The 72,089-nt window shown below is 38.4% G+C and overlaps 1 protein-coding gene and 1 long non-coding RNA gene across 14 annotated transcripts; one reads left to right on the top strand and one right to left on the bottom strand.

The window, feature by feature from the left end:
• Positions 1 to 18,769: 18,769 nt before the first annotated feature.
• On the bottom strand, positions 18,770 to 52,948 carry pax2a (paired box 2a). Of its 11 annotated transcripts, XM_051125965.1 has the most exons (14): positions 52,515 to 52,948; positions 48,067 to 48,804; positions 46,296 to 46,461; positions 46,015 to 46,035; positions 45,398 to 45,595; positions 42,199 to 42,284; positions 41,938 to 42,108; positions 41,052 to 41,096; positions 35,385 to 35,560; positions 33,357 to 33,477; positions 27,823 to 28,032; positions 24,702 to 24,803; positions 21,739 to 21,825; positions 18,770 to 21,387 (listed from the first exon to the last, which is right to left on the bottom strand). In XM_051125965.1, exons 2-14 carry the CDS (start codon positions 48,107 to 48,109, stop codon positions 21,266 to 21,268), a joined length of 1,548 nt encoding a protein of 515 aa, XP_050981922.1. In that variant the 5' UTR covers positions 48,110 to 48,804; positions 52,515 to 52,948; the 3' UTR covers positions 18,770 to 21,265. The 11 variants fall into 11 exon arrangements, with proteins under 11 accessions (XP_050981922.1, XP_050981925.1, XP_050981926.1 ...); XM_051125968.1 differs by lacking the exons at positions 27,823 to 28,032; positions 52,515 to 52,948 and having other exon boundaries at positions 48,067 to 51,140; XM_051125969.1 differs by lacking the exons at positions 27,823 to 28,032; positions 52,515 to 52,948 and having other exon boundaries at positions 18,770 to 21,406; positions 48,067 to 51,138.
• On the top strand, positions 48,804 to 63,651 carry LOC127175107 (uncharacterized). Of its 3 annotated transcripts, XR_007828945.1 has the most exons (4): positions 48,804 to 48,918; positions 58,718 to 58,857; positions 60,118 to 60,145; positions 61,518 to 63,651. It is a non-coding gene; the product is annotated as an uncharacterized LOC127175107 (long non-coding RNA). The 3 variants fall into 3 exon arrangements; XR_007828946.1 differs by lacking the exon at positions 60,118 to 60,145; XR_007828944.1 differs by having other exon boundaries at positions 60,118 to 63,651.
• The last annotated feature ends 8,438 nt before the right edge of the window (positions 63,652 to 72,089 follow it).

Below are 72,089 nucleotides of genomic sequence, written 5' to 3'. Positions count from 1 at the left end.
CTTGATTAAAACGTTGACTTTTTACTCAGAATTAACCTGATTATTGTAATTGAATGTAAAAGCGTGTAGCTCAGCACAGACCATGATCAGTGGAGATGGATTGGGAGAGAAGGCTTTCAAATTGAATACAGTTTTCCCCTCTCAGCCCATTAATTGTGCCGTTTACCACTACCTGAGTAAGTGACCAGTGCTATTTAGTTTCTCTAATGATGATGCACAGTGGGCTTGGGTCGGAGATAATTAAAAAAAAAAAAAAAAAAAAAAAAAGCTCGGCCTTTCTCTCTCAGCCTTTACTTTTGGCCCATTGACAGATGAGCACAAACGAAATATTGAGCTGTCCTCTTGGCAGCATCCTGAATGCCAGCATCGAGTTCTTCAAATGGTCTCTTGTGCTATTTCAAGAGCTAAAAAAACCTATTGGTCTCTGGTCTTCTGCTCATGACTGACAGTAGTTTTTAAAGGCACTCTGGTGTTCGGCTGTGTGCCTTTCACTTGAAACCCAGGACAAACTTTTCAAAGTTTAGAGTACACTTCTTTTTTTCTTTTATATTTTACATTTTCTTCAGAGCTCAACAATACATTTTCTGCCCATATCACAATTTTTTCAGCCGTTTCCTTTTTTGCAGTACATTTTTACAATGAAAGCAAAATACTGTAGTACACAGTAAAATGTAAAACAAACAAACAAACTGTAGTTGAAGACTACATCTGTGCAACATAACAGTGTAATAATGAGATCTAATGAGGTCTGCCAACAGTATGGGACAAACTAAACTCTTAAAGAGCAGGTCATATGGGTTTTTGAAAAATATCTTTTTTTGCAGTTTGTAACATAGCTATCTTTCAATGTAAACAGTCCGCAAACTTGTCAATCAAAAAAGTGCATGATAAATAAAGATATTGTCTCTCAAAAGAGAGAGACGATTCTGAATCTTCATCCAGTTATCATATTTTCAAATCTACTGCCTGTTACCGATCTACATCACTAGGTAACACATTTGCATAATCCCCGCCTGCCCATGAAATATAAACAGTCTGACCTGCCAACAAACATTTCCGCTAGTTAGTGTGTTTACATCTTATGGAGCTGATGCTGTGTTCTGCGCTGTGATTGCAAGTTTGTTTCGTTTTCTTTGCCGAAAGGTGATGTTGTGAAGAGTCAGTGGTTAAAATTCCTTTTTTTTTCTATGATACAATTCGTACACATACAAAGTTTAAACTTACCACTGAGAACATCCTGATCAAGTTGTGCTTGCGATGGAGTTTCCATTTGAGTGACATACTGTACTGGTATTGGTGATGCAGCAATAATTATTCCAAGGTTTAATATGTACCTCGGTTTTTAACCACGGTTTTCGGTTCGGTTCTGATATCTTGCCACTTCGGTGTTTTTTTTTTTTCAACAAATTAACAAAATACTTCCGTAAACCTCTGTACACTAAAAAAGCGTGGTTTAGTGTATGTCTGCTTAATTTTTCTTTTGACTGATTTTTTTTTTTTCGATTTTTTTTTTTTTTTAATGCAAAATAGAATGGGCTTCATTCATACTGGATGCCAGAGGGTACCCTTGTGCAGAAAATCCACATATGTGTCAAAGCAGTATCACTGAGGATGTTCCGTTCCAGCTTCTCTAATGGATAAATGCATCGCTATTGCTGTAACTGAATAAAAACAAGATATAATGTTAAACGTTTTGAATGATGAAATGTAAGGACAATAAACACTCGTCTGCAATCTGTGTTCTTCAAGCCATCTCTGTATTTTCATAAGCCATTGCTAATCGACATACATAGAATAGAAGTATACAATTTTATGTCTGCCTCATTCTGTGATAAGAATCCACATCAGAGCACACAAGGAAGTTATTTCAAACACTCGACTGAAGTTATGAATTAAAAATAAGCTAGAATGTTTTTTATAACTTTTTTTTTATAACTCTTGTTGGAAAACAGGTTTAGAAAGGCTTATGGAAGATGTTCTGTGTGTGTTGCTTTTTCAAATATAAGTGGGGAAGCGTTTCCTCATTTCAGCACGTAACATTGCGGGCACACATACAGCAAAATCCAAGAGATATAAAACAAGGAAGTTATTGAAATGCCAAACCGAAAAACCTCAATTCACAAACACGTATTGAACCGTCGATGTCGTACCGAATGGTTCGATATTATATTGAGAATTGTGCAAAACAAAACATCAATTATGGTAATGGCCATTCCGTTTCTGACACACATTGTATACGGAAATACCAATCACAACAGACTTGGCCAACTGACCAGTCAGAGCAGAGTAGGCTTATGGAAGGGAGGGGTTTACAGACCTTAAGATCAGAACTGCTTTGAACGAATCGTTTTGGAACCATTGAGAAATGACTCTAATATTAAATATATATTCTGAGAAAATTACAGTGTTTTCTGACCTTAGATGCATTTAAACCAGTTGTAGGGGACTCCAACACAATATCGGGACATTTTAAAATATAAATATAAAAATATAAATATTTAAAATGACCTGCTCTTTAAAAATAAAGATCGCACATGCCAAAAGCAAACTGAATGTTCGCATTGTGTTACTTGCTCTTGATTACTCGTGGGATGTTTTCGCATTATTTACACGAATAAAAATATCCCCTAGACCAAACCCAACCCTAAACCTAACCGATAGAGTTACCAAATGGATAAGTGATATAAAAATGCATTTGCTGATGTAGCCGTGCTGTTTTAATTTTCTTATGCAGGTTTGAGCTGTTTTGTCGAACCATAGTTTTACAGGGTTCGTACCTTCGCCACTCAAGTGCAACGCCGTATTGCGTGAGCTACCGAGCAAACCTACTGAATCAGAAAACACATGCATATGAAGCTGTATATATGATGATAACATTCAAAAGTATCAGTTTTTAAATTACACAGTATGTTAAAATGGGTTTGAAGCCTTAATATAATAATGAAATTTATTTATCAAAACTCTATGTGCAAATCATACTTTATGTGAAAAGGAATTAAAATTGTCTGAGTTTTACTGCCTCAAGTGTTTCTTTCAACTGGAAACTGCAGTGATTCGTAAATATAGGTATGTTTTTTCAGTTTTGCAGAAATGTATATAGAGGCATGTATTTCCAATGAGCCTCTTGGATGTTGAAACCATGGATGTCAATAAAGAAACTTTATTTTAAAAAGTGTAGAGAGAGGAAGAGGAGAAGAATCTCCTTTCCTGAAGACCCTTCTGAAATCTCCCTTGATCATCTCTCTCTCCGTCTGAGCAAGTGTTTTGCTATTCCACACATGACCACGGGCTAAGTGACATCAAGCCTCATTATATTCATCACATGCCACATTTGTAACCTGTTAGGGGAGTAAATTGTGCTAAAATCAGCTGATGCCCCGTCCCTATCCCCACTCTCGCAGAGAAGACGTTCTCCGCTCTGAGAAGTGCAGCACAGGGTTAATTGGGTGGCTTTGGCCCTGTTATATTCTCTGCCGTTTCTGCCTTGATGCCATATCTAACACATTTCAAAGCCTGACATGAGAATACATTGCGTCTGGATGAAAAAAACTGCAGTTCACTGATCTTCTTTGCAGCAAAATGAGGAATATGACATTTATTTGGAGAGGGTGGTCGGAGGTGCTGAACCTCATCTGTAGTAAACAGATAACATGAACGGATGAGTCTGTTTAATGAACTCATTTGGTTTCCAGCAGAAATGACTTTTTAACCTGCTTTCTCTGGAGTTATTCTCAGCGAGGGATACATCTGCTGCTATCATGTCTTCTTGTTGTTTTAACCTATAGCATATTGTGCTGCGCTGTTAATAGTCTTTGTGTCAAGAGAAATAAAGGCCATAATTACACATTTAGGTAAAACAGACTTTAGTATAAATGCAATAGTCTTTACCAAAGTGTGTTATGTACACAAGTCAGTAAACGGCTAACACACTCTAAAAAATGCTGGGCTAAATACAACCCGGCTCTGGGTGAAATATGGACAAACCCAGCAACTGGGTTGTTTTGACCCTGTTTGAGTTAAATGTTTAAATCAACCTTCTGGGTAGTCTTATTTAATTAACCGTTGTTTAAAAATGACTATATGGCTGGCTTAAAATGAACCCAAAATAGGCTGTAAATTAAAAATCAGACTAATATAACTACTAGAAGCATCAGCAGTAACCAAACAGTTAACATTTATTAATTAGCAATTTAAAAAATGTTTATCATGTAATTATTATTTATTTTACTTATTAATAAATGTTAATTTATTGAACATATTAATAAATGTTAATTTCCAAACTATTTTGGGTTCATTTTAAGCAAGAAATATAGTCATTTTTAAGCAATTGTTGGGTCAAAACAACCCAGTCGCTGGGTTTGTCCATATTTTACCCAGTGCTGGGTTGTTTTTAACCCAGCATTTTTAGAGTGCAATAACACATTTTACTACACATGAACTGCATGCTAATAATGAAGCCCTTTCTTAATTTTACCTTGTTTTACAGTAAAAATCTAAACATTTTTGTAGCACCTTTAAAGTGTGTGTGTGTGTGTGTGTGTATTGTGTGTATGAAATGTAATAAAATAATATATATTGCCAAAAAATTATGATATAATAACAGTATATTCAATGAAAACAAATCTTATCTTAATTATCAGAAAAATTAAAAGAAAATTTTCCATACTCCTCTGGAATTTTTATTTTTAAAAATGTATTTATATATATTATTTATAATTTTATGTTTTTTTTTTAAATATATTTTTAAATATATAAATAATATATTTGACCCTGGATCATAAATCCTTTCATAAGTAGCACGGGTATATTTATAAAAATAGGCAAAAATACCTTGGTCAAAAATACCTTGGTCAAAATTATCAATTTTTCTTTTATGCCAAAAATCATTAGGATATTAAGTAAAGAAGATATCCATGTACCATGAAGATATTTTGTAAGTTTCCTACCATAAATATATCAAAACTTAATTTTTGACTAGTAATATACATTGCTAAGAACTTTATCTGGACAACTTTAAAGGCGATTTTCTCAATATTTTGATTTTTTTGCATCCTCAGATTCCAGATTTTCAAGTAGTTGCATTTCGATCAAATACTGTCCTATTCTTACATCAATGTAAAGCTTATTTCAAAAAATAATTTATACATTTCAAAAAATGTACACTTGTGATTGGTTTTGTGATCCAGGGTCACCTCCTATACTAAAAAAATATATACTCACTGAAAGCATGTCTTATCTTATGCTCTGCTGCTTTCCAAGAAAATGGAACATGCTTTAAGAATGCTTTAACACAATTATTATTACACACACAAAATAAATAAAGTAATAAATAAATACATTTTTGCAGTGCTTGTTGATTTGATTATTTTAATATAAAATAATGCATGTAAAATTATGCAGAATAGAATAGAATAGAATAGAATAGAATAGATGCATTATTAATTTTAATATTATACATTTATTTTAATATTAATGTTAAATTAATATCATACCATTATAATCTCCATATTCAGGTGCGCTGGAAGCATGCTGTGTTTCAGTGAGTACAGGTGGGCATGAAAGAAGAAAGTCTTGTCATCTTGATTTTTAAATATGAAATCTCACTTAAGTTCTCCAGAGGGGAAACATGCTTCACCCATTCTCTGCTACAGCAGAAGAGAGAGAGAGACAGTGAGAGCAAGAGAAATTTATGCCGCCACCAGTGCTGAGCATATGCTGGAATAATTAGGGGGGAAAATCTTGCGCTTATGCAAACTTCCAATTGCCAAAAAAATAATCTGTCTCAAACAAAGGAAAGACCCCTATGGTGCTGGGGTCTATGGTTTCTGTCATACCTATTCCTGTGGGGTTTCACATGACAAAATGCAGAAAGTTGTTTTGTCCCTCTTCCTGTCATGTTACACCCCTTAACCGGAGTATTTCCCCCCCTCTCTCTCTCTCTCGTCCTCTCTCTCTCTGTCTCTCATGTTGTCTTGCTGTCTGTGCTGTCAGCCCATAGCCTGGCACCTGCTCTCATGTTCCTAATTAGTCTCATTTAATTAATTATATTCTGCTGCACATCTCCTTATCTTCCTCTCGGTTCAGTTTTTTTTCCATTTACATTAGGCTAAGAAATTAACTGCTCAGCTTTGTGTAGTGAATTTAAAGAAATGTAGCCCTTGTAACACCACTTAAAATAGAAGGAAGTCAACAGTAACCCGCTGTTGCATGAATTATTAAAGCACATGGGAATAAAATGTCTTAATGTTTCCTTGTGCATTTAAACAATGAACATATTTTACATTGCACAGTGTATTGTTCAAATAATGCTTATTTATGATTTATTATTATAAAAATGAATGGCGTCCGGATTGAATTGTCATTTAGCTCAAATACGTACTAATAATACTGTATTGTTTTGTAATTCTAGGCCTTTATTTTTGGTCCCCTTCAAATTTCCTGTGCCAGTTTATTCATTCGTCCATTTGCCAGTCACTTAGAGTCAATCTGATATGCGCCCTCCGTCAGCAATCCCCGCGCTCAAGGCCTCAGTGCTTCGCATTTAGTTACTGACACACTCATCCGCCGGCTCTTTACCTTACCTAAGAAAACAAGTCAACTTTAAACACGGCAAGTGAGCCGCAGTCAGGAGCGCACTTCAGCAAAGACAGTTTACCTAAGCACCTTCTTTCTTCTCGGTTAGTTTCTCTATTTCATTTGTCAGATTCACTCAGCTTGCATGCGGCTGTTGTCTATCAGGTGTACTGAAGGTGTGATAAATAGCGTTTTTTCAGCAGACTGGACTGTAGAGGAGCCAGAATTCAGCCGGGCCTAATGTGCTGACTTGAGACTCAGATTGGCGAGCCCGTGGGTCATCACTCATCATTTGATCTGCGATAAAGGATTTTGGTTCAGTTCCAGTGGAGTTAGAGTTCGGAGAGATCTCAGGGAACTCTGTTGGGAAAACAATTTCTCAAATTAAACTCATAAACGACTTGATCCCGTGCTGTTGTTTTCCTGAAGATCTGTATGTTGCCGCCTGTAGTAATGTCTTCTGCATATGGCGAAGATAAACCATAAGACAATCTCATGTGGTGCTTCCATATTGGACACCTGCAATAAATAGACTCCACTGTTTGGCAGATCAATCTTTTCATCTAAGAGATGGCTATGGAAGACCATCCAAGCTACCTGGGCTTTCATTCTGGTGGTGGAAAAAGCCTCAAATTTCACTTCCTGCTGGTTGAGATGGGGTGTTCCACAGATGCCCGAGTCCCAGCGCCTCGGGTAGAGAAAGGGCCCCATCAATAATTCAGCCTCTGATCAGACCTTCCACAATGGGGAAGAACAAACTTTTGGCTTGACGACGACCACGTCACACTGATAGTATTTCCCATGCTTAGATAGCTTTGCATTGACCATATGGACATCATAATTACCAATGGGATGAGGCAACAGTTTCTTGATCACCAGGCCAAAAATCACACAACAACCTTAATTAGTTTGGGCTGCTTCAGAGCCCATCCTGGGCTAATCTGGAGCTGTAATGATGTTTTCTGATAGGCAGGATACCATAGGTACTAATTAATTCTAATCGAATTTTGAAAGTGTGCACAGTGAAAAAGAAAATGTGAGTGGAGAAATTTCTGTCTGTGATCCACTTGGAATATTGAATGTATTTAGCATTCAATTTGATAGTCAGTAAGTAATTTATTTAGGTGTTTCTTTAGTCACATCATATATGAATAACTAAATGCAATATCTGAAATTTTCTACCAGTTGTAAGTTTAATGTATGTACTGTAATGACTCCTCTACCATTTATGAACACAGTTTTTTAAGGTATGCAGGTGTGTAGTATGAATAAATTCCAGGGCTCCAGATTGTGGTTAAGATGATCGCAATTTAAAAAAAAAAAGGTAAAGCTTTGTGAAAGGAAACGCAATGCATTAAGAGCCTGGGGGTGAAAACTTTTGAACAGGATGAATATGTCTACATTTTTCTTATTTTATTAAAATATCTTTTTTTTCCATTTAGTACTGCCCTTCAAAAGCAACAGAAGATACGTGAATGTTTCCCAGAAGACAAATTAAGTACAATTTACCTTGATCTTCAAATTCAAAAAGTTTTCACCCCCCCCCGCTTTTAATGCATCTTGTTTCCTTCTGGAGCATCAGTGAACATTTGAACCTTTTTTAATAGTTGTATTTGAGTCCCTCAGTTGTCCTCAGTGTGAAAAGATGGATCTCAAAATCATACAGTCACTGCTGGAAAGGGTTTAAATATGCAAAAGATGCTGGTAAACCAAAGAATCTGCAGGACCTGGAGGATTTTTCTGAAGAACGGTGCATAGTCTAACTGTTTAAAAGAAATAAGTGACTCATGAACAACCATCACAAAACCAAAAAACTGTAGTAGATCATTCAGGTAACCACACACAGTATAAAGAACCAAGGGTTCCCAAACGTTTGAAGGGGGTTATTTTAATGATTTCAGATATTTTTGGTCTTGTGGACTATATGTAAACATCTTTTATGTAAAACATCTTACTCAGGACAGTACTACTTTTTTTTTTTTTTCCCATCGATATGCATTTTTGTTTTTTTAATGCATGCAACAGTCAGCACGGCACGGGACATGATGTCCAATTCACGAACAATTGACTCTCATGATTCTTCAAACAAACTTCTGAGTTTTGGTTTGAATCAGGCTCACTCAAAAAGTGAATCGTTCTGAACAACTTACTCCCTAAATAAACCGTGAATAATTTTCCAGTTCTGTCCGATTCTAAATGAGCCTTTACTATTTCTGCGATGTTCACATGACAAGTTGTATTTGCACATTTACACATTTACTAGAGCTATCAAACAATTATCAAACAATCGCGATTAATCGTGTCCAAAATAAAAGTTGGTGTTTACATAATTTGTGTGTTTTAAAAATATTTATAGGTATATATTTACATATGTGATCCACAAAACCAGTCTTAAGTAGCACAGGTATAGTTGTAGCAATAGATTATTGATTTTTCTTTTTTGCCAAAAATCATTAGGATATTAAGTAAAGATCATGTTCCATGAAGATGTTTTGAAAATTTCCTACTGTAAATATATCAAAACTTAATTTTTGATTAGTAATATGCATTGCTAAAAAGTTCATCTGGACAACTTTAAAGGTGATTTTCTCAATATTTAGATCTTTTTTGCACCCTCAGATTCCAGATTTTCAAATAGTTGTACAAACTTTTATTTTGGATGCAATAAATTGCGATTAATCATCTGAAAGTCCTAATATTAACAGAGTATTGTTATAATATATTCATTAAAATGTCACAAAGTGGTATTCTTAATTATTTTATTATTATTATTATTTTAATATTTAACAAAAAATATGATCATATTCTTCCTATAAGGGTATAAGGGTAACTTTTTTTTTTTTTTTTTTTTTTTTTATTTCAACAGACCGGAATATTCTTTCCAAACATTTCTATATGGCCCAGTTGGCATCATTTTACAGCAGTACTTATCAACCCAACTCATTTTTCAACTTTTTAAAATCTGACAGCTCCTCAGCTTCCATGGCCTCATGAAATAATGAAGTTTCTCAGCAGAAGCAGTACAATGGGTCATTTGGATATTTTTCACTTACTTCATGAATCCTGTGTATTCAGATTCACTACTCATTTGATATACTGCTTTTCACATACTACATAGTGTGGATGCAGGTCTGTTATGTGTATACTTCCTGCTGTTATCCCAGACCTGTGATTAATCATGAAATCAAAACGATCAGCACGTAGAGTAAAAGGTTCCTCCTCTCCTCCATGAAGACTTCTCTAGTACGTGGAGGTGGCCATACACATATATAACGAATCGGAGGCTGTTTTCCAATAAAAGAGTATTTATAGTATTCAAAACGATGGGGTGGGATTCTATTCTATTAACCTGAGTGCAGTGTTAAAGGATCTGTTTATGGAGAGGAAATGACAAGAAATGGGGTTGACAGGCCTGGAGTGAGACAGTTAAATGCCCCTCGCTGCTTTGGATAATTAATAAATAAAGCACCAGGGGAGCCCTGCCATGCCTTTCTCTATGACAGGGGCTGTCTCCAGTGCGCTAAAGCATTAAATGACCAATTTCTGTCAGACTAACTTCCACCACGCACTCTCTCTTTCTTTCTCCCTCTCTCGCTTGCTCTTTTTCTCCCTTCTCTCCGTGGCTTCCTCCTCCGGCTCTCTCTCTCTCTTTTCCAAAGTAAGCTACTTTGCTCTCTTTGCACTGAGTTTTTCAGCGACTGATGGCTCTAGTTCATTTCTGCTGAATTAATTGGTCCCTGAATGAATTCTGTTGACAGGGCAATTCATCATGTGTTTGGCCTGACAGTGACTGGGTGTTGGGGAGGGGGTGGGGGTGTAGAGAGGAACACTGAGCCAGGGGGAGGTTGGGGTTAGGAGGGACGATGGGGGTTGGTGCTTCTTCACTTTCTCTCCTTTTTCTGTCTTTCTCCGTCTCTGTCTCGCTCACTTTTTCTACTCAGACACTTAACGGGCGAGATGAGCCTCTGCGTGGAGCCTTGAGGACTGTGGAGGGGGGATTGTGTGTTGTTTTAGCCTCTCTCTCGGACGTTAAGGGTGCCCTGGGGTTGCAAACACACAAAACCCCTTAGGTAGGGCCTTTGTCGGCTTTCAGAAGATCTCCACTTGATTGGACGGTCAGGTCAGAGGAAATCTCTCCACTCGAGGCGGTCCGATTTCTCGTTTCCTTACGGGCTGGGTGACATAATCTCACGGAGAAGCAGATTGCGTTGGCGCTTAATTACATAATGTCTCACACAATGGCCATTAGAAGCCATCATTTAGCCGCTGAAAGAAAATGAGATTTGGCTGCCGATGGAAGTGGCCAGATTTGGAGGCAGAGGGTTTCCGATCAGACGAGCTTCTGGAAGATTCCTGTGCTAATAATACAACTAATAAAACCACCCCGTTGTTTGGTGCAAAGGCCGAACCTGGTAGCTCTCAGCGCCACCCACGCGGCACTTTTTACAAAGCAAAATCAATCAGTGCTTGCTCATTAGGACGCGCACCAACTTATGTAACCGTCTCTTGGATGGGCTCACACAGCTTGGGTAAAAATGACCTCATAATCACAGCGCAGCCATCAAGACAGCAACTGAGAGCCACAGCCACTGCGATGATGCTGGGAGAAGTGCTTTTCCATTCCCGTCACTGCCACTTTCAATAAAGAAATGGTGTTAAATAGAAGTTGAAACACACTGTGTAATTTAGGTTAATTAAAAGTTTATATTTAGTACATAATATTTTACTTGCATTACATTGAATATACTCATGTGAGGCATGAGGGTTATTGTACAGCTACGATATTTATATAGATTATTTATATAGCCAAAAATACACTGAATGGGTCAAAATGATCAATTTTTCTTTTATGCTAAAAATCATTAGGATATTAAGTAAAGGTCATGTTCCATGAAGATATTTTGTAAATTTCCTTCCGTATACATGTCAAAACTTAATGTTTAATTAGTAATATGACTTTAAAGGTGATCTTCTCAATATGCTGATTTTCAAATAGTTGTATCTCAACGATTGTATCTGTCAAACAATTAATCACATCTAAAATAAAAGTTTGTGTTTACATAATATGTGTGTGTACTGTGTATATTTATTATGTATACATAAATACAATTCAATTTATATGTTTAAAAAACAAAGTATAGGAATATATTTACATATGTGACTGTCGTAAGTAGCATTTGTAGCAATAGCCAAAAATACATTGTATGGGTCAAGATTATAGAATTTTCTTTTATGCCAAAAATTATTAGGATATGAAGTAAAGATCATGTTCCATTAAGATATTTTATAAATTTTGTACCGTAAATATATCAAAGCTTAATTTTTGATTAGTAACATGCATTGCTAAGAACTTCATTTGGACAACCTTAAAGGTGATTTTCTCAATATTTTGATTTTTTTGCAGCCTCAGATTCCAGATTTTCAGTTGTATCTCAAATAGTTGTATCAAATATTGTCCTGTCCTAACAAACCATACATCAGTTGGAAAGCTTATTTATTCAACTTTCAAATTATGTATAAATTAAAAAAAATAATTAAATTAAAAAAAAAAAACATTAATTTAAAAAATGTTCTCCTTATGACTGGTTTTGTGGTCCAGGGTCACATATAAAGCTGGATAAGAAAAATAAATATAAAGACATATAAAGAAATATATAATATATAGCAAATCCCAACTACTTGATTTTTGTTTTTATTTTGTCATGAAATGTAACCATATTATTGGCCATTATCGATCTTTGTGTAAAGTTGTGTATGTAAGTAGTTCCAACTTTATCCATATATATAGTTGTATGGGTCGATATATATTATTATATCTCAATTGCTTAATTGCTTATATTGTTGCAAAATGCAAACTATAAGCTATTATTGCCCAGCTCTAATCTGCTAAATATGATTAAAAGGGATGAGGACAGTAACAAACTATATATTATATTATATTATATTATCTGCAAAGCTGCTTTGTTTTGTGAAAACCGCTGTACGCATACATTTGACTTGTCTCAATTTAATTCAGACTTTTTGCTGTCTTTTTGGCTAAAAAAAAAAGACTAATCTGTGGGATAAAGTTAACATTTATTGCATTTTTGCATTTGTATATATGTATTTTTTATTATACAGATACGGTACGTGGAATTTTTGACAAGATTCACATCTATTCACAGATGATTACACCCACAGATGTTTCACATAGGCACAGCGAATGTACCAATTTTTATTTATTTTTTTATTTTAATGGCCAAAGATAAGCAGCCTGATTTGTCCACATTTTTTCCAGAAGGTGAAATTGAAATCTGGAGAAATTACTGGCAGCTGAAGTTTTTTGCTTGTTCAGAGTCTTTGTGGGCCTGTATCTTCGTAGATATTTTAATTTGCACACCCTGTTCTTAAGCAGCGTGGAAAATCAGTTCTTGTCATCTCACAAACTACACTGTCTTGATGATATACAGTACCTAAGAAAGACTCCATTCCCAGACATTGTAGAAAATTTCATAATTAGCGTTGTCCCTAATGAGGTGGATTTGATTGACAGCCCCAGGTTGGCCTTTCCCCTCCCCAGCATCAAATATGACAGCAGCGATGATGACGAGCACATAGACAGCTGACAGGACTTACCAGTGAGTGCTGTCCAGTGCAACTCCTCTGGTGCTCCTTCTCTCTCCAGTGTGACACCCCATGACAGATGATGCCGTTTTCTCCCCATTCAAGCCTCAGAAAACACCAGACATTTTCCCATTTCTTATGAATAATGTGTCTACAAATCTTTATTGTTTGTAGGGAAATTTACATAGAACTACATGGACACATTTTCCGTGCGATTACCAATGTGACTAATGCTTGATGAGATGCAGGCGATGTCACGCTGCCCTGTTTCTCGCTAACGTGTATGTTTCTATGTCAGCGATCAGGTTATTCTTGTAAAACCAGCGTAATGCAGTCATAGTACCGTTCTGGTTTGTCAGATAATAGCGCTTACATGTGTTTATCTGTGGGATGCGTGCAATTTCTTTTAGGTATAATGTATAATACTTTATTTAATAATTCCACAAGTTTGCAAAAAAAGTGGTTTCATTGCACTGTATCATATTAGTGCCTTTATATTAAAGTGTAGATGTAAACATTGAAAAACTATGAACTGGAGTTTAAAGTTGACTCTTTAAATGTAGTTAACCTCGAATTTCACTTTCCAGACTAAACCGTCATGCAATTGTTTGTATAGTTGTCTCCAGCAGTACTGAGCTCGGGCCCCTCGCAGTGTTTGAGGAGCCGAGAGGATGACAGGTGCTTTTTGTAATGCCTTGCTGATGAGAGCCAATCAGCTGATTCCATTCTGCTGCTTTTTTTCCCATCTCCCCTGTTGTCATCTGGCATGCTAAAGTAAAGATGAGCCTGATTGACAGATGCATCCGGGTTCACAGTTTATTGGTTCCAGCAAAAGAAGCAGATATGCCAATTTAGACAGGGGAGTGACAAAAAAGTTTCCATCTAAATGGAATAATTTTACCACTGGGAATTCTCAGCTGGGGGAAGAACAGAGGCAGGCCTTTTTTCGTTATTTTAACAAGGGCTGAATGACAAACATATACGACAGTAAGAGGCTGACAGAACAGCAGCTTTTGATGCTTCACAGGGGAGCTATGAAATAAACAATAGGCAGAAAAATTGAATTACAGCAGGGTAGGATTGTCTGCTCGGGCAGGAGGAGAGCTGCTGCAGGCAGCAGTCAGCTGCGGAGGGAACCCAATGCATCATTAAATAGTCCACACTCTGTTTTACACCCTCACTGTGACTCCTTCTCTCTGCTTCCGTTCCTCCACTTTTCCTTTTCCTTGCTTACACTTTCGCTCTCGCTAAGACTCTCTTTTTCCTCTCGTTCTTCCTCGATTGAACTTTTATGTTTGCTTCCCGCTGTCTCTTTCTGACTTAAACAACCTCTTGCATCCTTTTGCGTAGGAATGGAAATCAAAGTGTAAGTGCTATATATGTTTTTTTTTTTTTTTTGAATATTTCATTATATATAATTTACACACACAGAAACTGTATAAATATGGGTTTTTAAATAATATGCATGATTTAAAAAAAATGATAAATATTTATATATGTGACTCTGGACCACAAAACCAGTCATAACAGTCAGTTTTTTTTTAAATTGAGATTTATACATCATCTGAAATCTGAATAAATAAGCTTTCCATTGAGGTATGGTTTCTTAGGATAGGACGATACTTGGCCAAGATACAACTATTTGAATATCTGGAATCTCAGGGTGCAAAAAAAAAATCTAAATATTGAGAAAACCACTTTTAAAGTTGTGCAAATGAAATTCTTAGCAATGCATATTACAGATCAGAAATTAAGTTTTGATATATTCCGGTAGGAAATTTACAAAATATCTTCATGGAACATGATCATTACTTAATATCCTAATGATTTTTGGCATAAAAATAAAAACTTATAATTTTGACCCATACAATGTGTTTTTGGCTATTGCTACAAATACACCCATGCTACTTAAGACTGGTTTTGTGGTCCAGGGTCATATATATGATTAAAAATATATCTGATTTAATCATGTTAAAAATTAAGTACATAAAATGCATTTTATATTAAATAAATATTTAGGAAATGGTAAAAAACAAACAAACAGCAACAACAAAAAAAACCCAGCAACATATATATGTCACGTATCCTTTTTGTCATCGTGTGTTTTTGTTGTGTTTTCACCATGTGCTCCCTGGACTCAGCCCTCTCGTCACCCTAGTCACGCCCTCCTTGTTTCTTCCTGAGTGTTTCATTGTCTTCACCTGTGTATGTTCTGATTAGTTTGTGTATTTAAGTTCCACCTTGTGTTTAGTTCCCTGTCGGTCTTTATTGTTGCATATTGTTGTTGCATATTGTTTCTACGTGTGTGGATATCGCTCTGTGTTCCTGTCTGTTCCTCGTGAAAGTAATTAAAATTAGATTTGTTCCGTACGTTGTATTCTGTCTTCCATCCAGCACCAGCAGCAACCGTGACAGAAAGACCGACCTTATAAAGAGAAGATGAGTTGGGCTGAGGACGCTTTGTGGAGACTGCGGCAGGACGGTCGTGAGTTGGAACGGTATGTGGAGGAATTCATCGAACTCTCCCACCAGGTAGGCTGGCACGAAACTTCTCTTGGCGCTGTGTTTGTTTTGGGGCTGGATGATGAGACAATACGCTGCGAGCTTCCCACTTGTAGTTTCCCCTTGATCGAGCTAATCAATCTGATTCTCTATTTAAACGGATCTGATTTTGAAGTAGAAGAAGTTCAGAGTCCGATTAGGTCTCATCCTCCAGTCTCCTCCCAGACACAGCGCAACGCGCCCGCCTGCCCTGAGCCGAGAACCTCCACATACCGTGTCAACGGCTCGAACCGTCAGCCCAGTCCCAAATCCCCAGTCATCCTCCAGAGCTCCACCGCTGTCCTCAGCCCGATGCGGCCGGCCTCATCCCCGCGCTCTAATCCGCCGGCCACCGCCCAGAGCCCTGTCCCTCGGGCCGCCACGCCAGCGTCTGCTCGCAAGATGGCCGCCACGCCAGCGTCTGCTCGCAAGATGGCCGCCACGCCAGCGCCTGCTCGCAAGATGGCCGCCACGCCAGCGCCTGCTCGCAAGATGGCCGCCACGCCAGCGTCTGCTCGCAAGATGGCCGCCACGCCAGCGTCTGCTCGCAAGATGGCCGCCACGCCAGCATCTGCTCGCAAGATGGCCGCCACGCCAGCGTCTGCTCGCAAGATGGCCGCCACGCCAGAGCCTGCTCGCAAGATGGCCGCTACGCCAGAATCTGCACGTAAGATGGCCTCCGTTCCTGAGCCCCCGGCCAAGATGGCCTCCGTTCCTGAGCCCCAAGCCAAGATGGCCCCCAAGCCTGAGTCCCCAGTCATGATTGCTGAAATGAACATTATGGACAGGGCAATCCCACTGGAGTTCACTGCTCCTATTATCTCCCCTAATTCTCCTAAGCCTCCGCTGGTTCCGTCCAGCCTTCCTGAGCCTCCGCTGGTTCCGTCCAGCCTTCCTGAGCCGCCGCTGGTTCCGTCCAGCCTTCCTGAGCCTCCGCTGGTTCCGTCCAGCCTTCCTGAGCCTCCGCTGGTTCCGTCCAGCCTTCCTGAGCCTCCGCTGGTTCCGTCCAGCCTTCCTGAGCATCCGCTGGTTCCGTCCAGCCTTCCTGAGCTTCCGCTGGTTCCATCCAGCCTTCCTGAGCCTCCGCTGGTTCCGCCCAGCCTTCTTAACCCTCCGCTGGTTCCGCCCAGCCTTCCTGAGTCAAGTCAAGTTGTAGCTGTGTTCCCCGAGTCAAGTCAAGTTGCAGCTACTGAGCCAAGTCAAGCCACGGCTGTGGTTCCTGAGTCAAGTCACGTCACGGCTGAGTCAAGTCACGTCACGGCTGAGTCAAGTCACGTCACGGCTGAGTCAAGTCACGTCACGGCTGAGTCAAGTCACGTCACGGCTGAGTCAAGTCACGTCACGGCTGAGTCAAGTCACGTCACGGCTGAGTCAAGTCACGTCACGGCTGAGTCAAGTCACGTCACGGCTGAGTCAAGTCACGTCATGGCTACATCTCCTGAGTCAAATCAAGTTCCTGGTGCTTTTCATAAGCCAAGACAATGCCCAGCTCGCCCTCCAGAGCCGGAGCTCTGCCCAGCTCGCCCTCCAGAGCCGGAGCTCTGCCCAGCTCGCCCTCCAGAGCCGGAGCTCTGCCCAGCTCGCCCTCCAGAGCCGGAGCTCTGCCCAGCTCGCCCTCCAGAGCCGGAGCTCTGCCCAGCTCGCCCTCCAGAGCCGGAGCTCTGCCCAGCTCGCCCTCCAGAGCCGGAGCTCTGCCCAGCTCGCCCTCCAGAGCCGGAGCTCTGTTCAGCTAGCCCTCCTGAGCCGGCTCCTCCTTCAGCGCGCCCTCCTGAGCCGGCTCCTCCTTCAGCGCGCCCTCCTGAGCCGGCTCCTCCTTCAGCGCGCCCTCCTGAGCCAGCACCTCATCCAGTGCTCCCTAGGGCTGGCAGTATTGTAAATTCCCCCAAGAAAATTTTGGGGGGGGGCTACCCGCCATGGCCTCCTGAACTGTCTGTCCGGCCATGGCCTCCTGAACTGTCTGTCCGGCCATGGCCTCCTGAACTGTCTGTCCGGCCATGGCCTCCTGAACTCCCTGATCCGCCATGGCCACCTGAAATGTTTACCCGGCCATGGCCTCCTGAGCCCCCAGACCCGCCATGGCCACCTGAACTGTCTGTCCGGCCATGGCCTCCTGAACTCCCTGATCCACCATGGCCTCCTGAACTCCCTGATCCGCCCTGGAGGTACGCCCCTAAGTACCCGGTGTCTGTCCAGCACGGACCTCCAGGGCGCCCACCCCCCCACCCCAGTGTATGTGTTACGGCGCGAGTCGCGCCTTGTGAGAGGGGGGGGTAATGTCACGTATCCTTTTTGTCATCGTGTGTTTTTGTTGTGTTTTCACCATGTGCTCCCTGGACTCAGCCCTCTCGTCACCCTAGTCACGCCCTCCTTGTTTCTTCCTGAGTGTTTCATTGTCTTCACCTGTGTATGTTCTGATTAGTTTGTGTATTTAAGTTCCACCTTGTGTTTAGTTCCCTGTCGGTCTTTATTGTTGCATATTGTTGTTGCATATTGTTTCTACGTGTGTGGATATCGCTCTGTGTTCCTGTCTGTTCCTCGTGAAAGTAATTAAAATTAGATTTGTTCCGTACGTTGTATTCTGTCTTCCATCCAGCACCAGCAGCAACCGTGACAATATATATATATATGTGTGTGTGTGTGTGTATATATATATATATACAGACACACATTGATTTTTTTTAAATATTTGATTATATATAGATATTAATTATAATATAATTTTAATTTTATATAGACAAATTTTAAAAAATAATATTAATTGATATTGTATATAATCAAATTATTATTTTTTAAAAATGTGTTTATATATATATATATATATATATATATATATATATATATATATATATATATAATTTATCATTTTAATTTTTTCTAGCCTCATTTCTTTATTCTTGAGACTCAGTGTGTAATTTTATTTCCTCTACACTGTCAAATATGATACGTTCATAACTACTGTTATTACACACTAAATGTTTACAGATTAACATATCCTTGAACTCTGAATGACTCTTTCGTGAAAGGGTTAATAATCACTACTACGGTCACAAGCTGACATACAAAAAAATTTATTTCTCATATGCACAAAAAAAAAAAGAGAACTGGACAGAGGTGGAATAAAGGTAATGGCTGAGGCCACGTTGCTTTTTGTTACATATTTTTATAACTTTTTTTTGTTGCCCGTAACAAATTATGCTGTGATACATACAGTATTTTGCATTATTTATATGAAAGGAGAGAAGAATTGTCTCTGTTTCTGCTCTGCTGCTGTTGGCTTGTTTCAAAATGAATTCTGTGAAGAACACGTTTCCAAAAGCTACAAACAAATGTGTGTCGCAGTGAATCTCTTCATTCTGAGGGACAATAGTTTAACTATAGGCTGCAATAATTCTATTTTTTTGTACAACTATGTATAGTTACATTTGTTGACTTTTTCCCTTTGCAAGCTATATGAATTTTGAATAATCTGATCTTGATCCATTTTAACTTGACATTGGCAAAAAAAAAGGCTTCAGAATTCTGAAGTCTCGTACTGAATTGTACAGGAAGGCTCAAAGTACAAAAACAATCCACAAAACCAGGCATGTGAAGTGTATTTGTTCATCTCTACAGGCTTATCCTCTGTACAGGATTTAGGGCTTATTTAAAATGAAGGGTAAAATTGAACGCAGTAGTAAAGGAGAATACAGAATACCATTTTACTTGATTTGCATAGAGACTTAAACAGTATGAACAAGTTAAGTAAAAGTGAACCAAAACAAAACATACAAACAGCCGCACATGTGGTGATAGCATCTGAAACCCAGCCACCGACGCAGGACGGGGTTTCAAACTGTTTGTTGTGCGTCTCTGCAAAGCACAACACATTGAAGACACAAATGTAATGTCAATCTTTTTTTTCTTTTTCTTTCAATTCTCATATCTACAAATGGAATCAGTAAATTAGTACGATACTGCAATGGTGAAATGTAGGTGATCTTATATACATAGAAGAATTGTTTTCACATTATACACAAATCATTCTACAAAGCAGCAGTTTGTTGCAAATGACATACCTTTGAGTAACAGAATTCACCTTTTTTCGTGTACATTGCGGTTGGGGCTATGATGGATCTTTTCCTTTTTGTTCAACATTACCACATACAATCAGTATTGACTACTATTAAAACATAATACTGTTTTATTGACAGATACAGCAAATAAAATATTAAATATCAAACTAAGTCTTTGGCAAACGTGGTATAAAGTACATTCACTTTACATTTCCAGGAGCGTACGTATGGACCGTTTCCACTTCTATCCTCAGTGTCCCACATTTTGGAGAAGAAACGCTTGTTCATCCACACAGAAGGGTTACATGCATGTCTACCTCTCAGGACCATAGCCAAACCATAAAAAAATGAAATTAAAAAAGCTGTAAGGCATTTGTTGAACTTGTTGTACAATTGACTGCTAATGATTACTTTGGTACTGAGCCAGCAAGAGCCGTTCTGTCTCAGTTACACGATACAAAAATGCTTCTTTTTGAGGACGTTTTTTTAAGGAATCCACACTGAAGGACAACAAAGGCATATACTAGTTTCTAGCAAGTGTATTCTTGTCCAGCGTTGCTGTTACCTTGTCGATCGAGTTGAGCTTTTCGCTTAAATAGAACATAGAAGATACTCGCAATTCATTGTACTCATAAATCCAGTAATGCAAAATAGTGCAAACGAGAAAAGAGCGGCACCGATCATGATAATTGGAGATTACACATGATAAAATGGAATATCCCGAAAAGGTATGACACACAAATGCACACACGCACACAAACCATCAGCTAAACCAAAACAATAATTTAATATACGGTTTTCTTTTTAGGTCATATACAGCAACAGTTAACTTCTTCTTCAGTGTCTGACCTGTTTTTTCTTTTTTTTTCTATTTTCTTTTCCCCCGTTTTGATTGTGTATCACAGAAAATGTTAAATCATGTTGGTAATTTCATACCACGAGTCCGAGATGGCTTCTAAGACTGTTACACTTGTCTGTTTGACAGAAAAGACTGCAGTTTTCTGCTCGGCTGACACGTCGCTGTTCTGTCCGTGAGAGGTAAGACACTAGTGAAATGGTGTAGGACGTGGGCAAATTACGTTAAAGGCCTCAGGCAACCTTGTGTGTGTGTGTGTGTGTGTGTGTGTGTTTGATCTGTTAGTGATACTAAGTACAGTATGTAAAGGAATGTATTGATTGATTTAAAGAGAGAACATAACAAAAAAACAACAACACATCAATTGTTACTTCGTATTTCTTCACACGGTTCGTCTTGTTTTATATCTCGTATAATATATATATTTTTGTAGAATCTTTCAAAGTCTTTTCAGGAAATAGTTCAGTCATTGTTCAGTGATTTAGAGAATGAGAGCTTTAGTGTTGATGTTGCTTGAGGGGGGGTATAGTCGATGTCTGGGGGGGAAAACCCGCTGTTGCTTGACCCTCCTAATCCGATCTCGGCCCCATGAAACTGAAGATCGCGTAGCCATCTTCAATCCCTCTGACCTTAACGCCATTCAGACTGGTACGATATGGAGGCCGCGGCCATGGTCCTGCAGTTTGATTGGGTTGCCATGGTAACTAGTGGCGGTCATAGGCAGTGGCAGCAGTGGGAGGGGCGGAGCCCCGGGATGCGGCACTATAATAATAAGGGGAACCTGGAAGTTAACAGAAGAGCGGAGCGTTTGAAAACCACAGCAAGAGCAACACTTACGCCCACTCCAAATCATTTTGCTTATGCAAAACACAATCAGACTATTCTATTACGTTCGGAAACCTCGGCACGCGCAGAAACACTTGCGAGGGGCTTACGTGCGTCTTAATTTAGAGATGCAGCGTGTTATGACCTCGCTAATCAAAAAGAGAAATAAAACTGTAGCTAGTTTAGTAAAGCTGTATGCAAATAATGTCATTGTAAAATGTGATTATATTAATCCCACTTTAAAGCGACTAATCCCATAAGGGATAAGCAAAAAGGGTTAATACTCACTTAATAACGCGGGGTTGCTGAACCGCCAAGCTTCATTGTAGGTTGTGTACTGCGGGTGAGAGTAGGGATTTCCTGAAAAGTCACTTCCTGAAATCAAACGCAAATGACAGGTTAGCAATAAAGCATATTGTGCATCTTAAAAGCATATTCACGTGTTCAGAAGAAATTAAGCTCGACTGTTAGCATTTGTGGAATAAAGTTGATCACCAAAAAAAATAATTTGGAAAAAAAAATCATAAAAGTTATGATGAAGAACTTATATTGAGTAAATGTTTTTGAAGCTAATTTTAAAGAATTTTGTAATTTCATAAAAGCACTTCAATTCATTTTTGTGTGAACCCGTGCATTATTTTATTTTATTTTATTTCACTTTATTTTGGTCCCACTTTGTATTATGTGGCCTCAACTACTATTGAACTATTGTACTTACATTGAAATTAATCAATGCACTTGTTGTGGATGGTTTTACATTGTACTTACATTTAAAAAATACCTGCATGTAATTACATCTGTAATTAATTTCTGTAATTACGTTTATAATTACACTTGTTGACCCATTCCTTACACCTTAACCCACCCTTAAACCTACCCATACCACCAAAACTGTCCCTAACCTTACCTGTATCCCACCTCAATAACAGCAAGTGTTTTGCAATGCAATATCAACACAATAAGTACATTGTACCTTTTTTTTTTTTAACAAAGTAGTTAAGACCATAAATATAAAGTTGGACCTTTATTTTATTTTATTTTACTTTATTTTATTTTATTTTGGCATGTAATGAAGTTATACCTTTACACAGAAAAGGCTAGTAAGCTGCTTTTTTTTTTTAAACTAAAATCATGTTAACATGCTTATCGTTTCCATTTTGTGGCTGTACAGTTGAAACAATGAGTATTTTAATGTTTACAGATTAGCGTCTTTTAAGAACCTCACTGTACACTGAAATAAATGGTGTAGGATTTATAATTTATAATAAAATTGTTAGTAGATTTCACAAATAATTGCAAAGAACCCAAATTAAATGTATCAGTTTTAAGTAAAAAGATCAAAATAAAAATAAGTTTTTTTACAACTTCAAAAAAAAAAAGATTTTTTACAGTGTAATTCAAACTCAAAGAAGGGATGAGTAAGAAATGAATTTTTAAGGTCATCAATGTTGACAAATGCTGTCGATTGAGCTTAACTTGTACTGAATGAATGTAACGCCGTGCTTGAAATATTGCATCGCATTAGTTCAGCACATCAGAACTAAAGGAACTGGCATTGTTTCACAGCGCTAGCTAGCAGATGGCTCGCCCTGTCCTCTTTCCTACGCCCTGGTGCTCGGCCATTTTGGCTGAATTTGTTACATTAATCCCGAGCTGGGTTTTGAAGTTCCCTTTCTTTGATTCTGCTGTTGCGCTCTCGAGATTCTCTATTCTTTGGCCGCACCAAAGCCCGGCTTCAAAAAACCTCCCCAATGGATTCGTTCTCGGCCCTTTTTATACGTCCGAATTCGACTTTCAGGAAGCGGCGGCCCTGTCCATGTCAGTGAGCAATGCTGTTGGTCCCCCACGTTTCTTTCTTTTATGAGACAATAAAGGCTGGGTTTTATATGAAGCTGGTGAGGAATGGCTTTTGCTTTAACAGTGTTTGGGGTCTGTCACTAAATCTTAGTCGTTCGAGGGCCAGATGAATGGAAGTGCACACAAAACCCATGGCTCTAGGATTTAAGAGGATTTCTCAGCCTGTGTGACCAATGAAAATGAATCTTTGATGAAAACATATTTGATGTACCTGTAAAGATATGTTTGCCCAGCAAATGAATCCTGTCACTGAATTAAATTTGCCCCTGCGAACTATTCATGTTTGTGGGCCGTGGAAGCCCAAGACAGACTTGAATCTATCTGAGGCACTCAACGGTGACCGAGAGAAGAATCCCTCTCTGTGTCTGATGTAAAATATTTGTTTTCCAATTTTCGCACACTGCATGTTTGTGCTCGGACTTTGTGAGCGCTGATGTTATCCCCCGGCTCCACGTACAATTGCATTCGCACTTTTCCAACTTCTCTGCGCCGCCTCTCAAAGACTGTCTGTCCGCTTGCATACGCTTGCATGTGTGTGTTTGCGCTGTTTGGGGAGAGGGCACCGCTCTTGCTGCCAGATTGCATCCTGTCCTGGCAGTGAAACTCAAGTCGGGTCCCTCTGAGAGATAGTGATTTAAATATTTACAGGCCTTCCCGCCCGCTGTTTTGTGACCCTTAACTGTTTGCTGTGAACCTGAACTGCAGGTTAAGTAGAGGGGAAAAGAGATACGCTCTGCAGCACTGGAGGCAAGGGTGGAGAAAGCCGTGTTTATCGATGGCCTGTGAGAGCGTCGAACGGTTGGGGAGAGCGAGGGAGGGGCGTAATGAGCGCTGGAACCCGAGTGGAACTGAGAGGAACTGTCCTATATCCCGCACTTATGTCCCTGATCACTTATTGAGAGGCGCTAATTTTCCTCTCGGCGGCCGATAAGCTGAGGCTCCTTCTCGGGTTATTGACAAATCCTCCAGATCGAAATTCGCACTGCCCGCTGTTGTCTTCGCAGCCATCCGGGCTCCTCATTAATCTTTCTCTCATTAATATTATGCTCCTCATTAATATTATCCTGTTTAATAAACATTAGCATCACCAGAAATGTCATGGGCAATATGCTTGTGTCACTTCTCTTTCACAACTCTCATTCTTAAAATGTTACCTGGCATTCTGCGCTAATATATTCCAGGAAAGGAAGCTTTGGTGACAGTGCTAATTGAATATTAATGCAAAATTGTTATCAAATCACTGTTTTATTTTCAAGGTGCAGCAGTGCAGATTCAAGTTGGCTTTGCGTGACCTCAGGTTTCCTGAAGATGATCAATTGCCGACGACCGTTCGCTGAAAATATTACGAGCTCTCTTAAAATTAACGTCCTCGTAAAAATAGTAATTACACTTACCAGGGACCATTCCAGCAAGTGTAGAGGTGGGGTAGCTGCCCTGCCCAGTGGGGGGAACGTGAGGTGGGTATCCTGGTAGGGTTGTGCTCGCCATGTCTCGACCTGAAAAGAAAGTCAAAGTTTTTGAGGGCAACTCCACAAAAAAAAAAAATTAAATGGGCCAAATAAAGTGCGTGCTTGATATATGGTTAATATGTAAATAAACAAACACATACATACATACATACATAAATACATTAATAATCATAATCTACAAAAAAAAAAAAACTAAGGAGGAAAATCATGCAGAAATTAAGATTTTTAGATTTATACCACCATATATCTAGTATTTAAATTAAGGGGTTTTTTTTTTTAGATATGCTGTAAAAAAGAAACAGTAAATTACACATATTTTATGGCATTAAAAATTATGATACATAAAATAAAGTAGAAAAGCACCCTATGCATTAAACCACTTAAAGTGTTACATCATGCATCAATAAAAATACTCCAACTTATTTGCTTTCCTTAAAAACACAACCCTGTAATCTCTTCCTTTGAAAACCTGAGGAAACTGAAGTCAGCTGTAGCTTTTTTAATTCTAGACAAATAACTTGAAAACCCACATGCCAAACATCCAGTAGGTAATGATCACCTCTCTTTAAATTCACAACTTGATGACCCTGCAGAAGCTAAAAACAACTCTGCTTTTTTCTCTCTTCTAGGTCACTCGGCCTTTTAACTTCCTCTATTACACAGAGTGGCGCTGCTGGCCTGTTTTGACTGAAATATTTTAAACTGCTCAACAGAGAGAAGCACAGAATGCCCTCGGCCTGCTGGTGGCATCGCTGCTGCTGCTAAAAAGCCCAGAACATCACGAGAGTGCAGAGCGCACACTGCCTCCATATTCAGCTCTGTAATTAGAGGTGACGGCTAGCGATCCTTCTGGATGTGCTGGCGCAAACTTTACAGCACGTAGGCCTTCGTCAATCCCGAATGGGCCCTCGCGAGGTCCCGCATCATTGTTTGAAAGGGGACCAGTGAGGGTTGGGGGGCGGGGGGAGCCGCTACCCCAGTCCAGTTACTAATAACAGAACCGCCAGTCAAAGTGGCACTAGGATGGTAAGCAATGTGATAATATCTGTATGATATTGTGGTTTTGATTTAAATAATGGAAACAAAGGGCAAATTACAGCTGAGCTGTTGTCTTGTTTTTGGTCATTAACTAGAAATATGAACAAAATTTGTAGTTTGTGTACAGAGTATGGCAGACACACAATCCCACTCACACATTATCAAGCATGTTAGAAATACTATTGCAGTGGATTTAATCATATACATAAATGAAACCAAAGTACTAGAGAAGAACCAACAATACTTTTCAGGACAGTAGCTGTCTCCAGAAATGCCATGGAATGTGCCCCAATGGATTTTTTGAGTAAATTAGATTAGAAGTGGCATTAAAAAAAAAAACAAAAAAAAAAACATTGTAGTAGTAGTATACACCATACCTTTTTTTTTAGTTTATTTTTTAACTGTTTACAACTTACCATTAATAATGTACAATTTACAATTAAAACGTTTTCTATTTTCTATTTTGTAAATTGTTAATGTAAAATGTAATTTATTTCTTTGATGACAAAACTATTTTTTCAGCATCATTACTTCAGTTTTCTGTGTCACATGGTCCTTTAGAAATCATTCTAATGCTTAAGAAACATTTCATATTATCAATGTTGAAAACAGTAGAGCTACTTAATATTTTTGTAGCAGTTTTTTTCCAGGATTTTTTGGTGATCTAAAGAGTTCAATAGAACAGTATTATTTGATATGTACGCTACCAGTTAAAAGTTTTTGAACAGTAAGATTTTTCATGTTTTTTAAAGAAGCCTCTTCTGCTCGCCAAGCCTTCATTTGATCCAAAGTACAGCAAAACCAGTAAAATTTTGAAATATTTTTACTATTGAAATATTAACTATTTTAATATATTAAAAAGGTTAAAAATGTAATTTATTCCAATGATTTCAAAGCTGAATTTTTAGCATCATTACTGCAGTCACATGATCTTTCAGAAATCATTTTAATATTCTGATTTGCTGCTCAAAAACATTTATTAGTATTATGTTGAAAACAGCTGAACCATATTTCAGGTTTCTTTAATGGATAGAAATTTCAGAAGAACAGCATCTGTCTGAAATAGAAATCTTTTGTAATATTATAAATGTCTTTATCGTCACTTTTGATAAATATAAAGCATCTTTGCTAAACAGAAGTATTAATTTCTATTAAAAGTAATAATTTCTTCCCTCCCCCTCCAAAAAAAAAAAATAATAAAAACTAATTCCAAGCTTTTTGAATAGTATAGTGTAAAATGTTACAAAAGCTTTTTATTTCAGATAAATGCTGATCTTTGGATCTTTCTATTCATCAAAGTATCCTAAAATATGTATTCAACTATTTTAAATATTGATAATAATAATAATAATAATAATAATAATAATAAACTTTTCTTGAACAGCAAATCACCACATTAGAATGATTTCTGAAGGATCATGTGATGCTGAAGACTGGAGTAATTATGCTGAAAATTTTGCTTTGATCACAGGAATAAATTACATTTTAAAATATATTCAAATAGAAAACAGTTATTTTAAATAGTAAAAATATTTCAAAATTTTACTGTTTTTGCTGTACTTTGGATTAAATAAATGCAGGCTTGGTCAGCAGAAGAGACTTCTTTAAAAAAACATTAAAAAAACTTTTGACTAGAAGTGTATCTTTTTCTACTGTAAAATAATGTAAAAGACTTTACTGTCAGCTTTAATCAATTTAATGCATATTTGCTGATTAAAAGTATTAATTTATTTAAAAAATATAACTGAACAGTAGTGTAACACTATTTATTTACTAGTTATTGAGAAAATAATGAGGAAAAATTTCTCTTCTTTTTATAATGTCTTGTTTTGTGTAGGGCACCAAATGACCTTGGACTGCCATTGCTGTCCTCTCAAAAAAAAAAAAAAAAAAAAAAAAAAAAAATGACGCCTTTAACTGTCTCCCCCTTTACCAGCGCAAGGTACGTTTTCTAAACTTACTTGGTATTATTAATTTTTTTATTTTATTTATTTTTGTATGGCTGTACCTGCTATAAAAGGCTGGCTTGCATACTGGCCGTAGCTGGGGGCATGATGGGCATAGGCACCGTAGCAGGGGGTGGAGGCATCTACTGACACGCTGGGCTGGAGGGGCAACAGTTCCGCTAGGCCCGAGACTGCCAGTGAGGAAGGGGTGAAAGGAGCCAGGGAAGCCTCATGCGGCTCCTGCTTAACGCACACGGAGGATGAATGTGACTCTGCCAGGTGGAGAAGAACAACAAAAAAAGCCACACACACACAATCAGACAGTGCACAATCGCTCGCACTCAGCAACAAAAAAAAAACAAAACAAAGATGAATCATGACAGATGGAAGTACTGAATGGAAGGAGTAAAAGAAAAGGGAAATGAAGTTTGGCTGACAGTGTTTGGTGTTGTTGTGATGCTACATTGCGTTTAGGAGGAAAAGAAGGATTTATGTGAAGTTACGACTGCCGTGGTGTTCTGACTCAGTTCCTCGGGTGTGTTCAGGAGTTTTAACAGAGCCTCCAGAGGCACACGCTCCGAAAACAACATTTCTACACGCACGAGGGGATTTGGTCACGGAAAGCCAGGAAACGTTACTGTGCACTTGTGCTATGTGAGGGTTTTATGTGCGAACACTGATCCACAAATAATTACATCAAAGATGCTTTAAAACTTTTGCCACACATATGTGCTGCTATATTTTTTATTATAAAAGGTATTTTGCGATATTTCTTTAAAACATCAGTCAAACCAAAAACTATTTAGACACCACATATAATTTTTTAAATATTTTTTTAACTAGTGGGTGCAGGACATTATAGTTCATTTATGTAAATAAGGATAGCAAAATAAAGTAAACTGTGAAATATTATACCCAAAAATTCTTCATATAGTTTACTACCAGTAAAACTGTTAAAAAAATTTGGGAGCAAAAATTATTCAGACACTTTGACCTGACCATTTTTTAAGTGTTTTTTCTTTTAATTGCTAATGTGACCTTTTCACAACACAGACTGAACAAAATTAAGCATTTCTTGGTAAATGGTCAATAAAACATTGATAGTTGTGTAAATATTGTCATACTAACAGTTGTCTGAATTTTTGGTTGATTGTAATCCATTACGTACCTTTCTATCAAAGTTAACTGACATTATCAAAAACTCTAGTTTTTGTCATATTTTATTATCATTTTCTAAACTATAGTGAATAAACTGTGATAATGTGAGAAATGTTGAAGGTGTCTAAATAAATTTCTGTTTGACTGTATATATATTTATTTTTCTTACTTTTGAAAAAATAATTATTTCACACAAATCATAAATGTCATTCCTTTTTGTGGCTTGGTGCCAGGAATATATCTCTACAAATTTAGAATTTTCAACATAAATTAAACAGATGTAAATGTTGTTATAGTGTTTATATGCAATAGTCACTGATTTTATCTTCAGTAGATTTGATTCAGTCATATTGTAATATTGCAGTTTTCCGTACTTAACAATTTCATAAATACTTTCTGGAATTTTGAAAAGTTACATGCCAGCTATATTTTACCCACTTGGCAAATGTTTGTTTTGGGCCCTGCTTACTCACACTTATGAACAGAATAGATTAGAAGTGAAAATATAATTTTATGTTGTAAACGGATCAGATAAATTTTTGGTTTCATTTTTTTTTCCTATCTAGTTTTTCTCAGAATGAAAAGCAACATAATTTTCTTCATAACGATGACTTTCACAGTCGTCTATTAACTTTAGATTTATATCTAAATCTAAATAAAGCTACATTTTTATCCAAACCTGATTGAAATTATTTATCCATCGAATGAGCTAAAAATGAACAAATATAAACAGGTAATTCACTTTCAAACAATATCTCTAGAATAGCATCAGCAAACAGCAGCTTGGCTCGCAGATCAATCAAGCTCAGATACAGAGAAATTTCCCTAAGGTTCAGAGGTAAGAGTCGCGTCTCCAAACAAAAAGCCTGCAAATCGCGACGCAGCCCCTTTGCATCGCCAGCCGTAATATCATTTGGCTGATGAGCTTTGGCATTTTTCATCTTAGCGGGTTTGCGACTGCAGCTTGAGCAATCAATGTGAGCTCTGTCTTCATCTCTCTCTCCACTCATCCTCTTTAACATCCTCTGCTGTTAACATGGTCTGTGGGGAGGGCTCTCACAGCTTCATGATAGCCTCATTAGCTGTTTCCCAACTATTGTTGTTTTACAACCGAGCTATGTGCGGAGAGTCGCTCATTAAGATAAGGCCTCCTTGTTGTCAGACGCAACCCTGACAACCCGTTCTGACCTAACGCCAGAAAATCAGGCAACTTAACTGGCCTCTTTCCCACACAAATCAATGGCAGAATTTCCTTTCCTGAGCAAGTCCGCGACTAACAGTCGAATCTTCATACAGCAGGAGCGGGATAAACATGACGCTTTTTTAATCGAGAGACATGAGGCAGTTAGATGGCTATATTTCACAAAAGAAGAAGCCTAACTTCAAAAATAAAAACCTTAGAGGCCAATAAAGGAAAGAAGGAAGAGAGGCTGTCGGAGGAATTAGGCCTCGCGTTTTCACGGCCTCTGCTTTGCGGCTGTAAAGCAGACAAGGGCGTTCGCTACACTGACCGAAGCCCAGTGTTCAAGATCACTGAACTCTGAAACTAATCAGAGGTGGTGTTGCTTATTGTCCTGGAAACAAGCAAGACCTGCAAAAAGGAAGGCTGTCAACCTCCTGATTACCGAGATGGAAGATAAACACTGGTCTATGTGGAGGCGCATCACATCTCAACACGAACAAGAGCTATAGAGTTCTCCACGTCTGTCTCTCGCTCTCATGAATGCACGGTTTCACATGGGTGAAGAGAGAGAGAGAAAAACCCAACAGCTCCAGCAAAGTCACTTTCCTTATAATCGCAGACACTTTAATGCTTTGTAACAGAAGTGCAATCTTTGACCTCGATTTTCAACATTTTGTCACAGGAAAAATTGAATAGGCCGCTTCGCCCAGATCAATTACAGCAATGTAAGTGCTGCTTGAATCCCCAATATAAGTTCCTAAAGTCATTCATTATCAAATGTGTGCTCAAAGGTTAGTGTGCTATTGTGAGTCTGAAATAAACATTAATTTGGGCTCTAGGGCCTGCCGGGGCTTCTGGTGACTCAAGACAGAGGCAGTTTGTCACCGGGCCACACATCAGGTACCTCAGTCTAGCCGGCAGCGTGTTGTTTGCTGCTCACTGGAGAATAGCGGGCCACACTTAAAAAATGGCTCTCTGGCGGATATATTTCAGCCGGAGTTCATCAGCAGCATAAGCCGACACAAAGCAGTCTTTTCTTTCGCTCTGCCTGCGTATGCTGCTTTTCTTTCTTACTTTTCTTGCTTGTTTTTTTTTTCAGACATGGAGCTCTGTTGCTTTCAAGCCCGAGCGCTCGTTTTTTTTTTTTTCTCCCTCTCCCCCCTTTTCCTCTCCTCCCTTCTCTCCGAAGAGATTTGGAACAAGGGGGATCCCTTCAGCACCTGCTCAGGTTTTCAGCGGATCGGAGGGGTGCCCATTTACACGGTACCATCCTACTGGCACCAGGAAGACTTCCATTATACGGCTCGGCAGGGACGGCGCTTAAGAATCCGCACTAGTCATTCATTGTGAAGGTATGTGCAAACGGCCTTTTTAAAAAGGCTAGCCATATCTGGACAGCATCCAGACTTTTTACTGCAGTTTGAATAAATCATGCCATTGTTTTTTTCCCCCTCTACTACAGTTAATACATGAAAGTGAGGAATGTGCATGACGCATCAGGGCCTCTGATAAGTCAGAAGCCCTTTAAAACAACAGAAGCACAGATGAATCCCTCAACATTTTATTGTATACACTTTCTAGGATTGTATATTATCTATTTATTTTAAAAAATAATTGTTTTAAATTCTTAATTAATTAGATTTCATCCAGCATCATCAATTTCAGTCCAATAGACAAGCTATTTTCAAATGCATTTTCCTTTAGGACTTTAGGTACAGAGCAGTAACCCCTAAAACTAATTGGGTAAACAGTTAACACAAAAAACACGTCTCCTATGCCTCGTAGTGCCCTTAAAATTCCAATTTCTGTTTTGTAATGAAGAGTTCATTAATCATTCATCTTTAATAGATTATGCAAATCGCACAACATAAAATCAACAAGATCAATGGCAGCGTGAATTTTAATTGGCTCAGGAAAACATTGCTGGGAATGAGCATAATCTCCAGCTCTATCCAATGAGAGGGAGTAATTTATTCAGAATTGGCTCTCAGTGTAAATGCGTAGGGTAATTTAGCACCTCCTTTAACTCTGTCCTTATTCTTATTTCCAGTTTATCACATGCGAGTACAGCATAACATTACGTTACTGCATCTTTGAACTGCTTTCTTGCTTTTTTTTTTTAATAAATGAAGTTATTACTGCCAAAAGTCATTTAGAATACGACATGGAACAGTTAATATATAAGACTCTCAAAAATGTCATTTGAGCCTAGACGTTCTAAAAAAGCTTTAGAACGTAATTACAACTGCGTTTTATTTATTTATTTTTTCAGAACATGCTGAATTTAGGTTGCCAGGGGTAAGTATTCTCATCATGCATGCATAAACCAACACCGTTGTGAAATCATTAACAACAATAAAAGCAACCAAAATCTCTAGCAAGGCCGTTTCCTACTGGAAGCAAGAGGTGGTCTCCACTAAGACCCCCAGTGTGTCCCGTCCCAGGTGCAAGAAAGGCCACCTGCCATGAGGGTGCTCCCTAGACCGAGACTGCTTTCATACAAAGGACAAAAACACACCTTTCTTCTCCAGAGGCCCAACTTTCTGGAGGGAACTCTACCTCCCACATATTACCGAGGGGGGAAAAAAGCCCTTTCTTTTCACATAACATTATCCAGCTATCATTTGAGAAGGGGGCACAGCAATTTTCAATCATCCTGTCCTCCGCCCACACAGAACTCATTGGCTTTGATGGCTCCTGCATAATTATGTGAATTTTATTAAAAGCTCAGCGTATTAATCTCAGCACGACAGTTGGCTATCAGTAAACTTAACCTTCTCTGAGGTAATAACAGCCGCAACAATGAAACAATATTTCAATTAGCCAGGCTGACATTAACCACCGCATACCACGAGAAGAAAAAAAAAAAAATGCTGCAGCATTAAAAGGCCAAACCGCCATTTGGTGCTAGACCGCCATATTTCTTTCTGAGGTCTATGAGCTGAGGAAAACATTTCGGTTAAGTAGTAAAACACTGTTTTTGAACAGTGACACTAGCCAACAATTCTCCATAATCACTTTGAATGCATGCAAGTAACAGCGGCTGTCTGTTTCGATCGCTCCTCTCTTACACGGCCCCTCAGAGCAGGCAGCACTAATCCATCCACTTTAGATCAACATGTCACATTCCACTCTCACCTGTCCGCTCAACTTAAAAAGCTCACTTTACCACATAAAACAGTCACAAAGACTAGAATATGAACGTCCTGCCAGTATTCTAATGGTCAGACGGGACGGTGGATCCAGCGCTCTTACCTGTCACTACCGGGTAGCTCTGTGACACGCTGGAGCCCAAATCTGAGCTGACGCTGGTTGACAGACTGGGCTTGACTTCGTCCAGTCCAGGGTTCAGTGCTGGTAGCGAGTATTCATTAGCCTGCCAATGAGGGGAGGGGACACTTTAAGTAGATATATCTTGGGATCCAAGCATCATTTTAAGGTGTCCAATTAGAAAGCTTTCTGCCTCTGAGCTGCCTTTCCAATGTTATTTTATTTCTCTCTTTTTTTTTTTGTTTTTTTATTTAAGGGATTTAATGTAGTGGCGGCTCAGTTAGTGCGGCTTTGTAAATGGGCACCTGAAATCCAGTACTACTAAACTTACACAGTATTTTTTTATTTCCCCCCAGTCAGTGCATGTGGGTTTTGGTGGAGTTAATGTGAACTGTGTGTGCATACATTAAGGATGTGAGCGGGACAGAGAGTAGGATTTGGAACAGACTGAAAGGAAGGGGTGTCAGCTGTCTCTTTGTGCTTGACTGCAGTCATTCCCCTGACCAGCCAAGGGAGGAGACGGGTCCGCTTTGTTCGATTACCAACATGGCCTCGTTTCGAGACCATTTGTAATTGTTTTCTTTAGGATGAGAAAATGATGACACGAACATAATCCCAAAACAGCTTTCTAGTATTATTTCGAAATGCTAAAACATTGACGCCTGGGTTTGTTGGATTAAGCTGCGTTTGAGGTCGTTTGTGATGCTATGATCTTCTTTAAATAGATTTCTTTGTATCTAACGCAACAAATGAGAATAGATTTCCGGCTGCCATTGTTCCTCGCGTATTAAACGGCGAGCGTACATATGTCCGTATACGTCTGTGTGCGTGTGTGCGTTCGCGCATCTGCGCACGACAATAGGGCCGGCGTCCCAATGGGAAATGCTGTGACCCCAGACTTGTCTGTCTCTATTCCAGATAAACTCTAATTGTCTGCTACAAATGTTCAGTTGGCCAGTAGCGGATGTTCCTCTCTATTTGGTCTGGCCTCAGATGCACAACAGCTATTTTATCATGCAGATAGGGGCAAGTTGGGCGTGGGGCAACTGAAGAGCCATCTGAAAAGGATGACCAAATGGCTGGCAGAAGTGTGGGAGGGGTGAGCCCATTGAGTTTAGCATTTCCAAAATGGCTTTTTAATGCCCGGCCTCACACACCAGACATGGCTAATAGGTCCGCTCTTTCAAGAGTTAAAAAGGGGGCACAAAAACGGACCAATAAATGGGAATGTAGTCTGATTAATATTACATTAAATTAAAAGTGATTTTTCTGGACTGTTCCAGGGCTGTTTTTTCCCTCGCGTTTAGCCTCTTTCCTTGCCTTTTTTAATACCTTCTTGGCTTCTCTTTGTGATTGCAAGTCATTTCCAATTCGTTTTGGTATTGATCTTCCAGTAGAAATCAGTTTTGTAATTAGCTGCAAATTAGGCCCTCTACTAGGGGTGAGGGCTGTCCCCCTGATTTATCACCAGTGTAATTCTCTGCGATCGGAGAGAAATTAAAATGAACTCAATTAGGCCACTGCTTTTGCTTTATGGGCCTCTACTTGGAGTTTCAAGGGAAAAATTAATAGTCACTGGTTGTTTGATAGTATAATGAAAGTAAATAAAGCTTATCTCCTGTAATAAGCCACAAGCTTTAAATAAGAGCTTGTATATACAAGGTGGTGTTTTTTTTATTGTTTTTCACAGCGTAATTTTTCGTGAGACTGAAGATTTGTCAATTATTTTTCGTATTCGTATCAGTGGATTCATGTTGATGTGCAATTATTAAAAACTAAATTAATCTGGCTTTAATGCACCTTACACTATTTAATGCATATATTAGTGATGCTTGGGCAAGATGCATCAGTTAACATTGGTCTCGGATTAAATCGTATGGTGACTTGATTTCACTAGTTTATCTTAAGAAAAATAAACATCTGTCGGTTCGAATGAGCTCTGCTGTCCGCTCACACAATTTGGTTAAAGTATTAGTTTGTTAGTACCCGTCCATTTGCCTCAATATTACTAACCTGCTCTGGCTTGATGTGTTCTGACGTAGGGAAGACGTCGGGATATGACGGCCGCTCAAACACCCGATCCAGAGCCTCCAGCTGCTGTTGAGTGAAGGCATCGGCCCTCAGGTGCTTCCGTAAACTCTCCACACTACCCTGAGAATCACTGTTTGGGCCAGAGCCATCTGAACCATCTATGAGAGGAGAGAGGGACAAGGCCACATGCTAGTACCAGTCGTTATGGTCCCGTTTCTCCCCATCCCGCCCCCCACACAACAGCTACGTCTAGTGCTGTAGTGCACCTCTCAGCACCACTGGATGAAAGATTGGAGTATATCAGCTCAAATTCAGTCAGTGCTAGCCTCAAACTGATCCTAATAGCTGTGGAAAGATAGAGCACATGAGGCTGGGAGAGAAAGAGAGAGGGAGAGGGAAAGATGTGGACGGTGCAAAGTGGGAGAGAGAAGACCCACACCTCCCCCATCCCAGATCAGCATCAGCACCGTCATCATCTGATAGGCCTGCGGTAATTGATGGATTACCTTCAGAGCAAACATATACTTGTTGGGAACGCCATGTGTTTTAGGCACAAGCCACCTTGTTCTCTTTCCCGTCAGTGGGCTAGTGGAAAATGGAGAGCTATTATTTAAAAGGCACAATTTCCTTTAGAATGTAATGCTGCTTTCACTTTCAGATTGCTTTTCCCTGGAAAAATGGGAGGCCAGTCCCGGCTTGAATACAATTACACAGCTTGACTGCCAGCTTATGCGTTTGCCTCCATCTCGCTCTCTATAAACAAATGAACAGTTTCCCTTCAGACCGTGACCTCATCACCCTTCCGAAGCAGGTAGCCTCCTTTCCCCTGCGCCTCATTTTGCTATTCCGGAAGCCCTTCCGCAAACGTTCGGTAAAAGCTCGTGCAACCTCGGCAGTCTCCCGCCTTTCGCGTCTCTGGTGGTGGAGGGGCTTTTTTTTGCTCCCTTACAAATCTGTCATTCTAAATTTGCAGCAGATTATGTTCTCTCCTCGGCGAGAGCGTAGTGATATATGATATGCAAGGCCCCTATTGATTGCCTGATCTGGTGGCAGGAGAGAGGCGAAATGAACTTGAAATGAACATCATGCCTCAACTCATTGTGCGTATAATACTCTACTTAATCCCACATTTTTCTGTGCTATGGAATTCAATTGATCAATCATGTTCCACTGATAGTACCATTTCAGGGGCTTTATTGCCATTCTACCCGCCAGCTTGACCTTTTTTCAATGGCTGAGGCCACAGGATGAACTGACTTTCAGGAGAAATAGATCCACAGAGAGGTCTGATAAGAGACTGGGAGATATTACGTGTGTGTGTGCGAGTGTGTATTTAAGCTACACTGAGGTGACATTTTTTCTCTTCCTATTAATTCCAGTTGTGGTTGTTTTGTGGTGTTTTTTTCTCTCCGCATTATCTGAGTCATTCCATATCTGAGCGCAGGCATTTTTTATAGACAGCTCCCTTGGGGGCCTTCTATAAGGCTGCGTGTTGTTGCCGTATAAACCTCAATTGTTCTCTTTGGTACAGAAGAAAATAGAGTCATTAATTACTTTCTATCAGCTGGTCTAAGTGCAAACTGCGATCAATAAGCAGGCGTTTGTCATTTGCTTCGGTGCAGCATGTTTCCCATACTCAAAAGCCCAAAGCGCGCAGGGCCGCTAGTTGACACGGGGGACGGAGCTGTGGGGGGCTGGGCTGCTCTCCGTTACGTTACAGTTAGGGGAGATTTAGGTTAGACCAAGGTTAGATCAGCGTTTCTCACCGGGATTTTTTAAACGTTTAACAGAGATTCAGTGTGAACCCAGTTCTGCCGTCTAGACTATGTATATGGCTCCTGTTTACATCCCTGCTCGTGCTATATTGATTTCATTGGAACACTTGAGTGTGTTTGTTTTGACATCCCACTGCATTAGCACTCTGGTGCTATGGGACTAGAGCTCTGTCAGATCAGATAACCAGAGTCCATAAAACAGGCCTCCCCTGGGCTTCCTCCTCTGGAGGGTCCAGTTCAAATAAAACTAAGAACAAGAGACAGTCAAAGGCTTATCATGGTGAACTTGTCATTTTAATAGATGCACTGTACATGCACATGCTTTTGAATAATTTAAAGTGAAATGCCCTAAATTTGTGATATGAACTTTATATATTTTAGGCTTTAGGAAGTGTGTGTTTAGGGTTGACCAGGCAGGTGTGACATTCTTTTAAGAGAACAGTGCTGAGCTTCCTGCTTTCATCTCATCAGATAAGCCTGGTCTGGATGAGAGGGCTTTTTGAAAAGCAAATGAGGGTCTCGTGACCCCTGTGACCTATGACCTGATATCACACATCCACTCTTACAGGGGTTGTTCACCCAAAAACCTCTGTCATCATTTTGCTATGACTTTCTTCTCTTAAAAATGTTTTGAAGAATTGTTTCAGAAGAATATTGAAGAAAATAAGCAACATTTAAAATTTTAGGTGAACTGTCCCTTTAAGCCTGAAGTTGAGTGTTCCTATTTGAATTTTTTTGATCCAAGAAAAAAGTAACTTTGTTATACTTGCTCAAAAACTAGGAATTTGTGTGGGTTTGCACTCATTATATAGACTGGAGAAGCAAATAGAAAAAGAGGCTTGGCACCCCTATTTATGAAATCTACGGTGCGGCAAGGCTGCACAGCACATAACTAAATCAGAAGAAGATGAGACAATGGGAGAAAGAACAAGAGAGAGATGAAGGGAGAGAAAGAGCGAGGTGGCAGCAGCAGCAGCAGCAGCACAACCGGGGCTGTTAATTTCCTGTTATGTTACAGCGTGTTTAAAGGCTTTATTAATTCAATTTAGCGTTGCTGAGCAGTGTGCAGGCTGCCAGTAGGAGCTGCGCTTTCTCTCCTTCCCCTTTTCTCTTTTCTCAGGCTACCGCTGTCAGCATGGGTTTCTCCTCTCACCCATAACACACATTCTTTACTGTACTCACACCCGGTCCGTCATTTAGCACATCGGCCTCATGTGACGCAGCGTTCTGGAACGCAATTAATGAACGCGTATCTCCCTCGCTCTCACTCTCTTTCCTTTTAAAATCTGCGTAATGCGGCGCACCATTAATTCTCAGCATCAGCGTTCATAATTGACTTTTCTCTGACATGATTCCGCTTTCGGCCGAACCACCCTGTCTTTAGATGTTTTCGTCGCTGCAGATTTTCACGTTTGAGCTATCGGCCAGGCCGGGGCGGCGGGTCTGCTTGAATGCAGATGTATCAGCCAAGCGGGGGCATAGACCTTTTGTGTCCTTTGATAAGGAGCCCGGCACCTTCTTCTCTGCCGGTTCCGCTCTGCAGCCTCTCTCAAATCTGGTCTTTCTCTTTCATACAGAGGCCATCATCATGATGAGATCGGTGGGATGTTCTTATTCGATTTAGACTGAAGCCAATCCATTTCTTGGTTTGGATGTATTTCATTTCTATTCTTTTTTAAAGTAGAATCCATATTGACACAATAGAATCTCACAGGCCATGAAATGGAAGCACAGGTTAAAGCATTCTAGCTGTGGGCCAAACTATTTTAGCATGTGGATTTAAAGTGTGTTGTCGCTCACTATCAAAGCCATACTTTTAGATGAACAAACAAGCTATAAGTGAAACTTTTGCGTTCTTGTACCACAATAGCACGAATGTAATCTCTTTATCGTGCTAACGTCAGATAAATACGCCGCTAGGCCTTATAAATCAACCGTCTTTCATGTGAACGCACGCTCCCACAGCCGATTCAAGCGCCAATCTGTGTTTTCGCATGCAATTTATTGCGTTCGCCCTACTCCCTACGTAGGCTATGTTTGGTTTCATACAGATGGAAGAGAGCCGGGTCACACCAACCTGCTAATCAGCCGACGCAAGGACAGGTGAGAACGAAACAGCGTGGAAACGCGCGACTCGGGCCTACGCCGCTAGTAATTAACTCAGTTCATTCATTTGTGTCATTTTGTAACAAAGTATTAACTTTGACAAATGAGAAATCCCAAACAGGCTTAATTTCCCTCTTTTGCCATTAATGCATTTGGCAAGAGAGGCATTCTATTTTCCATAATGAGATACACAAATAAATCTGGCAATGGATTGAAGGGCCTGTGAAGGCAGCAATAAGGTTGAGGCGCATTCTCTGTGCTGGCATAATTGGTATCACTGCTTGCAGACATATAAACCAATCTTTACACAGATAGGGCTGTGTCTCTCTCTTCCCCTTTAGGCTATTTCTTTTGTCTCCTCAATAGCTTGCACATCCACGATAGAGGAAGGGGGTGCTAATTTGTGAATTAATAGCTTTTCTCTGCAGAATTGCAAATTCTCTTAAATGTCACTATGTTCAACTTGCGGGGAGCTATTGCCACCAAAGAACTAATCTTGGGAGGCTCCCCCCAACCCTTGCCTCCCTCCCTCCCTCTCTCAGACGGTCCGAACGTCACCCGTAGCCGGCGAGCAACACGCTACTTTTAATTTGCAGTAACACATGAAAATGACAGATTAATGACTCTTATGACACCTGTGTCCCTGAAGCTCCTCTTGCAAAGACCTGGTGTACATAACGCGTGTCACACTACATTATCTCCATATCACTCTTGTAATAGGGACCTTTTTTTTTTAAAGGGCACTAGCATCATCAAATATAAAGACTGCGGAAGCCTACATCTTTTAAATCAAACGCTAACTCATTACACCGACCTTTTTCTCCTCAGAACTGGCTGGTTTTAACCTCATTTCACACGTGTTTCAAAGTGCATCTGCGCAGCTCTTCCTAAAATCGGATTAGCATATTTCTGTTATGTCATCATCTAATGAAGGGAAGATTGGTCTGCGCCCAGCCAAATAAGGCTCAGGTAGCCCAAGGCTGCTGGGCTGCTATGAAATTGAAACCATACACTGGCTGTCGCTCTGCCTCCCTGATGTCTCGGTGTGAAATAAGGGCTAAGTTTAAATAACACAAAGCTTTTTAGACATTTGGCACTGTATCAAATTACCAGCCATGAGCTCTTCATCAGGGACACGGCATGACATATGCCCTACAAATGTCTGGGTGCACCTTGAGAGACCTGCATAAGGTTGTGTGATGCCAGAGGAGGGGAAACACATAGGCAACAACGGGAATATTTACTCTAGTCGTTATAATGAAAGGTAATCCTCGCTGAAGCGGTATTAAATTTGATATTGCGCACGCAAGTAAACTCGTGTTTTCCCGCCTAGTGTTTTATGATGCAATTACACTCAAGCCCTTCATCCACTCTTCACGTCGTGTCAGTTCTAATCAAACTAGGAATAACTACCGCCGCCACCGTTTGGCTGGGTAATCCCCTCTCGCTTATGTTATGTCCCTTCTCTGTTTTTAGGAGCAAACGGCCTATGACAGTGACAGAGGAAAAGCCCCACAAGCTTGCCACGCTGTAGCAAATGTGATTTGCCACAGTCGCTTTCTCGCAGTGTTTATATATGATCCAGAGCTCTCTCCATAAAGATATCATTAAGCGTCAGTGCGCTCCGTCTCATCCCCCTCCCCTCGACACACAACCCTACACATACACGTGCACACACACACTCACACACACCCTCACAGAGCACTTGATCAGACTCGAGTGGCTCGTGATTGAGCAAGCAAAGAGAAGGTGGGCTAACGGAACTTACAATATCCTATTTTCCTCCCATCCAAGTGGTTGCCACTCCAGAGAACTAAAGAGATGGAAACATAAAAGAAGCAAGTAGCCCTGCTTTGATAAATGTTTTAAGAGATCATTTCCAACCACTTCAACCTCCCTCCCTTTGACTACAGCACTTTCTGTGTTCCCGTTCGGCCCGGTGCCACATGGATGTTTATTCACTAGCATTCAAAAGGCGATTGTATGAAGAGCCGATCAGCCATTAGGCCTTAGGCGGTATGTGCCCTCTCATTTAGAAAAAGGAGAGGGAATGTTGGCATGAGCAGGTTGGCAGCCCCCTTTTTTGCTGCTATTTCAGTTCTTCAAAAGCAAAAATACACAGCCAGGAAATTGTGAGAAATTAAAATGTCAGATTGTGTCAATTACAAATCGCACGTCAGGTCGTTTTTGCATCATATTCTGCATTTCCACTCGGCTCTGAGCGCATTTTTTGCCACTTCCTCATGCATCTCTTTGTAATTACGTTGCTGATTTCTTTGTCTTCATTTCGTTGACCTGTATTACTTACAAAAACCATAAAGCCGTATCCCTGACGCACATGATTCGGACCGAATGATAGCATGTAGGCATATTCTTGTTTGCGCAGAGCTACTGTATCATCAAATAAAATGTGCTACAGCCGTGCAAACACCATAGTATCAAGCGGCTGAATGAAATAGTCCAATCTGCTTTACTATATAACAAGTCACTTGAGAGCGCTTTTCTTTTTTTCTTTTACAAAATGCTTTGTCCAGTGCTATCAAAATGCCATCTTCATCTCCCCACACAAATTGGAAATTACAGGGGGCTGTAGAGAGGCCTAGAAAAGGAGTGAAAGGGGAATAAAAGCGATGGAGAGAAATCCAGTCTCTTACCATCATCGCGTTTTCTCTTTTCGCCGTTGGAGCGAGGGATTCCTAGGATGCCATTAATAGAGTAGGACCCCACGGGGTCATTGGAAGCGCTTGACACAGGTGGGGAGGCTGTGCTGGGCACTGAAAGAGCACAGGAATAGGTTAACGTATATGGAGTGCTCTCAAGATCACCTTAAAAGAGAATGAATTAACATTAGGTCACAGGCGTAATTGATGTCATTGCGATTTTTATGTTTATATGCAAAATATATGCTGGCTCACCTATAGTGTGTCCCGCTGTGGTGAGAGGCGTTCCTGTGCCGTCGGAGGATGGATGGAAAGGCTGCTGAACTTTGGTTCGAATTATCCTACGGAATGACAGTTAAAAGAACACGATGAGTCGAGGGTGCGCTTGGTCGTCTGGATCGCTTTGCGATAAGCTTTCGCGTAGTAAAACTCTAGTGTTGTTTTGGGGCTTTCCTGTATAGATGCACTGATTCTGTCACAAATAACCAATCTTGGGGTATTAGGGCCAATCATGGAGTAGATGTGCGAGGCAGAGTGGGAGCTACCGTGGAGAGAGTGGATTCAATCAAATGGGATCCCATCTTTAGAAATATGATAAAGTCCCACTACCTCGAAGGTGTGATATGGGGGAAAGTCTTCATTGCACTTTGGTCTGAATGATCTTGCAAACAAAGCATGAAATCACATCAATTCACCTCAATGATGAGCTTCACTGCCTCGAACTGGCCTCAGCTTTAATAATCTCTCTCTCTCTCCCTCTCTCCTTCTTTATCTATCTCAATCTCTCCCTCTATCCTCCTCCTCACTGAAGCAAGTGAAGATTGCTTGTAGAGTGTGGATACTGACTTCCCAGATCCGACATTTTTTTCTAGCACAAACATTCAGGGGTGCCAGTGCGGATGAGGCCCTATTGATTGGGACTTGGGGATAAAAAAAAGTTGGGAATTAGAGGCAGAGAAGAACAGATGCAAATGGAGGGCTATAAATTATATGTGACAGGAAAGCAATAGTGTCTCATTGCTTCACCAAAGCCCACTGCAGCATCTGATGTCTTTAATCTGGGACACGCTTTTGAGAGAAGAAGCTGTCACCTTATTCCAGGAACACATTTATACTCGTTGGCTACACATTTGCACATTTGTATAAACTATAATATGGCTGTAAATTTCATTACTAAGGAAATCCTTATTCCATATGTTCTGATGCGTTTAGAAAAGTCAGTGCTTATGACTAACATTTGAGAGAAAACTGACAAAATTTTTATTAAATATATAAAACAAAATCGCAAATCTATAAGGATCCTCTTGGACCAACACCATGTTAGTATTTCGCAAATTTTTTAACATCCAGCCAAAACAATGATTTAACCCTGCGAATTGCATTAGTCCCACAGATTCAATAGCTTGGATCCATGTTCTCGCTATCGAATGAGCTATTTGGAAGGTGTGAATTAATGACTTGCCAGGGTGCTGAGAATTCCCTGTAGAAATATTAAAATATGAATCGATGCTATTGAAAGGACGCTTAGGATTCGGGCGATAGAAGGGCTCAGAACTGGTTGTGTGCCAGTGACTTCATGCTGTGAGGAGGACACAGAGAACACCCCAGACAGTGTGTAATCTTTAATAATTCATGCAGGGAAAATGTGCTTAAAGCTGGGACATCTAATGTCAACAGAGCAGAGGTCAACCTCTTAAGCGCTCAGTGCATGAGGGTCCTGCCTCTGAAGTCTGCTCACTGGTGTGGGAATACTTTTAGACAGGGTACAAGAACACCTGTTTGAAATGGCACAAGGCTTACAGCTCGACTAGGCGACGTGTTAAATGTTCTGTTATGATCATAGGAAGTGATAAAATGTAGTATTTGCATTTTGTTTATACTTGCCTGCTTTCAGCAGTCTCAAAGGTAAAGAACAGTGTAACCCTAGTGTAGTGTAACCTACTTCGCCTAAAAGCTCAGCCCTCACTGATGTTTGCTGTAGCAAATCCTATTTTAATAAATAATACAGGCAAGTTTTGAAATGATTAGCTCAGGTAGTCTTAGTGTTCCCTGAGAACAGTAAACCCAACAGTAAACAGAACAGTAAGTAAAAGAACAGTAAACCCAAGTTTGTATGATTCAGAATAGCAGTCCAAATAAATTCCAGCTACATCACTATACATATTAATTAAATACATAAACAGAGGTTCTTACAATGCCCTCCTCTGAGATGACAACTTCAACAACATTGGAAAGGAAGCTTTATTGGCTCTTCTTTCATGTCATTAATGCAGATTAAAAATTTACCGCATACATGTGTTGAGACCTGTTCAAATTGCCCTTTTTAAGCAGCCATAGTGCATGAAATGAATTTTTTCAGCCTCTCTCTCCCCCGTTTTTTTTTTCTAGGAAATGTCTTGTGCGGGTCGGCCCATGATCTCTCTTCAGCTCATTAAAATGTAATGCTGCTGGCCAGCTCTATGGAACAGTGCCTCCTAACCAAAGTTCATTACTCCTGCTTGCAGGTAGGCCTTTTTCACCTTGTTCTTCCACTCTTCCACCCCCCCTCCCACCACCACGACTCTGTCTCACTTGGGATAGTCTTGCTAGCCCTTTTATTTTAATAAGAAATAAGAAAAAGAACGGTAACTAATTGTTAGGACTATTTATTTTCAGCTGACTGACTTAATGTACGCATATAAGTAAAGTGGGGCTGCATATGATCTCCATTGCATTATTTACGATAACAAGAACTACAGGACCTGTTTGTTAGTCCTTGCTAACTTTAATAGCTCACTGAAATTGCTGAGGTAGAAGCCCATTTACACTCCCACCATATTTCAAATTATTACAGAATTTTACTACGCTATTATTGTTTCATAATAATAGTAATAATTAATAATAATACTTAATAATTATAATTTATTAGTTTAAATGAATTGAAAATATGAAAAACAACACATCGCCTTTTTTTCAAATCCGTTTAAATACTTTAATTTTTTAAGTCTTGCGTACCATTTTTTTTTTTTTTTTTTTTTTAGAACTACTGATTCCGTATAAGGCAGTGATGTCTAGTCGCGTATTTCCCAGTGCAACTGGATCTGGTTACAGAGTATTGATTGGTTTTCATCTAGACAGATGTGATTTTCGCGACCTCAACTATAGATCCTCTGCAGGCTGTGGACAGATTTGGGATTGAATTGCACATTTGAGACCACCCCAAGAGCAAGAATTAAAAAAGCAAAAAACGTCACCCATTGAATACGCATCGTCAATTGAAAACGATACGTAGTTTTCAAGGCCTCTAAAGGGTTTTCAAATTAGCTGATGATAATTTGGCCGTTAGTGTTTGGATTCGCCGTTTTATTAACAGCACTAGAGAACGGAATTAATAGTTTTGTTCAGTCATTGACATTATGCTTTTCAAATGAATTTGAAATTTCAAAAGTGAAAATCGAATTTCGAACGGCTTTACCTGTTTATAGATGAAACACTTGGTACTGTGTCGTTGTCACAAACGCCCTCGGCCAGGAGTCGGTCTCTGATTTCCCAGGCGAACATTGTGGGATTCTGCCGCTTGTATTCTGCGATTTTATCCACAACTTTGGGCGTCGCCACTTTTGGTTTGGACCCCCCAATAACTCCAGGTTTAATACTGCCGGTTTCATAATATCTAGAAAAAGATGAACGATAATTCGTTATTTAAAAAATCCTTTACATGTCAGAGTACTGGCGTTTTCTTTTCGCTAGCGTGTGGCATTGAGCATATTTATAAACAGTGCGATGTGAATACGGGCCATAAGTACGTAGATTATTTATTGATTTAATTATTTTTTTGAGTTTCAAATAATCAAATTTTATATTTTTCCCAACCCTTGCGACGGGAAAGTGTGTAATTTTTATTAACACCTACATTTGATAGGTTTTGCGTATTGAATCATTAACATTCGTATGCTACGATCTAAAATCGTAATCATCCATTTATCAAACGGTTTCCTTAGCGACTGATGTATGTCCCATGCACCCCACGATTAATACATGCCACCAACACATATCTCATAATTTCTAAGGAACATTTAAAGTGCAGAATACCTTATAAGATCCTTTTGATAGCTGAAAAAATATTTCAGAAAATTCAAAAATCTATAACAGTTTCCTAGAAAACATATCCTTCTTCCTCCACAATTAATTTAAGGTCAGAAATGTTTAATATTAGACCTTTTCACTAAAAGGGAAAAACTTACTAATACGACACATAACAGCAGTACAATAATGTTTCAGATGTTTATTTACATGAAGCAATAACATTTCATTACTATTGTTATTTCTACACGGGTAAAACTGCTTTTTGCTACATCTGTGCTTTTTCGTACCTTCCGAGAATTTTGCTGACACAGCCATGGCTGACCCGTAGTTGTCTTGAGATGTCACAAGGTCTGACTCCTTGGTGTGCGAGCTCCACGATTCTTTGCCTGACCACGTCAGGTAGGGGTCTGCCATTCACAAACACCCCTCCTAGCTGGTTCACACCGCCGTGCCCTATATGGGATACAACAACACAGACACAAAAAGCATAACATTACATACATATAGAAGATAGGCTGCGCCGTTAACATGGCTACCAAACAGAAGCGTTTAATTTTCTCTTTCTCCCCATGCTCTCTCTCTCTCTCTTTCTCCCCTTTAACACTCTCCGCATGGAAGCGCGCACACACACACTACCTGTATGTGCACATGTGGACAACGATAAACAATAAGATAGTTATGCTATAATGTATCTTTTAACTAAGAAACATTATGGAAAATGTATCTGTAAAAGGTCTTGATGTCCGTGTTCTTTATTTGTTGGTTTGTACTGTTTTTCTACTAGGATAATATTTAAAAAAAAAAAATATTAAATCGAAAGGTTCACGGAGCGGCATTTAATGTTTTCCTCATGCAGTTAAAACTAATTAATTTTGCTCATTGGACAGTAGTTTTTAATTTATCGCTAGTTCAATTAATTACTTTGTGTTTTTAGATATATTTTGTATGCACAATGTGCAATGATAAATAACTACTGTTCTCATATTATTTAATTGTTGTACTGATGATAATAATAATAGTAATAATTAATAGTAACAATGATAATAATAATGCACATATAACCATCTTTTTACACGCACTCATGATTGTAAACACTGGCAAACGTCATGTGCTATTCTACCCATAAGACCCGCTGCAGTTAGGTAGTATTTTCCTCTACTATTCCATTGCAGCCAAACACATGTCGCATAGATTATGTTTCAACCTGTTTAATTTTCCTTGCACAATTATTGTAAATAATTAAAAAGAGCTTTGATAACTCATATTACAACCATGGAGTAGGCTACTGCAAAATAATTAAGAATTAATTATTTAAATTAGACCCAGGCCTTCCGTCATCTTGTTACAATACGGTGTTTTCAACAAATATCGCAGACAACTCTTTTAAATTATTATTATTATTATTATCATGCCAAACAGGAAGCATTTTTTCTCAGATTTTCAAAACGCAGACCACAAATAATTTTCAATTAGAAATTCCTCGCTTTAAAATGCTGATTTTTTTAAAGGCAGTGTTTTGTAAAATAATAATTATTGCGTTGGCGCACGTTTGACATTTTTGGCGATCTTAATTTATATTTTTTATTCTTGCTGTAACTACATCTTTCCATCCCGCATGTATCAGTAATTTGCTCAGACACTGAACTTAACAATGAGAAATATATAGTTTGAAATATTCACGAATCATTTACGTTTTACACACAAGACAGAATAATTAATTTTAAATTACGCTAAATATTGTAATCGACTTTTTTGAATGACTTTTTGTCGATTTAAACAAACGATTTAAAGACCGATTTCTGTAAGAAGCGATCGTATTTTTTTTCGCGGTGACTACTTTTCGTATTCGCTTTATTGAGCTTGAAGTATAAAACATTTAAAAAATCATTAATACATTTCTTGTAAGAGGTTTGGAAAACTTAGTAAGGGTAAATAGCTTAACGCGCACAGGTTATATAGTATTACAAAGCCAACTCCACCGAAACGAACAATTTAGACTTTATTTACGCTAACCAATGTAGAGATTTTTAAGAAAAAAAGAACTGATATTTTACTCACGGTGCATCGCCGAGAAGGGGTCTGCTTTGCAGTGAATATCCATGGGATAGCAAAGGAAGGAAAGATAATCGACTGAGGTCGCCGTCTCGCCTTGATTATGTAGCTTTAATTGGAATTAATAAAGATCGCTATCCGTTCAAAGCACAGTGCTTCCGATGCCAGTGTACAGAAGTTCTTCAGCGAGCGACGAACTTTATCTCGTGCTGATCAGTCCATTCAATGAAGACACGAGGCTGGTCAGGTGCAGATCATGTCCTGCACTGGTCTCTCAAAAAAATCTTTTACGCAGGAACGTTAGCGTAATCAGTCGTTCAGTTAATATTTGTTAGCTACATATTTAAGGGAACGCAAGCATTAGTGGTTGCGTCTCCTCCAGTGTCCTCTGATGAAACTGCAGTGTAAATTCCTCGATATGGAGAAGCGTTTCTGGTCAAGTCTGAGGGGTACAGTCAGATTCGAGCGGGGATGACAGGAAAAAACATGGACACGGCGAGTGTCTCTCGGTCCCCCTCTCTTCAAGAATGGGATGTGCCTGTTAGAAGCTTTGGGCTGAGACTGAAACCCCTCTTCTCAGTGTGTCTGTTTCTAAAAGCTGCAGTCCACCGCCCCCCTCCTTCCCAGATCCCCCCTCGCATAGAGATGGATGACATGTCAGACAAAGGCAATAGATTCCAACACTTTGTGATTCGCCAACGCAAAAAGCTGGAGCACCAAATGAGGAGGTCTCTTCATCTGACACTTCGGAAGGGGAGGGATGCAAACAGGGAAATGAGGAGAGATGGGTTTAAAAAAATCGAGGAAATTAAAAGACAAGTGGAAAGGAAGCGGTACCACCAGCGGCCAGGCATCGTGGTATTTCTAAACTGTTTGTTGTCAAACTACATGAATCATGTTTGAATCATATACTGGTGATCTAAACGTAGACTGAATGTATTTTTATTTATTTATTTATTTTTTGTTTTGTTTTGTTTGTGTTGTTGATGGGCATAATGTTGTCAAGATGAGACTAGTTGAAGATGAAGAAAGGTCTTAATCTTTATAAAAATGTTTACTATTTCTACTGTTTTTCTTTCAATTAGGTGTTGTCGGGTGTGTTTGTGTGTGTGTGTTTTTCCCCGGATATCTTTTATAATGTATTGGCGTTAAATATTATTCAATTGTTAAGTCTGTGCCTTTTCTTTTTTAAAACAGGAAATACGGAAAATGTAAACAATACTATAAAGCATAAATATGCGCCGCGTACAGATAAAAAAAAAATGGCCTAAATATACAATCTCAGTTTCTCACAAATATTTGCTGCATCTGACAGCTAATCGAGAATTACTGTATAATCATTGCTTTTGATACTATAACAACACTACTAAGTTCGCTGGCCTGTCAAATGTTAGTGAAAGGATTGTGTCTTGACCATGCTGTTTGGGCTGCTGTATTGTAGGTATCTCTGTAGATGGCGCTGCTTAGTTTGCTTTATTTGACTGAGGGAGGCTTTTGAAGTTTGTTTTATGGCTCTCCAACAAAATTCTTGATCGTTGATGACAAGTGATGAACTTAATGTTTGTTAGTGAGCTCTAGGTTTTATTTCTTTTTTTTTCCTTACTTTATTCTTTTTTTTTTTTTACTCAAATGTTTCTAAAAAGTTGTGTAAAAGTGATATCGATGGTTGTTCATCGCTGACTCGTGGTTTTGTCAGTTTGTTTATGCTATAATTGATTATTGAGTGTACCCATGTGCTTAACTTGACGCTTTTTTTCACTTATTTTTTATTTAAACTCTTCTATCTTTCCGCTATTTTTAAAAAATCTGTCTATCTATCTATCTATCTATCTATCTATCTATCTATCTATCTATCTATCTGTCTATCTATTTATCTATCTATGAAGTGTACTTTTCTAATAAATCGATATAAAATGTTTATATACTTGTCTCTAAAAAATGTATTTTAGATGAAGTTTTTACATCCTGGAACATATAGTGATCATGTTTACTTTCATCGTCTAAATCAGGTGATAAAGTCAGCGTCCTGTTTACTTAAATTTTAAAATTATTCTGAAAAAAAAAAAATATATATATTATTATTTATTTATTTTTTACCTGCTAAAATTCAAGTACAACTGTGTGCACTTATTTTGCGTATTGCACTCAATTATTATCACACTGTTATTGTTTTTGCCAATATTAATGTTTTTACGGTTTTCTTTTTTTTTTTTTTGGTAAAATGGCACGTACGCACATATCTGAAATTAAACACCATAAATGCTGTGTTTAAAAACAAAAATGTTTGTAGTAATTAGTAAAAAGTGTAGGCTTTGGCTTGACTCAAGAAGGCTCTTACACATTTATGAAGTGTTCGCACTGCGACCGTTGTAGGTTCGGCTAAAAGAACAGGAGGCTATGTTATGTTATGCCTCCCGGCTAAATTTGGGGACGATTCTTCTTTTTGTTAGTATTTTTGGAGGGAGCTTCTGGTACAATATGTAACACCATGGGCTGTAATTTCACACTCGACTACACATTTCCCCTAAAGCTGCTTTTATTTCCCCGCAAGACCCCAGCTTTTTGCCTCCACTCCCCTTTACTATATTAGTTACTTCCTCTGTTAAATGATAGGAAAACTAATTGCAACTGATCGTAGTGGCCATTGAATACTAAAGTCGGGATAGTGAGACTTTGTCTATGCTACAATGTAGAATTTTATTTCATGCGGCTCCTCAACGTTTTTACTGAGATTTTTTGTTTACTTCTGTATAATATTCCGTCCTATCACAGCTGGGCAAGGGAAATGTGTAATAAATTGCAATCGTGCCATTTTAAATAAACAGGAAACATGCAAAATATTTTTAAATGTCTGGTTTGTTTGAAAACACATTTTTTACATTTTGTATTCCTTTCTTTAGACCAACCCAGGAGATTTTACTCTTAAGAGAACGATTGGGAGAGAGTGATCGAACGTGTCAAAGAGAGAGACAGAGAAAGAGAGAGAAGGTGCAGTGGGTATAGTGCATCTGTTTTGACAGCCTCTGCTATATGCCACATAAGTTTGTTAGTCAAAGTGAACAGCGATGAACGTCCAATGAGAACGCAGGAAATCACTTCTGTTCCACTATCCAATATTTCTATTTCCACTTTTAAAAAGCCCATAGGTTTCATCTCATTCACTGTAATATTCTCAACGTCACCAATCGATACTTTCCACTCCACTGGACCGGCTGTCCACGTCAGTGTGCTATAGCTGAATGCAAGTATCCTTGGCTTTTACAGCAGGAGTAACCCATAATGGAATTTTAAGAAGTCTGATACGCTTACTGCGATTTTCAGTCGCCGGATTGTTTTAAAACAGTGTAGTTGTGTTTTTCGAGAGGTACAGAGTTATACAAACACTGGAAAAAAAAAAAAATTCGTTTTGTGTCCAGTGTAACCAACTGTTTTTCCTTGGAAAAAAGTTAAAACCGAGAAGTTTAAACAATCTAGTCAAGTTAAGATTATATTCACACAAATTAAATAGATGGATTTCGCAAATAACACTGGCATTATTATTATTATTATTATTATTATTATTAATGATAATAGTGTTATACAAAAACAATTTTATCCCTAAATTATTTTTAATTAATGAATTGTATCCCTAAACAAAAATATGAAGTTTCCAAAAATGTGACCGCTGTAACCAAAACAACAAAACGGCATTCACAACGACAGTCATGATATCAGCTGTCTTTTAGATTACCCATTCATGATGTCTATAGAGTGAACAGATGGACCATCAATTGAGTTCTGTCCTCAGCATCAGAGATTGATTTTGTACTTGCTTTTAATTTTACCATAATTAATTAGATTATTACAAGTGTTATATTGATCTTCACATTTACACCCAAAATAGAGAAAGGTGAATTAGCATATGATCTATGTTTTCAATTACCCGAACAGCATAAATAACAATGACAACAGCAGTAATATTAATAACAACAACGACAGTAGTAGTAGTAATAATAATAATAACATTGAAAATATTAATCTGTTTATGTAATATTGCCATAAAACGATGCGGTCGCAAAAAGGCTGATGTTTGGGGTATATTAATATTTGAATGATGCAATGGGAGATCCCGCAGTAATACTATTATGGATTACAGTGAGCAGTTATGTCAACACACGGGCCCGGCTAATAACATCGCATAATAGCATAATCCCAGCGTGAATCAGTTGCCACTTTAAATGTACAGATTGACAAGGCAAATGTCAGACTTTCCAGCACGCAAAGAACTACCGTAAGAGCAGACTGCGCTTGCAACATTACAGGGCGGTCAATAAAGGTTAGTCGCTGGTCAAGTAGTTTGCGTTTGTAAAGTACACCTACTGTATGTTCTTACCTGAGCTGACGGCGACTCCCCTACCGCTAGAAAATAAACACTCACACTGTTTGGCGAGACGAAAAGAGAGCCCTGCGCTTACCTGATCGACCAGAGCTGTGAGCCATGGCTTTTCCCTGTCTAATGGTCCGTTTCGTCGATGCAGCCCACTAGATCTGTCCGGCCTCCTGCGTTCCCTCCTCGGCTGGGCGTCCTGCCTCTCCCCGCTGCTTTTCACAACCTTTGACCGATCATCCAAAACTAAACGGTTTAGACGACAACAAAAAAGGAGAGCAACCTCTGCTCCACTGAACTAGATTGATAAAGGAGGGAAAATAGCAATCAAAGCAAATAAAGCGTTGCAGGTGTTATATAAAAAGAATAAAAACTTGTCTGCTGGAAGTAAAGAGGGGACTATGAGTATGGAGATATGCTAAGATCCGCACGCAGGCGATTGCGTTTATAGGAGACTCAAAGGTAGGACTTGTACCGATGAATATTCATGATCATTTCAAAAATTTATCTATATGCTTATGTGTGCACTTATCAGCTTAAAATGATCTGATCGTGAACTTGTATGAAGTTTGCTCAGAAGTTCGTGTAGCGGCTGCGTGAATGGCTGTGATAACTGATTCGTGCTGCTCATTGGCTGAACTTTAAGGTGAACCTGTTCTCAGTAGGAGGGTCTAACTAAATAAACGAGCTAATACGGAATTTGGAATTATGTTAATATATTACGAGGTCAGATTAATTACACGTTGTTATATTAAGTCGTTTTGACATGTTTTGTTACTTTGTTACTAAGTGCGCTTGATTTTTTTTATTTTTTATTTTTTTGTGGAAGGGGGTCGTGGTTTATATACATACATACATATATATATATATAGAGAGAGAGAGAGAATATAATGTCCTAAATGTAACATTCATCATGCTAACGCTGTTGAATAGTTATCTTAATGTTGCAATAATTAATTACCAGTTTAATGCAGATAATGCCTGATGACATATACATTACTGTACAACAGTTGCACAGCATTCATAAATACACGTCACCGTTTCATAAAGCTTTGAAATGGGTTAAGAGACTATAGCCACCTTACAGCACAGTAATCCTTATCCTACCCGCCTCACCAGCCGGCAGAAAAAAAGGAAAGGCCAAACTTTTCAGTTGAGCAGTCAAAGGTGTGCTCCCCCCTGTCACGGAAACAGGCCAATACTCATTTATTGGGAAAGATAGTTGGTTGTATTTTAAACCAATGTAACGTTTCCTGCTTTGGACAATAACACTGCAGTTCGTGGCTTACATCATTTGCAGATTTGTTGTAATTATAACTATTTTAAATATCTTAGTAAATGTTGTATTAAAAGTCCGTTTATGTTAAAAAAAAAAAAAAATAAAAAATAAAATTATAGCCTATTATATTAATGCCAGTTAAAGATAAAAAAAAAAATCTAGGGCAACTCCGCTTGGGTAACTTTCAAAGTTTAAAATAACATTTGTCGCTAAGGGATTCGATTTATAAAAAGAATCTTGAGAATGTCAAGTCCGTGTTAAGGCTGAATTAAACCACAGCTAGTCCTGCTTTTCTGGCTTTATTTCTTAGAAGCATTCTAATAGTTACACGTCTCTGTCACTAGTAATTAACATTCAGGACAATTAAATTAGTCTGATGTAGGGCATTGCACATGTAACAAGGCGTCCACCCATGTTTTAATGAAATCGATTTCTCCGGCCCTCTCTGGCTTCAGTAAGCACAATTCTGACGTTTTAGATCCCTAAACTCTGACAACATCAGATTCACACAAAATGTTTGTTAACTAGGCGAAGTTCAGGCCGTAGTAATTTAATGTACAGTTTTATGGCTTTACCACGCTCTGTCGTACTTTTCGATATTGTAATACGGCATATTTGCAAGTTACTTGTCTGTTAATGTTCCAGTTAGTAGACTTTATCATCCCTTTCCTCTCTTCGCGATCGTTCGCGTTGTTAAGCTCCGGCTGAAGTTTCCACTCATCCGCTCTACTTATATGTGCATTTGTGATGGAGCTATACATGCATCTGCATCGAATATTTGAACCATATTGCTCACAACATAATTCCGTGTCATTTTGCTACTTTAATGTACTGAAGCCTTGAGTGGCCGCGCGACTGTTCTCCTCGCATAGTTGACGTTTTGCAATAAACCACATCTATGGTTTTTATGTCGAATCAGATGAATACGCGTATTATTCGTTGTAAGAATGTTTCAATGCACAGCTGAGCTACAGAAATAAATATATACCAAAAGTACTGATTTTATGATGTAGTTAAACCGTAGATACAATTATTTTAAACTGTTGTAGCCTATTTATTTCAGTAACGGTTGATCAGCTATTATTATTTATGGATAATATAGCTTATCAACTTTTATTAATTTTCTTTCTTTCTTTCTTTCTTTCTTTCTTTCTTTCTTTCTTTCTTTCTTTCTTTCTTTCTTTCTTTCTTTCTTTCTTTCTTTCTTTCTTTTTAAATAAAACAAACAGAAAGAAACCCAATAATTAATGTTTTTGTTTTTGATTTTTTTTTTCTTATTTTTTAGAAAAAAAAAATGCCTGTGTGTGAAACTCATTATATAGGAATATTAAAATATAGTATTATTTGTAAATTAATGAGAATTGATGTTATACACATTCTTTTTTATTTATGAAACTGTGTATATACATATATTATATATACACACACACATTTCAAATGTGTGTGTAAAATCTGAAAAAGAAAAATTTGTGCAATATATAATTTCTCATGAATTTACAAACAATATTGTGTTTTAATATTCCTATATAATGAGTTTCCAATTGCCATTTGTGTGTGTGTGTGTGTGTTGGACCCTGAGGCAGCCCAGGGTGCTCTCAAGCCAGCTGCCACTGTTTAAAACAGACAGGAAACAGCTTCCACTAACACGACTGCAATATGGAAAGCAGCGACCTCCTCAATGCACCCCATGGCATGATTCTAATATCCCCCCTCTCATTCTTCACGCACACACTCACATACATGACTTTTGTTGAATGCAGTGTTAAATGGTTTAATGTCTTACCCCGTTTTGTCATTTATAGTTTCGACGGCATCGTACGGTTGATATTTTGGAGATCGTTCATAGGACCTTGACCTGTTTCAGCAGTAACTCAGAAGCATTTGGTAACGTGTGGTTGGTTGGATATCCCTGTGCCGTAGAGATGCTTTGTTTCACTGTAAATGTGTGTGTGTGTCTGTGTGAGTGCATATCTATTATCCTTCTGAGAAATACAGAGCCGCTCGGCTCCCACACTGGCCTCTGATCATCGCCCTGTAAATGCAGCCTGTCACCTTCAGTGGTGTAATGATCACAGAAACAGTGACCTTGATCTATGGCAAGTCATAACGGAGAAGAGAGAGCATCTCCCACACTCCTCACTCAGATATAACAGTGAAACACGGCATACAGGGGAAGCCAAAGGAGGGTTCAGAACAGGGCCATTTGATTGGCAATAAAGGTTGTTGGAGTGTCTGTAATGGATGTGAGATCTCTCCTGTTATCATCCATTTGGATAGGGCATCGACTGAAGGCGACGTGATTCCAGATTGAAAACTCAGGGAGTGGCTGATTATGGTTTTATTGCATAGTCCATTACACTGGTCAACACTACACACTGTTTCTCAAAGCAGAGGCTGTGCTGGATTAATGGGGCAGCTCTTCTGTTCTCTCCAGCCCCCTCGGACATACGGGCCTTTCCTTCCCTTCAGCAAGGCTTTTTGAATATGTCCCAGTTCCTGCCACATTTAGCTTTAAATAAGTTTCACCCTCCCTTCTTTTTCTTCGAAGAAGGGCGCAGTGGGTTCATGCACCCTATGAGTTCAGCACTCATCATTTATCATCCCTCTCTTTTTGGAAACCATGAACAATATTGTGTCATATTGACTCCCCTTGTGATGCAGAAAAAAACTTCTGGAAACTGTATGTGCATATTGTACCATGTGAGAAATGTGGTGTTTTTTTTTTGGTTTTTTTTTTTGGTAAAGTTTTTTTGATAGCATTTGATAAATGTTAAAGGAATAATTCACCTAAAATTAAAATTGTCATCATTTACTCACCCCATTTCATTCCAAACCTGTATGTTGATGCTAGATCTTTTATTTATTGTTTTATTAATTTATGTTTGTGGAACCCAAAACATAATAATAATAATAATTGAAACTGGCTCTCTTTTTTAATGTAAATGTATTTTATATGTAAAAATATATTTTGGTCCTTTTTGATGGTGATATGCATATACATGTGGAACACAAAACATTAAAAAAAATAAATTAAGAATAATAATAATTAAAAATTCCTCTCTTTTTTTGGTCAAATTTGTAAAAATGTTTCTTGGTCCTTTCCGATTCATGAATATGTATATGTGTGTGTGTGTGTGTGTGTGTGTGACCCTGGACCACAAAACTAGTCTTATGTTGCACGGGCATATTTGTAGCAATAGCCAAAAATACATCAGATGGGTCAAATTTATTGATTTTTCTTTTATGCCAAATATTATTAGGATATTAAGTAAAGATCATGTTCCATGAAGATGTTTTGTAAATTTCCTACTGTAAATATATATTAAAACTTAATTTTTGATTAGTAATATGCATTGCTATGAACTTCATTTGGACAACTTTAAAGGTGATTTTCTCAATGTTTAGATTTTTTTTGCACCCGCAGATATTCAAATAGTTGTATTTCGGCTAAATATTGTCCTTTCCTAACAAACCATACATCAATGGAAAGCTTATTTATTGAGCTTTCAGATGATGTATAAATCTCAATTTCAAGAAATGTACACTTATGACTGGTTTTGTGGTCCTGGGTCACACACACACACACACATATATATATATATATATATATATATATGTAACTGAATACTGAATGTGTATATTATGTATGTATACACAGATTCTCACACTCACATTTATGAAGACTCATTTAACTTCTTTTGGCCGGTCAGTGATGGCAGTTTTTATATATATTCACTATCCCTTTTTACAAATATTTAGTTTCAACAAAAATTGTTAATATGAAGATTTTGCATTATGGGCAAATTCAATTTCTCAAAATCAGACATGATGACAGAGTCAGCAAAATGTAACCCTGCATACCAGTGAAGTGCACCAAAAACAGTAGTAAGAGACAAGAAATAATGTAGGAAAAAGTCGAAAATTCTCCCTGCAGAAATCTGGACGCTTTTGTGAAATCTGGTCCCCACAACAGCGAGCCCCATCAACTCATCTCCCCTTGCCAGCTTTTCATATTTAAAGCCAGTACGGGTTTAATTACCAAATGATGACAGTGTCATATGGTGCCATGATGGCACAGGATATGTGCGAGACACTGACTGACAGTGGGAAGCTGGAAAGCAAAACGGGGGAGAAAAAAAATAGCTGAGACAGTAAAACATCTGTAATTTGCAATTCACTGGTGTTCAGTGGTTGCTCATGGATTAAAGATTAAAAACTATTGTCTAGCAGATGGAAGAGAGAGAGAGAAAGAGAGAGAAACATGGAGGGAGGGGGAGCTTCTAAGCAGCCCATTTACATTTGTATATAAGCAGCACTGTTAGGATAATCACATGGAAAAAATAAGCTGTCTCCATCACACACCCAAGGCAATGCCTCCATTAGCCCCATCTCCAGATGCAGATGCTTCTGTTTTCAGATCGATTTGTGGTGACAGCATGTTGCCCTCTGTAACAGCTTGGCATATAGTTTGATGCAAGTACAGAGATAGTTTTTTAGATATTGTCTGAAAGATGCCACTGTGCTAAATGCAATCCTCTACATATTTAAAAATAAGGTTTTTAACTGGTGTTAATAGTTCTGTGAAGGACCGTTAAAATCCATTGAGTCTTCCAAGATTCTTTATAGTGAAAAAAGTTTGTTTACATTAATAAAATGTTCTTTACACTAAGAAAAAAGTTTTTTAAGAACTGTTCACTGAAAATGGTTCTTTTATGTCATCACTGACATTTATGACATACAGCATAAAACGTCCTTGAATATGCAATGCTTATTCGGTTGACCAGTGTCTAGAATCCATGTTAGATTTTCTCTGTTGGTGATTGAAGACACCAGCTACACCTGATCTTTTTGTAATTGTAATTAATTAGTGTTTTGTTAGTCTTGCTGTGCCTTAATTAGTTAGCACTGCCCATAGAGAGAATGAGAGACAGTACCTAGTACACCGCAAATAATTATTAGAAATGGCTATAAGCTAATGCTGTGAAGTTGACCCTACTTTGATATGCTCATAGGTTCCTTTGATGCATTCGGGTGTACGGGGGTAACGGGCAGCCTATTGGAGCATGGCAGACCACCTGAGAGTTGTTTTCTGGACTCTGGGAGGTCACCTGATACCAGCGCTCTGGAGAAGGTGCACCGCACTGGATTTCACGTGAGTTAAAGGACCTCTTCAATAAAACATCACCAGCTTTCAATGGTGCACGCTTGAGCTGCTTGTGTAATTGACTTTTTGACTTTTTTCGGATTTGCATGGACTCTCCAAAAGTAGCTCACCTGGCAAGTATCGCTCTGCTACGAAATTACAGTAGTGCTGTGTTATATTACAAATAATAAGCACTCTCCACTGACCACAGCTACTCATACCATCTTAATTTAAACTCACCTCTTAGACAAGCTGTAGTAAATGAGAGCCTTCTGATATCCATACAGTTCCAACAGAATAAAATAAAGGGATAGTTTACTCACAAATGGAAATTCTGTTATTAATTATTCACCCTCATGTAGTTCCAAACCCATAAGACCTTTGTTCATCTTTGAAACACAAATTTAGATATTTTTGATGAAATCCAAGAGCTTTCTGACCCTTCATAGTCAGCAACGCAACTACACTCTTATTAAAAAATTTTTATTGGCATCAATGCTTCTTTGAAGAACCTTGAACATCCATGGAACCTTTCAAATGCTGAAAAGGTTCTTTATAGTTGAAAACATATTTTTTTTTAAATGTTCTTCAAAATGGTTATTTGGGGAACTGTTCACTGAAAGGTTCTTTGGGAAACCAAAAATGGTTCTTCTATAGCATCACTGCAAAAACACCTTTTGGAACCTTTATTTTTAAGAGTGTATGACGTTCAAGATCCAGAAAGGTAGTAAGGACATCGATAAAATAACCCATGTGACATTGGTGGTTCGACCGTAATGTTATGAAGCTGTGGGAATATTTTTGTGTGCAGAGAAACCTCAAAAACAACAACTTTAAACAATTTTAAACGCATGCGTGTGGTACTGCTGACGCGTTGTGGTACTGTTGTGAACGCATGTCAAAAAATGACACGGAAGAGAAGAAACTGTTTAATAAAGTCATTATTTTTGTTTTCTTTGCACACAAATAGTATTCTCGTAGCTTTTATAAAATTACAGTTGAACCACTGATGTCACATGGACTATTTTATCAATGTCCTTCCTACCTTTCTGGGTCTTGAACGTGTCAGTTGCGTTGCTGTCTATATAGCTTTAGGGTTTGGAACAACATAAGGGTGAGTAATTAATGACAGAATTTTCATTTTTGTTATTTATAAAATGTCGTTATATACTTTTGAATACAAACAACATTAGATCCCAATGACTCTCAATGTATGAACAAAAAACATTCAGACTTTATTCTAAAAATATCTTCTTGTATGCTCCACAGATGAAAAGAGATTACAGGTGACATGAGAGTGAGTAAATTATGAAATAATTTTCATGTCTGGGTGAACTGTCTCTTTAATATATTTTAATAGCTGTAAAGGCCTCTCAGATGAAACGTGAGATTGGAAAATACTGTCTCTCTCGCTGAAATAAAGCAAGACTGCTCTGTAGGTGAAATTCAATATGTGCAAACCATTTTAGCCATCTTAGGAGTGAGGAGACGAATCATTTCTGTTCTGAATGGATGATTCGGAGCCAGAGGTGAATCATACAGGGGTTTGTTTGTATCTGTGCCTTTGATCCCCCTCTGATAGTCCCTACACCGCGCAACATCTGTCACGCGGCGTGCCACAATCGCTCACGTAGAGCTTTAGGTGATGCTGGTGTATGGTTATTCCTGCCACATGGTCCACATGGGCATCCCCAACGCCAGCGCTCATTAGCAGGCAGGTGGCGTTAGAGATTCGACTGGGGCCGAGACGAGGAATAGAACCTGGCAAACCGGGTTGTACGTCCGCATCGGGTAATCCCCGCCAGATTGCCAGGATATCAGAAGTGACATCACAAAGCCAACAAAAATTAGCATCCCTAATGGTCTGCCAGGCCAAACATTATTCTTCATGATGAGAAGCAGTCATGCCTGCCCAGGGCTCCTGATGATTTGGCCAAAAGCAGTGGAGGCCCCTAAGCTCTCAGCTCCAGCCAAAACCAACAGGCTCTGTTCTCCAACCCATGAAGACCGGTTCTACTCTACCGCAAAGGAAGTTCCTGAGGAAAATCTTTGGTGTATCCCCATCATCCTGCTGATGCCTTCAGATTCTAGAAGATCTTTGGAAATTACTCACCTGGTGCTTGATAACCAGTGAAAAACACCTCGACTAGATTTAGAAGCTAAAACCAAGAAAGATCAATGAGAGGAGAGGGGGAGAGTGGCAGATTTAATTAATTACTGCATATTAGAATGTTTGTTTACAAAAGTGAACAGTTACAAGGGGCCTGATGGTAATTAATTTAAAACGTACTTCCCCCTGTCCCTGCCTCGCGTCGGCACTAGACGTGGTTGTTTCATGGCAGGTAAGCCTACGTCTCATTGGATTTCCATCAATTGCTCAAAGGTGTGTTTGAAAACAAAGATGCATGGTACGCAAATTAGCCTGAATGTTAACATGATTGCATATTAAGAAACCTAATTAGTATTCAAGGGAATCAAAAGGGAAGAGCTGCATGATGTTGTGATAATGCATATCTAAGAGGAAAGTTTCACCATTTTTCACCTTGCTTTTGTTCTCTGTAGTGTTTAAATGTAACTTAACATTTTAAACAGATCTGTCAATTCTCTCTGTGAAGATGACTTTATTTCCCCAACAATGTCACAGTGGTTGCATGTCTGTGTGTTTTCAGCTGTGGTCAGGAAGGTCTCTCGAGGTCCCCCTCCAGGACAATGATGTATTTAAGTCCCCTAAGAGGTCAGATGGACTCTGTCCAGAACATCACCTGCAATCAATAGTGTTGGTAAACCAGGCTCAACTGAGTGGCCATGAAGACTCCCCTTATAAACACGCTCACAGAGAGGCCGGCATGGCCCATTGCTTTGCTAAAACCGCAACCAACATCCTGACACACACACACAAACACACACACACAACACATGCCACCACTCTGAAAACAAGTGTTGATGACAAAGAAAAGAAAAATAACAGCACCTCAGCGGTAAGTGGAGAGCCTCCAGGTGATGAAATCCTCTCTAAAGTGACACAAAATTGAAGCAAATTGACAGCCATGTGAATGTGTTTATAAATGCTAGTGGGTGGCACTGTTGTGGAGCGGCCTGCTGGATTGAGGGCTTTTATTTTATTTTATTTTATTTTATTTTATTTTATTTTATTTTATTTATTTTAAATTTAGTTTAAGAAAATGCCTGAATATTGAAATTCACATACTTATGCTATTTATAACAGGGGTGATTATCATCAACTAAAATTAAAAATAAAAATCATTTAAAAATATTTTCATTTCATAAATACACTTATGAAATAAAAATAGTGAAATAATGATATTCATGAAATAATTTTTATTTTAGTTATTTATTTCATTTATATATTTTATTTAGTTATGTTTATTTTATTGCAGCTAGCTGCCAAGGCATTATTTCTCAAGGCATTATTTCTTTCTATTATGACAAAAATACAAAAACTTATCTAAAATGAAAAGGAAAATAAAAATGGAAAACATAAAAAATAAAAACTATAATAATAAATCAATAATAGTAAAATAACATTGATTCATAATGACTTTTAGCTTCATTATTATTCTTGTAATTTTATTAGAAATTAGCATTAATGTATATTAGCATTATTTCTGTAAGTCATTATTCTTGTTATTTCACTATAAATGTGCATAAATGTACATTGCATTCTTTCTCAGTCATTATTCTTGCTATTTTGCTAAAAATGTAGAAAGATTTATATTGGTATCATTTCTGTCAGTCTGATAAATGAGAAAAATATCAATAAACAATTAGGCGCATTGTTAAAAAAAGTTGAAAGAGAACAGTGTTTTAATAGTTGAAAGAGAACAGTGTTTTAATAGTAATTTTACACTTTTCCATATTGGTTTATTTCTGTGAATACAAGTTTTGCCTAATTATAATAATTCATGTTTCAGCTTTTTGTATTTTTATTTCCTAGCCATACCCTTTGCATTCAGCTTCCCTCTGTCATAGCAAAGGTTGCGCATTCTCCTTAACGCACAGGTGAATTGGGTGCACTGCTTCAATCAAGGCTTCACTATTGGGTTTGAGAGTCATCTGAGACCAGACAACAAAAGCAAACGCTACAGTGAGTGTCTCTACTGTAAGTGGCTTTTGAAGAATTGGCACAGTCATCTGGCGAACACCTCACATCTCTCACAAACAAATGAAGGCCTGGCGCTTCAAAGTGAGATTGATATCTCTCTCTGAACTTCAACCAGAATATTCTGAATATTGAGAGAGGTGCACTCCTCCCACGGGACCGCCGAGGCGCCTCTCTCCTCCCTCGTTCCGCCAAAGAGGGGGAAAAAGATTGCCCCTGTAGATCTTCCATGTTCATCAATATTCACTCATTCATCGTGAGACATGGCAGCTGAAATTTGGCCTAGTATTGCTGAATGGATGACCCGGGGATCCACTTTGTTGCTGTGAGGTTGTCTGCAATTGAGATTTAGGGTTAAAACAGAACAATACACCATTTTTATGAACTTCAGGCTCGTCTATATATTTTACGTTGTGACAGAAAACTTTTCAATTTGCTCTGGAAGTTCTTAAGAGTACCCATCCATTTAATAAGCCTAGAATAGATGTATCTACTTTGTTCTGCTTTCTGACTGTTTCAAATCTTTTTTCCCGCTTTTTGTTTTTACTTGGAAATATTTTTCAAATAAAATGAAGGAAACTACTGCTAAAGATGGTTGCCATAAATCTATATGTATTGCTGAACTCTTACAGTATTTGAGTTTTATAGTATATAAAACTGTATAGTACTGAATTATTGTTATTAAACTGAACTTGCAAAAAAGTAAAAAATGTCTTCAATGTCTTTACAGTTGCAGTGTGCATATTAAGAATATGTACTGCATACCATTTTATGTACCATGATGATACAAATGATCTTTTTTGAGTTTACTGTAAAACATAGAGCCATAAAATTAACTGTAGTACAAGCAAGATGCATTGACAATCAGGTTTGCTTCTGTTAGAATCTCACAGCTGTAGGTTTCTATTAATGTATCTTTCCAAGAGCACCTTAGTAGCTAAATGAAGAGGCAAACATGATGATGATGATGATGATGATGGATACATAGTTGAACCAATTTTTCGATGAATACCAACTTGAGGTAAGAAAATCGTACAATTTTTATTTAACATTTTTCCTGCTCCACTTGTTTCCATTCCAAGACTGTAAACCCAATCCCAGATAACAAAAATATGTTATAAGAACCTTTTGTTAACATTCCCATTAAGTTAAAGGGACACCCTCATGACGTTCCGAACCCCAACTTCATTCATCTTCAGAGCACAAATTAATATACTTTTGTTGAAATCCAAGAGATTTCTGACCGTGCATAGGAAGCAACGCAACTGAAATGTTCAAGCGACCCAGAAAGGTAGAAAGGACATCGATAAAATAGTACATGTGACACCATTGGTTCAACCATATTGAATCTTTCTTGAATTTTTTGTATGAAAAGAAAACAAAAATAACAAATTTATTCAAAAAAATTTTTATTTTCCGCGTCAGTCTCCAACACGCATTCAGAAGAGTACCGCAATGTGATGCATTGCTGTCTATGCAGGGTCAGAAAGCTCTGTTTTTGTGCTAATATTTTGTAAATGTTAGTTAATACCTAATAACACTGAACAAATGTTCTATTAATGTTACTGGAAAAACGTTTGTTCATAACTTTGATAGAACCTTGCCTGAACAATCGCCAAAGTTCTAAGAATGTTCCATGTTACAGTTGAGGTCAGAAGTTTATTTTTGCTCCAGAAAAGATGTGTAGATTTTTTCTTATTTTGCCTACATTTCCTATTTATTTATTTATTTATTTTATTTTATTTAGCACTTCCCCTCAGAAGGTACAGAAGATACTTACATGTTTCCCAGAAGACAAAATAAGTAAAATTTACCCTGACGCTCAAATTCAAAAAGTTTTCACCCCCCGGCTCTTAAAGGAGAAGTTCACTTCCAGAACCATTTTTTAGACAGAATTTACTCACCCCCTTGTCATCCAAGATGTTCATGTCTTTCCTTCTTCAGTCGTAAAGAAATGATGTTTTTTGAGGAAAACGTTGCAGGATTTTTCTCCATATAGTGGATTTCTATGGTGCCCCCAAGTTTGAACTTCCAAAATGCAGTTTAAATGCAGCTTTAAAGGGTTCTAAATTTATTTATCTTTGCTTTTGAAGTAATCCTTTTTGTGGTTGGTGTACCTGTTGTTCTGGATGTTGTTTTTGTTTGTTGTTAATTTTTCTGTAACATGTGTGTCTACTGAAAAGAAAAACTCCATTCTCATTTTCTTCTCCAACTTCAAAAGTGTCCTACATCACTGCAGAAGTACCGACCCTGTGTTTGCAAAGTGAACATGCAAGGAAGATCAAATGCCCTTTACAAAAAAAGGGTAAAACAGCGATGTATGACAATTTTGAAGTTGGAGGAGAAAATGAGATGGTAGTTTTTCGATATACCCTAACTGTCATGAACTGGAAAAAGCAGAGTTCATACAGACCTAGACAAGACAAGTGTTTAAGGTTAAAAAGGATATAATTGTTTTTATTTATTTTTTTTTTTTAGAAAATAATCTATCGTTTCGCTATATAAGACCATTCTTCCTTAGCTGGGAAGTTTACCCTTTGAAGCTGCATTTAAACTGCATTTCGGAAGTTCAAACTCAGGGGAACCATTGAAGTCCACATTATGGAGAAAAATCCTGAAATGTTAATTTATAATTTACATTTATAAGATGTAATTTCTTTATGACAGAAGAAAAAGAGACATGAACATCTTGGATGATAAGAGGGTGAGTACATTATCTGTGAATTTTTGTTCTGGAAGTGAACTTCTCTTTTAATGCATTGTGTTTCATTGTGGAGCATCAGTGAGCATTTGAACCTTCTGTAATAGTTGCATATGAGTCCCTCAGTTGTAATCAGTGTGAAATGATATTATTAAATGAATTATTAAATGAATCTCTGTATTGTTACAGACTGAACCACAAAGGCCACAAATGTAAACATTTAACATCCGTTACTGCTTCCTGTGAATCCTGACTCCAGGTAAACTACTACATTTTAGTGGAAATTACTATGCAGTCACTATGAAATGCCATCTATTGTCTTTTATGGAAATTTCCCTGAATACAAACTCTACATGGATGCATGTTACAATCTATGTAATGCACAACAAAAACTACTCCATAATGATCTCCCCTCAGAGGTAAATCAATAATTGCAGAGCTACAAAAGAGTGTTTTGTCCTAAAATGGTAATTAGCACGGGTCTTGACCTCCCTCATGGCATCTCTCAGTCGCCCATCTGAGAGCCAGGGCATGTCCAGAGCTGACACTTAATGACGCTAACATTACACACTCGCTGAACATTGTCGGGCTTTTGTCTTCATTCACATCGAAATGAAGTTCTTGGGGCCCACGTTTATCAATCATGGTGGGGCTCCAGCTGTTCGCCAGTCTTTGGCCTGACTTCAACAGCCGCGCTTACAAATTGTCTCTGAATAGTGTGGAGCTCTGCCTCCCCACCCTTCCACCCCCTTTTTGTCACTGTCTCCTGACAAATGTTCCACTGCAGCTTTTCCCAGACATGGCCGACCCTACCTTCTGCTCCTCGCCATTCAGAGGGGGGTTCTGGCCTCATGTTCCTCTCACAAGATGAGCATGGTAATCTGCAGTGGTAGCCATTCAGACTCTTACTTAAATGCGCAATATTGTGATTTCTGTATTTGGTATCAAGAATGACATAAGTATTCATAATTGCATTCTGATGCATTAATTATGAACTGCTTGATAAGATACATTTATGATCTCGCTTTGCTACTTTATAGATCTCATGCTACCTGACATCCATCAAACATTTCTCGAGTTTGTCTGGCGAAACTTAAAACAATAGAACAAAAATCAACATGGGCGAAGAGATGCTGGCTGCCTCAGAGGGATGAATGACTGATACAGTTTCTCTTTCACTGTGCTTTGAAAAGTGAAATAATTAAGATAGATGGGCAGATGAATTAGTTGTCTTCCAAGGTCAAACGCTGATTGCCTTATTACTCTATTTCTCCACTGTTGTGAAACTGTTACCGCTGACACTTTTTCATGATATTCTTTACATCCACAAAAGAGAAGGAATGAGTGAAGGAGTGAGAGAGATACAAATTGATTGTTTGGCGGCCAAATCAGTCATAGTCATCTTGGGTGGAAGGATTAATGGGTCTGATGGCTGTTGCAGGTTCAGGCAGGGAGACGGGCAGAAAACAAGAGAAATTGGTTTGGGCCCCCGGGAGCTGAATCGATGTGAGTAGCATGTAAGCAGTGCACTGTTGTTTTGTGTGTGTGGAATGAGAGAGAGAGAGAGAGATGTAAGGCTATGACATATTTGTTTTTTAATAAACACAAAAAAATTCTTCTGTAGGATAACACTGAATTAAAGCAATATTTTGGGCTTACTACAAGTTAAGCTCAATTAATAGCATTTGTGATAATAATATCTACATCTACATCTATCTATCTATCTATCTATCTATCTATCTATCTATCTATCTATATTTATGTCTGTATCTATGTTTACACACACACACACACACACACACACACATATATATATATATATATATAAAACACAACACCACACTAACACAATAAAACACAATGAAAACATGATAACATAATAAAAACATGAATTAAACAAAAAGGGGACACTCTGTATTTAAAAAGCATAAATGTGAAGCCTAATTAAAATAAATAAAAAAATTATTCCTCTATTGAAATTTGTGTATTATTTGAGCTGTGAAATATTTCATGTCATTTTGATGGTCATTTTGGGTTCTAAGGAGTTACGTTGTGATGGCGATGAAATTGTACAATTACACAGAAAACGACTTAAAGATGATTATGATTTTAATGGTTAAAGACTGTAAAAATTGTACAGTAAAACATTTAATGTCATTTTATAGTAAAATACAATTTCTGGAAGTGATAAAGATCATATAATTTACAGTGAAAAAATGTAGAATGACATTCCCAAAATTACTGTGTTACATTTCCAACCCGATCTCATGGCAATTTGTACATATTTTACGAAGTGGCTAATTCGTACAAATTCGTATGATTTTTGCTAAATCATACAGATTTTTTTTTTCGTATGAATTCTTACAAATTACCTACACTTATCCCCACCCCTAAACCTGTCTATCACTGGGGTCTTGACAAATCGTTCAAAAGTTAGTTAGCGTTGACATTTGTGGCCCTGGACCACAAAACCAGTCTTAAGTCGCTGGGGTATATTTGTAGCAATAGCCAAAAAATACACTGTATGGGTCAAAAATATTGATTTTTCATTTGAAAATCATTAGGAAATTAAGTAAAGATCATGTTCCATGAAGATATTTTGTAAAATTCCATATAAAATTTCATATATTTGTAAATATATGAAAACCTAATTTTTAATTAGTAATATGCATTGTTAAGAACTTTATTTGGACAACTTTAAAGGCAGTTTTCTCAATATTTAGATTTTTTTTGCACCCTCAGATTCCAGGTTTTCAAATAGTTGTCTCTCGACCAAATATTGTCCTATCCTAACAAACCATACATCAATGGAAAGCTTATTTATTTTGAAAAATTGACCCTACGACTGTTTTTGTGATCCAGGGTCACATTTTACATTTGATGTTTTTTTCTTTTAAATAATGGTTTCTCCTTAGTTTTTCTTATCAGTTATGTTCATTAGGGTTTTATGTTACAACTAATATTGTAAAAATTCTTTATTTGCATTAGTACTTATTTGTGTGAATGACTGTGCACCTTCTATAAATATTAGTGTTTTCCTTCTTAGCTTGTGGAAAAGCTGCTTGTGATAAGTGTTGGTTCATAATTTGTCCTTAATTTGTCCTATCTTTAATCAGTGTATTACAAAGATACTAAATCAAATTTCTGTGGTTATCAGAATATTACAAAGGTACAGATTTCAGTAGGCTACTTCAAAAGGTTGGTATATTAACATTATATCAGTTATGGAAATACATTTTTTAAATGTAATTTTTAGTTAAATCCGTAAACATGCTAAACAACCACAGCTGCCGTGTTGTTACTGTAAATTTTACAGATTTTCTTTACAGTGTTGAATATTAAAATTGTGGAATATAACATATTTTAAAATCTTTTTTAGATTATATCCCTGATTCTGATATGTTTTTTTCTGAGCTTCAGGTTTCCTCCTCAAAATGGGCCCAAGGAGGTTAGCAGCTGTGACAAAAATCAAAATCCATTTTCTGTGGCCAAATGTAATGAGGACCAAATGGTGGATGTTCCATTCATCTCTCCGGCCTGTCTGAGCACTCTTAGGCCACAGGCAGCAGGCTTGTGAAGGCAGGTGTGAAAGCTGCGGGGAGTCTTATGAGCAACCCCATGATGCTCCATGTACAGGCATGGCATTTTTACTAGTGTTTTTATTAGATATATAGTTATTTTTTATATATTTTCTTATATTAAATCACCACATCAATCTATGTGCGTATAAGATAAATCGTCCTGGTTAGAGGTCCATCTAATCAGGCGTCACAATTCTGGCTTCAGGAGTGGGCCGTTGTTCCCTTGAAATTGTTCCTATTTGTGGACCAAATAGGGTTTGCTTCGCATACTGAGAAACATCACATGAAAATTGCTCCAGGATTATGACTGAGAGCCCCTCTTCAATCTTCAGAAAGCCCACCCACACAAAATCTGGCTGAGCAATTCACTATGGTGAAGTCAGACCTCGTGCGCAGCCAGAATATATTTCCCTCCTTTGCAACCGAATTCGTGTAAAATTAATCAACTCCCCACTGTAATTCCAAATATTTGCCACGTGGACTGATTGGGGTCAACGGCTCAATTCAACATGAGGGGAGCGCAAACTCCCCATCATGATTGATTGCCAGCATAGTCACACATATTATTATGAAATGAGTTTATTAGCTTTGAATCTGCTGGTTATGCACCACTGTTTTAGCTCTTTGTGCTATTTTCAGAGAGTCGTGAAAGCTTGATGATGTCATTTCGAAACTCTCACCTGGTTAATCTGGCAAGAGCTCTGTGTTTCAGTGGTGATCAAATAGTCCTGAACTCCAGGAGATTTCTGCCTGTGATTTGTATTTAGACTGAACGCTCGGGACTCTCACTGAGCACCAGTCAAGGCTCGTTATTCCCTCAGATAAACAGGCGGGTCAATCGTAGACCACCAAGCCAATTCCCGATTCTTCTGTTTTTTATTTTTTTTGCCGTATTTATGTTGTAATCTTCATTGCCGTGATTTCGCTTGGCAGTCATAAATCATAATTGCAAAGACTATAGAGGCACCAATTTACTTGCGGATAATAAGGTCTTTGTATTTATAGCTACGCTGGCAGTATATTTTATGGTTATGATCATGTGCATTACACCAGTTCATTACAATCAGCATTAGCTTGAGCTTTTTAATAGAATAAGAAGAGTGCCAAATGCCTGTCTATTTTAACCTGCCTTTCTAATAGCCATATGAGTCTGATAACTAAGCAAAGAGCTTGGCGGTAATGAGTCATGTGACACCTCATGGGGTTTTCCATAACTATTTGAGTAAATGTTCGCTCTCCACCAACAATTCCCTTTGATGACCCATTAGATATTATGGGGCAGCCTGCTGTGAGCTCCATAGTCATGATCTTACCAAATTTGTGTTTAATGCCCAAGAGACAAACAATAACTAGATTTTAAAAACTTCCTGACATTATCTCTCATCTGAAAGTCTAACAAGTTTTGTTGTGAGTGACACTTAATTTTTAGATATTAGTGATATTCTTGTAGCTACTGGGGAAAAACACCCACAAGGAAACAGTGGGGGGAAAAAGTCTGAGTATGATTTTTATTTATTTATTTATTTATTGGTGCATGTTTTGGTATTTTCATTTATATAGTATATATTCAGATTTATTTTGTATTGCACATTTTCCTATTTTGTTGTATTTATATTTATCATTTTGAATATATAATTATGCATAATTTAGATTTTACATTTAAATATTCCTCATTTTTAATATTTCCCAATGTTTTAGGGGCTGCTCTTATTCCTATGACACCTATTTGAAGGAGAGAGAGAGAGAGGCAGAGCTTAAAGGGTCCGTCTCCTTTTGTTTTGAGACGTATTTGTTTCATTGAAGCCTGTGCCACTGAAGCCTGATCAACTTCCATTGCAGACGCTTGTCAGCTGGGGAATATATAAAGATAAATGGTATTATGTTAAATTCCACTTAATGACAAATTTTTAATTTTCTGAACACGGTCATTTTCTGGCTTGTGAATCAAGTGTAAGGAGCTAATTACGTGAGGATCTGAGCAAAAATAACTCCTCATCTCAAGGATAATGGAAGAGAAATGTTGTAGATTAATGGCACTATTTATCTTTTTTAAATTTCTATCTTTCTCTGGTGATAGCTGCGCTCCCCAAGGAAAATATTCATAAAATGAAATTGAAGTCGTAACTTAATAGGTTATTAAAATTTTTGAGCGCATATCACTTCTTCTTTCGCGGCGCTGTAAATTTAAATTGAAGTTTGTGGCGTTCGGAGTCACCAGCAGAGTTTTTTATGATGGCACAATAGAGGGGGAACATGCATCTTTGTCAGGAGGTATTTGCTATTCTAATTTTATGGCAGGCCAGATTATCAAAAAGGAATGTCATGGCGCGGGCTGCTGACAACACCTCAGCCTTCAGCCATGTGTTTCCATTAGGTGACTGAGCCGTCCGGGGGTTTGTTCGTCCCATTATTTTCCATTTCTGTCTTTTATCTTGATTTAAAGTGAGGCTCACTGCATATTCCTGTGCTGTCATTTCCCTTCCTCTGCCAGAGCCTGAGATTGGGCGGTACAGGGCGCCTCAGCACAGGGACTCGCTCTCTCTCCAGGGGCCGTGCGTAGAGCGATTCAAGGTGGAATATCTTTAGCCCGCCTGTATGTTTGGAAACACCGTGCGAATGAGAGATGGTGATGGAAAGAGAGAGGGGCCATCATCACCGCTCTGGCGGTTTTTTTTTTCTTTCCCCTCAAGGTCAGGGGGCCAAATTTATTTATTTCCCTGAAAGTTACGATGAAATTTTACTGACTACTTTGCAGTAATGATGAGGGACATCAGCAGCCATAAATTTCTCTTGCCATTTGTTCGCCAATGATGAACCATTTTTTATTTAGCCTTCAAGG

The sequence above is a fragment of the Labeo rohita genome, chromosome 13 (genome assembly GCF_022985175.1).
Source record: "Labeo rohita strain BAU-BD-2019 chromosome 13, IGBB_LRoh.1.0, whole genome shotgun sequence".
Taxonomy (NCBI): Eukaryota; Metazoa; Chordata; class Actinopteri; order Cypriniformes; family Cyprinidae; genus Labeo; species Labeo rohita.
The sequence above is the reverse complement of the archived record's forward strand: the minus strand, read 5'-3'. Positions and strand labels throughout refer to the sequence as shown.

Bases quoted from the DNA above. Each gene is read 5' to 3' on its own strand.
- pax2a (XM_051125965.1), bottom strand. From the start codon at position 48,109: ATGGATATTCACTGCAAAGCAGACCCCTTCTCGGCGATGCACC. The intron at 45,596-46,014 runs GTATTCTGCACT...ATCTTTTTCTAG, and splicing joins TATCAAAAGGATCTTATAAG to ATATTATGAAACCGGCAGTA. The intron at 42,109-42,198 runs GTGAGCCAGCAT...TTCTCTTTTAAG, and splicing joins CACAGCGGGACACACTATAG to GTGATCTTGAGAGCACTCCA.